The 71,730-nt window shown below is 41.9% G+C and overlaps 1 protein-coding gene across 7 annotated transcripts; it reads left to right on the top strand.

Moving 5' to 3' along the window:
* The first annotated feature begins 16,197 nt into the window (after nt 1-16,197).
* Nucleotides 16,198-58,467, top strand: ZFX (zinc finger protein X-linked). 7 transcript variants are annotated; one of them, XM_058659211.1, is made up of 9 exons: nt 16,198-16,346; nt 16,435-16,533; nt 28,380-28,468; nt 31,603-32,172; nt 49,535-49,684; nt 50,231-50,374; nt 51,055-51,201; nt 51,743-51,883; nt 52,985-58,467. In XM_058659211.1, exons 3-9 carry the CDS (start codon nt 28,408-28,410, stop codon nt 54,166-54,168), a joined length of 2,397 nt encoding a protein of 798 aa, XP_058515194.1. In that variant the 5' UTR covers nt 16,198-16,346; nt 16,435-16,533; nt 28,380-28,407; the 3' UTR covers nt 54,169-58,467. The 7 variants fall into 7 exon arrangements, with proteins under 7 accessions (XP_058515194.1, XP_058515199.1, XP_004587880.1 ...); XM_004587823.3 differs by lacking the exons at nt 16,198-16,346; nt 16,435-16,533 and adding an exon at nt 16,580-17,066; XM_058659215.1 differs by lacking the exons at nt 16,198-16,346; nt 16,435-16,533 and adding an exon at nt 17,377-17,401.
* Nucleotides 58,468-71,730: the final 13,263 nt, after the last annotated feature.

Here is a 71,730-nt window from a genome sequence, read left to right as displayed (position 1 = left end):
ATATACATGGAATTTTCCAGGAATGGAACTACTGTATAAATTGAAAGGAGTGTGTGCTGTTTTGTTTGGAACTTTACCAAGATTGGCTTGATGTTTCAGAAAATCTCACCAATGACATCAATACCATTTATGGGCTGTGCTGCTGTCTTCCATTTGCCCTTGCGACTCCCTCCACCCTTCCCTACCTGCTCAACACCGCAGGCAGGACTCGTGGCAGCTGGGTTTCTAGCTCTCCAGCTTGTAGGTGGGTTAACTTGAAGGGAGGCAAAGGCAGGAGATCTGGAAGGTGGTAGGAGACTGCGATTTGCCACTGGAAATGCCCATCAGGAGCGAGTGTGAATGCATGCAGCACTGCTGCGATAGACACGATATGTTATAGGGAAGGTCAGGTTCAAGCTGTTGGGAAGGTACAAGTAAACTGCGTGAAGAAGTGCTTCCGGTTGGTTTCCACAGAGCACCCTTCTCCTTTAACCCACATTTCTGGCTGCCTGCGGAGTTCCCTATCGCTGCTTAACAGACAAAAGGCACAGACCTGATTTATGCACAGTTTCCTGGCACATTTTACAAGTGGATTCTATCTCCCGAAAGATGGTGCTGAAGGAAAGTGCTCCTAGGGGCAAAGTTTTGGGCAGTGCAGCTTGTCATCCACTTTGCGTGGAAGAGGAAGTGGCCTATTTTCTCTCTGGCAGGAGCCTGAGCATCCTGGCTGCTACTTGTTGGGTATGCCGAGAATGTGCAGCCCTTTGTCTTTGCTCCTGTGCACTTACTCAGGACTCAGTTGCAGGCCACCGCCCTGAGGGATACAGGGCTGTCTCCTTTTGGGACAAAGAGTGAGCTGTCTCTATGAGACATGAGTTGTCCAAGGCCAGCATTGCTTGGCTGTGACACCAACGTACACCAAGTGCATAGCACATACTCGGGGACCCATCTGCATGGCCCTGTGGGACCTGGAGTTGGGGAAGTGATGTAAATTACTGCGTGTTGCGCATGCGTGAAATGGGTATACCAGTCCACAAGAGGCTGGTTTGTAAGTAGGAGGAAATCTCAGACCACAACCAATATTTATGGACTTTGCAGTTAGCTTCAGAAGCTTTTGAACATTATGTGATTTGTGCCTGATTCATATTGAGGAACCCAACACTGAATTATTTTCCCTTAGTGAGAAAAATTGCTGCTTTTGTATTTTTAGACAAAAAAAAAAATAAATCCATCACTGCACATCTATTGAAAACCATTTATGTTTTAATGGCTTTAGGAAAATATTTGATCAGGTTTCATAGCAAACAGTACTAAAGCCTAAGAGTGCTTGGATTGTCAATATAATATACCAAAACCTCAAATATTCATTACCATTTCTATTCAGACTGTAAATTGATATCTTTACATGCCTCATAGTTGTTTATATTACCACTTTGCTCCTTTGCTTTTCATAGTAAGAATTACATTTCTTAAATCTGTCTTTACTTCTCTCCATTCTAAATAATGGAATTCTAGCGCTGGTCTGGAAAACTACAAACCTTCCTGACTGCGGGAATGAGAAACCTTAGCAACAGAACAAAGAAGCGGTGATTTTCTAGTCTCTCAAAATGTCCTTGAAAATGTTATTTCTAGTATCTGAAACCCAGAGCTTGTGGCTTGTTCTGTGAATATAACCTTGGCCTTAAAAAGCCTGTAATTCTTTCTGTTTGTATTACTAAGTAATCTGTTTCCCTGGTAATGGTATTTAAATTGATGTTTCCAAGTCCTAACTGCTATGAATACCTATGAGCTTTCTTTAATAGCCAAAAGAATTGAAAATGTATGCACACAAGAACCTGAGTGCAAATGTTAATAACAGCTTTATTCATCAAAACCTGGGAACAACCAAGATGTCTTGGAACAGGTGGCTGGTTAAGACAACCTACAATGGAATATTAGTCAGCAATAAAAAGAAAAGGTCTGCTAATTCATTCAACAGTGTTGGTGAATTTTTTTTTTCTTAAAGATTTGTTTATTTATTTACCTGACAAGCAGAGTGATAGTTACAAAAGGAGGGCAAGCAGGAGGAAGATGCGGGGGAGGGAAGGAGTGGGAGGGAATCTTCCATGCTGGTTCACTCTCCAAATGACTGGACCGGTGGGAGCTGGTCAAGACCAAAGGCAGTAGACTGGCAATGCATCTGGGTCTCCCACAGGGGTGGCAAGGGCCCCAGGACTTGGGTGATCTGCTGCTTTCCCAGGCACGTTAGTAGGGAGCTGCTTCAGAAGTGGAGCAGTCCAGGCTCAAACAAGCATTCCAGTGGAGGTTGTGAGCCGCTTAATGTGTTGCACCACAGTGCCAACCCAGAATTGTTTTTCTTAGTGACAAATTATACATAACACACAGGTGAATCTTAAATATGTTTTGCCAAGTGATAGAAGCTGTGTCCTGAAGACCCAAAAATGTGCTGTATGATTCCATGTGTACACCATCTTGAAAATAACAAAACTATAGAAAAACATATTAGTTTCCTATCAATGCTGTAACAAATTACTACAAATGTAGTGGCTTACAACACATATTTACTCTCAGTGATCTAGATGCCAAAAGTCCAGAATCTGCTCCATCAAGCCAAAGTCAAGGTACTGGTGGCAGGGCTGGGGGAATTTGTTTTCTTGCCTTATGCAGCTTCCAGAGACTATCTGCATGGCTTATATTGTGGCCACTGCAGCCATTGACCATCATCCTTACACCTACTACCTCTTTGGACTTTCTTGCTACTCCCTTTTAATGACCCTTGTTATTCACTTTAGGTCCCACCAGGAAAACTGAAACAGTAGCTCAAGATCCTTAATATAATCTTATCTGTAAATTCCCTTTGCCATGCTCGTATCAAACAACAGTCACAGGCTTCTGGGATTTGGATGTAGATATCTTTTTGGAGTCATTACTTATTTTTTTAAAAGATTTTCATTTTATTTTGATTGGAAAGTCAGATATACAGAGAGAAGGAGAGACAGACAGGAAGATCTTCCATCTGCTATTTTACTCCTCAAGTGGCCACAACGGCCAAAGCGCTAATCCAGAGCCAGAAGCCAGGAGCTTCTTCCGAGTCTCCCACACGGGTGCAGGCTCCCAAGGCTGTGGGCCGTCCTCGACTGCTTTCCCAGGCCACAAGCAGGGACCTGGATGGGAAGTGGGGCCGCTGGGGTTAGAACCGACACCCATATGGGATCCTGGCACTTGCAAGGTGAGGACTTTAGCTGCTAGGCTACTGTACTGGGTCCGAGTCATTACTTACTTTAGAACAGAACTGAAAACATGTCAGTGGTTTCCAGTGATTAGGGAACATAATGTTAAGTGAAATGAACCAGGCACCAAAAGTTAGATGTTACACTGCTGTGGTTTGTATATGGTTTGTCCCTCCAAAATTCATGTTCAAGTTTAATCTCCAATGTGAGGTAAGAGAAACTTAATCTGACTGTGGAGCTTTCGACAGGTGGTTAGGATTAGTGTGGTGGGCATGGTAGCCCCGTGGGTGAATCCTGGCATCTCAAAAAGAGAGAGCAGAAGAGCTCCATGAGTGTACTGCCTGCCTCTTGCCCTGTGATGCCGCGCATCACTTTGGGACTCCGCCAGTAACAACACCATCACCAGATGCAGCTTCTTATCTTAATACCTCTGGAACCATGAGCCACATAAACATGTTTTTAAAAACTTTACCCAGAGTGATCTTTTTGTTGTTGTCAACAGGAAACAATCTAAGGCATGTGTGATGTCACTTACATGTGGAATGTAAAAAAGTTGAACTCATAGAAGAGTGGTATGGAACTCGGGAGTAGAGTGGTGATGACCAGGGTGAAATATCGGTCAAAGGATACGGAATTTTAATTAGATTGGAGATCTTTTGTATAACATAATGACTGTAGTTAATAACAATCCATTGTATCCTTGAAAGTTCCTAAGTTAGTACATTTTTAGGTGCTTTTCCGACAAAAAAAAAATATGTAAGGTTGTTAAATGTGCTCATTAACATATTTACATGTTAATTTGCTCAATTAGTCATTCTTCAACGTGTACATATTTCCAAGCAACATATTGTGTATTGTAAATACATATGTGATTTTTCTTACCAATTAGAAAACAAAATAATTTAATTGCATTAAAACTGTATGGCTATACTGAATGGGCTGGGCTAGCTGCTGATATGTAGCTTTGGGTAAAGTTGCTTTGACTGGATACTGTAAGGCTGATGACAGAAAGAACTGGGCATAAATGCTGGAGTCAGGAGCCAGATAAAGAACAGATTTATATATGCACATAGGTTAATGCGTGTGGATGTTTTTCCCACCTTGGATTGCTGAGATGGCCGCCAATTAATGACTCTTTGGTAGCAATAAACAGATGTAACACCCAGATCTTTATTTCGGAACAACATTCACCAGTAATTGCAACCAGGACTTGTTGGAAGAAATGGCAGGCTCTAAGAACAGGCCAGGACAAGGAAGATGGTGTGTAGAACTTATTCTTTTAAAAGGTTTATTGGAAAGTCCAATTTACAGAGAGGAGGAGAGACAGAGAGAAAGATCTTCCATCTGCTGATTCACTCTGCAGTGGTAGAGTTGCCAATCGGAAGCCAGGAGCCAGGAGCCAGGAGCAAGGAGCTTTTTCCAGGCCTCCCACGCTGGTGCAGGGTCCCAAGGCTCTGGGCTGTCATCGACAGCTTTCCAATACTACAAGTCGGGAGCTGGATGGGAAGTGGAGCAGCCGGGGTGTAAACCAGCACCCATATGGGATCCCAGCGCGTGCAAGGTGAGGACTTTAGCCACTAGGATTTCGCACTGGGCCCTGTGTGGTACTTCTGATAAACAAGAAAAACTGAGGGAAGGAGAGGTCTGCTACTGGCCTCCACGGGCCACTTGCTGGAGTCTCCGTGCAGGGCAGCCTGCCTTCTCTGCTCTAGTCCTTTCCCTGGAAGAAAGTGGACTTGTCAGCCGGGTCGCTGTGCTACTGGCAGTCCTGCTCCGTGTTAGTGCAGCTACACAGTCAGCGTTTGGAAATGTTGCACGTGCACTAGGGAAAGCCCTGTTGCTGCTCTGCTCCATGAGCTTCTTTCCAGGAAGCTGTTATTTGAGAATTAGTAACTGTATCATTTTTTCTTTCACTTTATAATTCCAATGTCATGAATGTATTTACTGTTTTGTTGTTGTTGTTGTTCTTTATTGTTTAGTTTCATTACATGAAAGGCGTCTAGATAGCAACACTGACCTGGAGACAGACAGCTCTTCTGTCGGCTCACTCTCCTGCTGCCCCCCAGGATGTACCAGAGGGAGTGTTGGAGGCTAAGCAGGGGTGCTGGGACTGGAATAGCATTCCCATGAGGTTTGCTGGTAGGGCACCACAGTGCCAGCCCCTACCTCCAGGGACTCTTCACTCCTCTGCTGTAAACAAAGTCAGAAAAACAGAGCAACAGTTAGACTTTTTTGAGAAAACTGTTCTAACTGAATATTTGTGCACTCTGTCAAAATGCCTCCCACATTTCAAAATAGCTAAAGAGGATTTAATGCACCTTGAATGACAGGCACTGTCCTATGTGGACTATAAAGTTATTCACTCTACCAACAGCCATATAAGACTGATATTCTTCTTCTTATCACATTACAGATGAGAAAACCAGGGCCTTGAGGTGTTAGGAACTTGTCTAAGAGCCAGCAAAGAGCCTAAGCAGTGTGATCTCACTCTGTGCAGTGAACTGCTGTGACCAGAATCTTTGCTCCCTTCGGTCCTCTTTCATTTATTTCAATCATGTTATCTGGTTTTCAATTATTATTGCTTCACATGTTTTATCTTCTCTCTTTCCTGTCCTTGTGTCTCTATTATGTATTATACTGTTGTGTTTTATGGTGTCACACGAAAACAGTAGAGGATGGCCCTAAGCCTTGGAAGCCTGCATCCACATGGGATACCCGGAGGAGGCTCCTGGCTCTGTTCTTGCTGTTGAGGCCATTTGGGAAGTGAACCAGTGGATGGAAGATCTTTCTGGCTTTCATTCTCTCTATAAATCTGTCTTCCCAATAAACATAAATCAATCTCAATGGTGTCACACTTTTTGTGTGAAGGAGCCCGTTTAGGAATGCTAGTTTGAGTCTAAGCTACTCTGTTTCTGATCCATTTTCTCGATTATGTGCCTGGGAATGCAGTGGAGGATGGTTTAAGTACTTGGGTCCCTGCCACTTATCTGAGAGACGAGGATGGAGCTCCTGACTTCAGCCTGGCCCAAACCTGGCAGCTGTGCTTATTTGGGAAGCGAGCCAGTGAATGGAAGATATCTCTGTCTTTTAGAAAAATAAAAAGAACTCTGAATTAGTGGGTTAGGAACATACTTGATATGGGACCTTGGAAATGCTACTTGATCTCTTTAATTCTTAGAGCAGCAGAAAGATTCCAACAAAATCAACGGAGTTCCCAAGTCCAATCACATTCATGGCCAGCACTGTTACTTTATCCGGATGCTGGGAGGTTGGAGGGGGAGAACCCAGGTAAAGAACCAAGCAATATCTTAAACAAAAGGCAAGTACCAGCGAGACAATGTGTTTCCACATGTTTTAATGATTGCAGAATACTTTCTCCTTTTTAAGACTTGTTCCTTTGGGCCCTGTATGATGGCTCGATGGCTAAAACCTCACCTTGCATGCCTCGGCATCCCATGTGCATGCTGGTTCGTGTTACAGCTGATCTTTCCCATCCAGCTCCTTGCTTGTGGCCTTGGAAAGCAGTCAACGATGGCCCAAAGTCCTGGGATCCTGCACCTGTGTGCAGGTGACCTGGAAGAAGCTCCTGGCTCCTTGTAGCTCCTGCTTTTGGATCAGCACATCTCTGGCCCTTGTCGCCATTTGGGGAATGAATCAGTGGATGGAAGATCTTTTTTTCTCTCTTTCCTCTTTCTATAACTCTGCTTTTTAAGTAAAAATGAGTAAATCTTTAAAAACAAAACAACAAAATAAACCTTTTTTAAAGTTACTGCCTTTTAGAAGTATACACAAAAGCCACGCACAGATGAATGAAGAAAGAAAAGGTAGGTTACATACACAATGGAATCCTGTCATTGGCAGCAAGAAAAATGAATCTGGAGGACATTATGTTAAAGGAGAAATGCTTTACACACAGAGAAAATATGTGTCCTCATTCTCATGAGGCAACTAAGGCTGATGCAGAGGCTGGATGTGCAGTGCAGAGAAGATGGTTGGCTGTGCGGCCGTGCAGTGAATGGCAGGAATAGCTTGTTACATTCTCTAGCCCAGAAGCGTGTGATCGACGACACTTAACTGTATATCATGGAATATACAGAAAAGATACAAAGAAAAGATAAATGTATGAGGTGATGGTTATGAGAGTTTCACTAATCTGATCCTTGTAAATTGTACATTCATATTGAAATATCACACTATACCTCATCCATATGTATAATTATTGCATGTCAGCTAAATTTCTGAAACATTTAACAGATAATAAAAAAAAAGTTTAAAGAAACAGTGTTGTCAAATGTGTGTATGCCTGAGTAGTTTATTGTTTTTTAACAGGGTCAGTTGTTGCATTGCACAGACTCAGATCTTTGTCAAGCTGAGAAAAATATTTTTCTAGAATATGTTTCCTTATTGTATCTCTTGGCTAGGACAGCAAGTCCTGCGTATGTAGGTTGCCACATCATGTCCTGTTCTTCTTATCGGGCTCATAGTGTTCTCTCCCCACCAGCCTGTGATGTCCGGGTCTCAGGGCTTGGCCTTGGGTGAAAGCCTTCACGACCACAGCAGGTAACTTCTTGTTCTACCCCCAACCTTCCTGAGGCACAGAGGGACCTCAACACAGTGGGTGTTGGAGAATGGAAGCACAAGCGAGGTTTACTCTGGTGCCAATAGGGTTTGCAACCCCTGCACGCCTTTCCCAGGACCCTCTGGCAGCCCATGGTGCGAGCTGTGGGGAGCAATCCTCAGCCCTGGCCCAGCCCACCTAGCCCCTTTCCCCAGGTCACCTGAGGGCAGGGCTTTCTGCCATTCCCCAGGGCTCCCGCTGTCTCTCCAGCAGTGGTGCCGCAGGTATGCGCAGTATGCATGGGTGACCCAGGGCTCCTGCACAGCCACGTGAGAAGCAAGGCCAGGCTGCCCTTGGAGACCCCACTGCACAGACCGGCAGCCTGCAGGGTCCTGGCCTGGGAGCTGGTCCAAGGCAGAGATGACACTGTCAGGTGCCTCCTGGGCCCACCTGAATCCCAATGAGGCTTTGCCTAGTGCCCCCAGGCCACGTGTGCCCATATCAAAGGGTGCCCCTGCTCCATTCCAGAGCATAGGCTCTGCAAGATCTTTTCCTCTCATCCACGTGTCCTTCTGCCCAGGAGGTCATTCTTTACAGGGAAGCTCTGGACTCCTAACCTGGCCAGGTCAGGGCTGACACCCCCTTTCCACCCTTCATCTCCCCTCCCAGCTTAATTTTCCTGTGCCATTCACCCTCGATGTGAGGGGCATGATTTCCATGAGGTTGGGTTCCAGTGCGAAGGCACCTAGCAGACATGTGCACAAATTAAACTTGGCTGAAACCTTGGTTTTATCCCCCAGGACTCCTGCTGCATCATCTTTGGCATAATTGAATAAGCTGGGCCAACATGATGGCTCAGTAGCTAAATCTTCACCTTGTGGGTCCCAGAATCCCGTATGGGTGCCATTTCCTGTCCTGCCTATCCCACTTCCAATCCAGCTGCTTGCTTTTGACCTGGAAAAGCAGTAGAGAATGGCCCAAAGCCTTGGGACCCTGCACCTGCGTGGGAGACCCAGAAGAAACTCCTGGCCCCTTACTTGGGATCAGCGTAGCTCCTGCTGTTGTACCCGCTTGGGAAGTGAACCAGTGGATGGAAGATCTTTCTTTCTCTCCTTCTCTCTGTAAATCTTTCAATAAAAATACACATTCTTTAAAAAAAGGTCACTGCATTCGGTTTGAGCAGCACTCATATAGAACACATTCTTTGGCTTCAAGAGATTAAATTCTATACAAATAATGTGAAAATCTAATCTTTCCCTACCTCAGCAGGAACATTTAAAAACATTTCTAAATGATTAGATTAAGAGGAAATAAATGAAAATTTCAAAATATTTGGAACTTAACAACAAAGCAGAATTTACCTAAGCTCTTATGAAATAGCTAAAGTGGTATTTAGGAGCAGATTAAAGTTAAATGATGTATCAAACAAGGAAAACACAAATAATGATTTACTTGTTCAGAAAAAAGTAGAAAATGGGTAAGAGCTGGTTCTTTCATCAGTGAAACTCTGAAATACAGACATTTACATAAAACAGAACTGCATTTCTTCCTGACCATGTTATCCATGGTTGTCTATTTGGCAGGCATTCCTGCTAAGTCAAGGTAGCTAAATCTTTCATTTGCATGCCTCAAGTAGCATGACCAAACTATCATCGCTTTGCAGCCATCTGACGAAAGGAATGGGCATAAGATAGTGTAGCTTTTTTGTTGTTGTTTAAGTGCAGGACCCTGAAGAGTCAGATCTTGTAACTTTTCACTGGTGACAACTAATGTTAAAAGAGTACCAAGGGTTTTGAATTTCTGCTGTGAAGCTATGTATCCAATTAAAACTCCATCACACTGGGGCTAAAGTCCTTGCCTTGCAAGCGCCAGGATCCCATATGGATGCCAGTTCTAATCCCGGCAGCCCCGCTCCCCATGCAGCTCCCTGCTTGTGGCCTGGGAAAGCAGTCGAGGACGGCCCAAAGCCTTGGGACCCTGCAGCTGCATGGGAGACCTGGAGGAGGCTCCGGGCCCCTGGCTTCAGATTGGCTCAGCTCTGACCATTGCAGCCGCTTGGGGAGTGGATCAGTGATGGAAGAGCTTCCTCTCTATCTCATCCTCTCTGTGTATGTGACTTTCCAATCACACTGAAGGAAAGGAGGATGTTGATGATCACTGCAAATCTACAAAAAGCACCTTATTATACTCAAAATTCAAAGACCAAAACAGTAAGCCTAAATCCAGAAAGTTACAAAAAATAGATGATTAATAATATTAAAATTCAACTAATTCAAGAAATAAAATATAGGTAATTACTTGAAAGAGTAATGGAGAAAAATAAGAGTCACAAGACAACGAAAGGAATGAAAAAAGGGGGCACTATGGTAGAAACAATGAAGATTTCTTTTTTTTTTTAAAGATTTTTTTTTTTTTTATTACAAAGTCAGATATACACAGAGGAGGAGAGACAGAGAGGAAGATCTTCCGTCCGATGATTCACTCCCTATGTGAGCCGCAACGGGCCGGTGCGCGCCGATCCTGAAGCCAGGAACCTGGAACCTCTTCCAGGTCTCCCACACGGGTGCAGGGTCCCATGCCTTGGGCCGTCCTGGACTGCTTTCCCAGGCCACAAGCAGGGAGCTGGATGGGAAGTGGAGCTGCTGGGATTAGAATTGGTGCCCATATGGGATCCCGGGGCTTTCAAGGCGAGTACTTTTAGCCGCTAGGCCACACCGCCGGGCCCGAAACAATGAAGATTTCAAACTCATGAGAGAATACTATGAACTGCTTCATAGAAATGGTTTTGAAAACTCACAATGAAATAATTTTCTAGAAAAACAAATGAACTAAAAAGGAAAGAAAAGTGAAATACAAATTGTTATGGTTATAATAGATTTGGTTCCATATTTAAAGTCAAATTTAAATTTCAATGTTTTCTTAAACCTAGTGTTTTAATGTTAATTGGTAGTGGATTAAGAATGGAGACCCAGTGAGGTAGCCTAGTGGCGAAAGTCCTCACCTTGTGTACTGCAGAATCTCATATGGGTGTTGGTTTGTGTCCTGGCTGTTCCACTTCCCATCCAGCTCCCTGTTTGTGGCCTAGGAAAGCAGTCGAGGACGGCCCAGAGCCTTGGGATCCTGCACCCATGTGGGAGACCTGGAGGAAGTTCCTGGCTTCGGGTCTGGATTGGCTCAGCTCCTGCCATTGCGGCCGTTGCGCTCACTTGAGGAGTGAATCAGTGGACGGAGGATCTTCCTCTCTGTCTCTCCTCCTCTCTGTAAATCTGTCTTCGTAATAAAAATAAATAAATCTTAAAAAAATAAATCTTTATTAAAAAAAGGAAAGAGGTGTGAGAGAGGGGGAGTGTTCTTAGGAGTGTGTGTACAAATTGTATTGAATCTGTTAAAAACTAATTACAAATTAAAACGCTTACGTAGACATTTCTTTATGATTATTATTATTATATATTTTTTATTTTGAATTTTTGAATTATGTGGTACAATTTGGTATAGGCTGGGATTCCCCCCAAACTCCCACCCCTCGAACAGATTTTCCCCATTTTACTACAATGATGTAGTCCTTCCTATGGAATCATAATTCTATCAGTCTCTTATTTAAGTGTACCCTGACATTGTTGGTACAGACAATGTCAGACAGTCCAGCATCCCTTTGTCTACACATGTCCAACAGCTTCATTGGGAATCCATCTTTCTTTTTTTTTTTAAGGTTTATTTATTTATTATTTTTTTTTTTACAAAGTCAGATATACAAAGAGGAGGAGAGACAGAGAGGAAGATCTCCCGTCCGATGATTCACTCCCCAAGTGACCACAAGGGCTGGTGCTGTGCCCATCCGAAGCTGGGAACCAGGAGCCTCTTCCAAGTCTCCCACGCAGGTGCAGGGTCTCAAAGCCTTGGGCTGTCCTCTACTGCTTTCCCAGGCCACAAGCAGGGAGCTGGATGGGAAGTGGAGCTGCTGGGGTTAGAACTGGAGCCCATATGGGATCCTGGTGCGTTCAAGGCGAGGACTTTAGCTGCTAGGCCACGGCGCCGGGCCCGGAATCCATCTTTCAATGTGGACATTTCTAAGATGATTGAAGACAATTGTGAAAAATGAGAATAAGGGTGAGATGGGAAGGGACCTTAGCTAACAAATAAAGACATGGTAAAGTTGTAGTAGTTAACACAGTGAAGTGCTTCTGTTTTAATGTAAGAGTAGGTTAATATACTAGAAGATAAATCATAGAAACATTATCATGCATATATAAAACGTGACAGAAGTGGCCGGTGCCATGGCTCAAGAGGCTAATCTTCTACCTTTAAATACTGGATCCCCTGTGGGCACCAGTTTGTGTCATGACTGTTCCACTTCTGATCTAGCAATAGAGGATGGCCCAAGTCCTTGGGACCCTGTATCCACGTGAGAGACCTGGAAGAGGCTCCTGGCTCCTGGCTTTGTATCAGCTCAGCTCTAGCTGTTGCAGCCATTTGGGTAGTGAACCAAGGAAGGAAGATGTTTCTGTCTCTGTCTCTCCTTTCTGTAAATCTACTTTTCAAGTAAAAATAAATAAATCTTTAAAAAAAATTAGCATCACAAATCAATTGTGAAAGGACCTACTGTTTAGCAATACTTTTTTTTAAGGGTGGTTTTACATAAAGAAATTAAATGACATCTTTGCCTTACATCATATACAAAAATAGATCCAAGATTGTTCAAATTTCAAAATTAAAATTTACCAAGAGATCCAAAAAGCCAATGTCTTGTGAAAGAAACTCATTTTTTAGACAAGATGCAAAAAACCATGGAGTACAAACGAAAAATGATGCATTTGATCTAAGAAAATCATATGAAAAATAAAGATTGCAGAATTTGCCATTTGTCAGCTTTAGCAAGGTCTAATGGGTAAATTAGATTGTGTACTTTTAAAGGGCACAATGTGATGTTTTGGTATAGGCACATATTTGAAATGATTAACATAATTAAATTAGTTAACACATCCATCATCTGAAGTAGTTAACATTGTATATGTGGTGTGTTTGTGTGTGGTGACAACATTTAAGATGTACTCTGTCAAATATCATCAAAATAACAGAGCTTTGTTAACTCTAGCTGCCAGGCTGCATATGATGTCTTCAGAACTTACCTGTCTTAATAGCTGAAAGTTTGAGCGACATGTCCCTCCTCCCCCAGTCTCAGGCAGTCTTCATTCAACTGTTTCTGTGAATTTGCCTTTTTCAGTTCGCACAGTAAACCAGAACAGACAATATTTGTCTTTCTTTCTGACTCATTTCACCTAACGATGCTCTTCAGGTTTATCCACGGATTATGTGTCATTTCACAAATAGGAAATCCGAGGTTATGATTTCAGGTACAAGAGCACACAACAAAAAATTAGTGCAGTTAATTGTTGAAATGAAGTTCATACTTTTAATTGATTGCTATGTCCTTTAAGTCTTTAAAACAAGATTTATTTACTTGAAAGGCCGAGTTACACAGAGGGGAGAGAGAGTGTGTGTGAGAGAGATCTTCCATTCTCTGGTTCATTCCCCAAATACCTGCGTCAGCCAGGGCAGGAGCAGGCCTAGGCACTGGGAAACTGAAATCCATGTCTCCCACTGGGTGGCAAGGATTCAAGTACCTGAGCCAGCACTTGCTACCTCCCAGGGTGTGCATTAGCAGGAAGCTGCAGTGGAGTGGAGACTCCAGGCATTCAGATATGAGATATGGAACGTAAGCATTCCATGTGGTGTGCCAAATGCTTAGTCCTCTTAGTTTCTGGTCTGAGATGTTCTTGGCTCATTTTGTGCTTTGTTTCTCCAGGCCAGCAACCAGTCCTTTCTCCAAGGAGCCCTGCTTTCTTCAGTGAAAAATTGCAGAGTCTACCGGTCCGGACATTAAGGTTGTGCACTGTTCATTGATTTTATACCTCTCTATTTATTGATTTTTATCCCTTTAGGGACGCTGCTTTGTTTGTCATGTCCTGTGATTTCTAATCTGTGATGTTGAATTTTGCTACTGGTGATTTACAGGAACCAAACACCATCTTACTCAGCTAATGACTCATATGAAAAATGCTGCTTGAAAAATCACCTAATTGTCGATCATTGTTTAGTTTAAAATTATTTTTCTTGGGCTGAGTGTGCAGTTTAAAGACTCAGATTAAAATTTCTTAGTTGGCATTAATTATAGGCAACCAAATTCTGACAGAAGATGTAACCTGTTCATGGTAAGTATAAACCTAAGTATCAGATAAATGGTTAAATTTTATAGGATATGCTTGTTCAGTAAAACTAGCACCTTTCCAGGGAAAGGTCAATATTTAACTTTTGGAGCATAAAGTAATGAGTTACCACAACTTCACTGAAGAAGGTTTATATTTTCTTGTGAGCTAATAATTTATTGTTTCCTACTTGGATTTCTATTGGTTGGTGATGTGCTGTGAAAATAACAGCTTCTTTTCTGGCTTATCTTTCTTGGGAAAGATGATTGAAGGGCCTGTATCATTTTTGGCTCAAGGATCTATAAATATGTCAGAGATTCTGTGTTACTGAAGCACTGTCAAAACCTTGAGTAGATGTCTTTCTGTATCTGATATACAATCACAGCTATAAAGGCGTATAGACATTTGAGCACATAATGAAAATCCCTTTGAATGCTTTGAGAGCTCTTATTTTGTATTCATGGCAGATGTCTCCCTCTCAATCTCCCTAGATAATTTTTCTTTTATTGTGTATTTATTTAAGTGAGAAAGTGAAAGCACTTAAGAATGTTTTTGTTCTGCCATCCACGGCCTATCAATTTTTTGAAATGAAGTTTCACAAGCTGCTTTTTTTTTTTTTAACACACCATTGCTTAGTTTTGAAAGAGTTTTTTAAACTTTGGAGACATGCTGGCATTGTTATTCTTTGACAGGATATTTAATCACTGAAAAAAAATATCCTGAGAGAAAAATCACATTCTCAGATTTCTTCTTCTTGATTCTCTTCTTCTTTTAAAAGATTTATTTTATTCAGTTGAAAAGCAGAGTTACAGAGAGGGAGAGGTGGGGGAGGTGGAGAGTGAGAGAGAGAGAGAGAGACAATAATCTTCCATCTGCTGATTCAATCTCCAAATGGCTGCAATGGCCAGGGTTGGGCCAGGCTGAAGCCGGGAGATTCTTCCAGGTATCTCCTATGTGGATGCAGGGACCCAAGTATTTAGATCATCTTCTGCTGCTTTCCCAGACAGGCAGCTGGATTAGTAGAGCAGCCAGACTCAAACTGACACCCATTGTGATGCCAGCATCACAGCTGAGGCTTTACCTGCCTTTACAAACACAGCTTCCAGATATTCCTACTCTTTGTATCTAATGATTGCGAGATGTCTGAGCGAAGGGACAACTTACATTCTGGTATATATATTTTTAAAGTTACAATTAAAAAAAACACATGACCTCTATTTAAGATTTTACATCAAAATGTTATTTGCTGTGTAATTTTTATGTTCTGTACTGTTCAATGATACCTTTTAACATTCTGAAGAATTGTAGCAAGTCAGATATCTGGATTAAAAATTTATTTGAAAGTAGATGTAGAGAGAGGTAGAGAAACTTCTATTCGCATATGGCCCCAAGAGTTGGGGTTGGGTCAGACAAAGCTCACAGCCCCACATGGGTAGTAGGGGCCCACACATTTGGGCTATCTTCTGTTGCTTTCCTAGGGAGTTGAATCAGAAATGGAACAGCCAGGACTTGAACTGGCTAATGTGGAATGTTGGTATCACAGGCAGCTTAATTCACTGTGCTACAATAACAGCCCTAGCAACTTTTCAACATTGAATTCCAAGTTCAGCATGAAAAGATACTGTAAAAATGTACACTAAGAAAGTGCCAAGTGCAGGCATTTGAAGTTGTTAAGTGCTCTAATCAAATACATTTCCCCCTTTTCTCCCAAGTCTCTATAAACTTTAAAAGGCTTGTTTAGTTAAAAAAAAAAAAAATCTATCTATCCATCCATCCGTACTGGGTCTTGTGGTGTAGCATCTTACGACTCTTCCTGCAATGCCAGAATCCTATATGGGTAGCACTTGTGGCCTGGCTGCTCCACTTCCAATCCAGTTCCCTGTTAATGCTTCTTGGTCAAGCAGAGGAGGATGACCCAAGTGCTTAGGCCCCCTCAATCCATGTGGAGTACCCCAAAGAAGCTCCTGGGTCCTGGTTGGCTCAGCTCTGGATGTTGCAGCCATTTGGGGAGTGAACCAGCGGACAGATCTGTCTCTCCTCCCAACACTTTCAAATAAGCAAAACTTAACTTTTTTTTTTTTTTAAGATAATATATTTGTTAAAGAATGCGGAGTTCATCATGAATGAAATCATTATCCAAGACAAGTATAAACAAGGCATGTGTGGGAGATTCTTGTCCATTGAGATGTACCAAGCCTGTTTCAAAATGTAACTTTTCCCCTCACATCTCCCACCCGTCCCAGCTTAAAAGATCTGTTTGGCTCTCTGACCGAGCATTTGTTTTGTTTGAGAGACTCAACGTCTTGGTAGCTGTGCTAGCACAGCTCTTCTCTCACCCCCCCATCCCGCCTTTGGCCCACACTTCGATTTAGACTGGTAAGCCAATTTTGATTTTATTTCAAAAAAATTTTTTAACGTGAGGGCAGGGAATGGCGGTTGTTGCTAAATTTATCTTCTTCCCCAGCCAGCAGGATGAAGAAAACACATTTACTGCGGGCGGGGGTCTGAGGGCCTGCAAACAACTGAGGGCCAGCGCCTGGGCCAGGACACATACCGAAAGGCGGTAGGTCTCCGGGGAGGCCCCCGGGGGGAGGCCGCGGCCCACGAGCCATGGTGGGGGGCAGCCCGGCCGCCTGCCTCTCGGTAGGGTCGACCGACCGCGGCCCCGCGCGGGCTTTACGGCCGAGGCGGTGGCTGCGGCGCGTGTGGCAGCGGGAGGGAGCGCGGAGGAGGTGGAAAGAAGGGGGGCGCTGTCACGGAGACTCAGGCCGCCCGAGACCCCGCCGCAACGAGGCCAGTGGGCTCCCCGGGAGCCGGGCGTGAGCGCTGCCGACCCGGGGCGCCAGGAGGACCCTCCGGGCGGAGGAGGGGGCCCATCTACCCTTCCGCATTTTCCTGGGTCTCTCTCCCGGGCGGTGACGTGACGTGCTGACGGCGGGCCCGTGCCGGGGAGCTGGGCCGCTTTTTGTCAGCTCCGAGCTCGGCCCCTCCTCCCTCCCTCCGCCCGCCCCACCAGCCGGAGCCCGGCCCAGTGCTCCAGAGAAAGGCCGGCCTGCAGCACCCGCCACCGTCGGCAACCGTCTGCACGCCAGTCCGGTGAGTCCCGGGTGCCGCGGCGGCCGTGGGGCCTAGTGAGCGCGAGGCGGCCTGGTCTTGGCCTGGTCGGCGGCCCGCAAGGCGCCCTCCCGCGCTAGGCCGGGCGGCGTGGCGTGCGGCGCCAAGCAGGCCCCGAGGAGGCCGCAGTTAGGCCCGGGGAGGAGCCCGGCTGCCCCGAGCGGCGGCAGAGGCGCGCTCTGTAAGCGGGCGGGGGTTGGGGGAGGGTCGCCCGGCGGTCCGTGAGGCGACTGAGGGCCGCCGATCGGCGTCGCGGCCGACGCGGGACACTGAGCGGGGGTGAGGCCTGGCGAGGAGGCGAAGGCTGCAGGCGTGAGGTGAAGGCCGCAGGCCGGCCGGGCCGATTTTCGCTATGTAAATATCGGAGGAGGGGGGGAGGGACGGGGGACAAGATGGCGGCGGCTCGGCGCTTGCTGCAGGGGACGACTGACGGGGTTGCCGGGAGGGGGAGCCGCCATCTTGAAGGCGGCGTCTTGAGAAAAAATTCCGCTACAGCCCGTGAGGGGGGGTGGGAGAGCGGGCGGCGGCGGCGCCGGTGACGGGCACCGGAGGCCTTGCGCAGTGGCGTGAGCACGCGGAGGGGCGTGCTCGCTCCCCACGGCGGCCATTGCCCTGGCCGCCATGATGAGTTCTCGGGCTCTAGGCGCTTGGCGGCAGCGCCACCTTCCTGCCCTGCCTCCCGCAGCCCCGTGACTGACTGTTGTTTCCGCTGCGTTTAAGCTGAGCTGAGCTGCCGGCGGCGGGCGCCGGATCTTCTCGCCCCTCAGCACCCCGTGCCCCGCACCTTTTTCCTGAGTTTGCCTCACCGGGAGGGCTGCTGCAGCCGTTGGCAGCCCCAGGCACTCTTAACGTTTCCCCAAGGCAAATGGGACCCCGGGAAATTTATTGTGGTTGGAGTGTGACGTGGCTTTTAGGGTGTTCTCGGTGCGGTTGTTTTCCTCCACTCATTGCCTTCTCGTGTGTCTGAGTAAAAAATAAAAATGGGTGGGAAAGTTCCCACCAGTCTTCTGTCCAATAGGGAGAAAGTATGAGTTGCACAAAACGAAAGCGGAAGGATAAGACTCGCAGGGAGGGAGGCATTTGCTGGCGTTTGTGTGGAAACAACTTTTCTTGAAAAGCTGCGCTTAAGCCGCCAATGATCTGTAGTAATTTTCTGTCTCTGAGGAATAAGAAGAGGACAAAGTGTTATTATTGAGCAAAAAACGTGAGGTATTGGCTCATTTTTCATTATTTCTCACGGCAGTTCGGATTTTTTTTTTTTTTTTTTGATTCGAAGTTTTGTGTGGTGGCGTTGCATCTCCTAAAGTAGGTTTGGTTGCACCGTAGAACTTTCCTGCTCACTCGGAGCCCCGTGTTAGAGAAGCGCTGTGCTGGGTGATGGTCCGAGAGCGCGAGGGCTGTAATGCTGCCGCGGGGCAGCGAGTGGCTCCCTTGTTCAGAGGTAGATGACTCAAGGTGAGAGGCGCGGGAAAGGCGCAAGCGATGACTGGCTTTTGCATTTGGAGTCCTGGGAAAGGGTTCCTGAAGAAAGTGGTGTTTGAAGAAGGTTCCCAAAGTGGATTTAGGTAGTGGCGTAAGGGCGTTTCAAGGGTGAAGCGTCTTCAGAAAACCACAAGCACCCGATTTGACTGGAGAGGGAGGTGGAGGGGAGCGCTAGGAATCCGGGCTAGGAGAGGTAGGTTGGCGAAGCACTGGCTTGCTGAGTGGAAGGCTTTTCCCTCGGGGGACGCGGCAGGGGAACCCTCACTGGCAGAGCCCCCAGCCACATCTGAGCTGTGTTCTATAGCCGCTTGGCACCTCCGCTGCGCTGAGGCAAGTTTCCAGAGTTGAGAAATTGGGAGAGTAGCGCGATCATCAGTTTTCGCCACCAGAGTGATTACGAGAGTGTTGAGAAGTTAAGCAAATCGTACTGTTTTTTTGAGCGATCGGTCTCTGCTGGACAGCTACTTCTTGTTTTCTGACCTATTTTCTCATGCCTAATAACCTTCTGATCGCATGCTATAATTTTTATAGTAAATAAATAAGGAGTGGTTTATAACGTTTCATTTGCTATAGCTGAAAATGACAGGACTAGTGCCGTGGGTTAGTTGATAAAAATGAGAAATAAACTTGTAAAGTATTCCTATCGTAATGTTTTAAGAAGTCGGTTTTGAAAAGTAGGTTGGAAGAGCCGTTGTTTAAAAGGCAGTGCCTTTCAGATGCCCTTTTGCATCCCTGTTCTTCCCCCTGGTGAAAGTAACTCCCGTTTTCTTTGCCAGGGTAACCAAGGCTGTTGGCTAAGCCAAGCCTTCCTTCTTGGGTTTTGATTAATATTTGGCTGCTGTAGCACATGTGGGGTTTGTTTCCTAGGATTTTATGCTATAAGCCTATAGGTAGCATAGGTACTCACTTTCTGCGTTTCCCTTTCCGGATTGCAACAGGTTAGGTCAGCCATGCTTAGTGGGAGGACCAGCATGCCCATGTGACTCCTTATCACAAAGGGCTCTGGTTTAAAACACTGTGTTTTCACAGTGCGGCAGGAGACCGGCTGGAGACAAGTCGCAAGGTAGGCTGTGGTGGTTGAGATGCTTACGGGTACATGGAAACTTGGAAGACACACTTACTTTTATATTTTGACAGCTGGGAAAGACAAAGAAGAGCTGTAAAGAAGCTCTTTTTGAAAGGTTTAAAGAAGAAGTTGTTCTTTTTGACAGTTAACTTGATGGAGAGAGACAAAGAGGTAGGAAGAGAGCTGCATATTGGGGTCACTCTCCAAATGGCCACAATGTCCAGGCTGGGTCAGGAGCCAGAAATTCCATCCTGGTCTCTGACATGCATGGCAGGACCGAGTACTTGGGCCGTACTCTCCTGTCTTACCAGGATTCTTTTTTTTTTTTTTTTTAAAGATTTATTGCAAAGTCAGATATACAGAGAGGAGAGACAGAGATGAAGATCACTCCGCAAGTGGCGCAACGGCCGGAGCTGAGCCAATCCGGAGCCAGGAGCCCCCTCCTGGTCTCCAACGCGGGTGCAGGGTCCCAAGGCTTTGGGCCATCCTGGAGTACTCTCCCAGGCCACAAGCAGGGAGCTGGATGGGAAAATAGGACCGCTGGGATATGAATCGGTGCGCAGGGTGCCTGCAAGGCCGAGGACTTTAGCCGCTAGGTTACTGTGCTGGGCTGGGAAGCAGGCATTCTAAGGGGTGAGCTGACTGCTCTCCCAAAACTTAGCACACCTCCTAAACTAAGAATTTTCAAATGGGGAGATTATCCTAGGTTATGCAAAAGGTTCGATTAATAGAAAGGTGTATCAGAAGCAGAACTAGGGCTTGTGGGCACCCCAGGTGACGGCTTAATGTGCTGTGCCACAATGCCTGCCCCAGAAGCGGTTGTTTGTAAAATACACACCAACAGTGGGTGTTGATGAAGATTAAGTTAGATTCAACTTGTCCAGTTAAGAAAATAGACTCGTTTTCATATATTGAATTCTTTTGCCTAAAAGGGTAGGTTTTGGTAATCTGGAAACCTGATGGAGCACTTTATTACCCAGTTGTCTTGCATGAATGAAGTGTTTGTTAGCTTTTAATTTGTTTCTTTTTTGGATAGATACAAAAAAATATGCCTGGAAATGCTTACGAATTTTTGTTACATATTGCCTTTTGTGATTGCTTACTCAAACTCCATTAAGACTTCTATTGTCCTTGATAATCTTCTTGGATTGTTTGTATACACTGCCACTTCCACACTTTCTTTTGCACTCTTGAACAACCCAACCAGTTCTTGAAATTGCAGCCGATTATGTGATCTAGTTAACTGGGAAGGGTCGGTGACTGCCTGCTGAAGCCCTGCAGCGCTTCCCTGATGTGGGCTTGGCCTCTGCAGCGCTTCCTGGCATTTTCTCCTTTGCCTTGGGCGCTGTGGCCTGCCTCCTTCCGGCCAAGGACTTTAGGTGCTGTGTCTGGTGCCCCACTAGCCACAGCCGCTCGGCTGCCGCCTTTGTCTCTGCTTGCACTTTGCGTATGTTTGCCCATCTTAAGAAAAACCTCACCTGTCTCGCTCACCTCCCACCAGTACTTTTACTTCTTTTCACCTATTACTCTTAAAATTCATTTATTTTTAAAATTGGTTTTAAGGTTTAACATAAAGCTGAGGGGAATAGAGACCCAGGTGGGCCACAAAATGGGTTGGAGTGGATGTGTGGAGGAGGAGAAACCCTCGGGTACACTGGTTCTTGCTGTTGGACTGGACGTGTGTCAGGGAACCATTACCTCCCCTTTGTAAGATTTATTTTACTTGAAAAACAGCTCAGAAGAGAGATCTTCATCTTCTGATTCATTCCCCAAATTGCAGAGCTGGGCTAGTCTAAAGGGAGGAACCAGAAGCCTCCTCAGGGTTTCCTCACATAGATGCGGGCCCCAGCATCTGAACCATCCTGCATGCCATTTGGGAGTGGTAGGGGGTGCATCAGAAGTGGAGCTGTTGGGACTTGAACTGGTATCCATGTGGAATGCTGATGGCGCGGGCGGAGGTTTAGCTTGCTACATCATAGCACCAGCCTTGAAAATCTTTTTTTTTAGAAGATCTTTTTTGTAACTGCCAAACATGAGTGCTATTTTCTGTTAATGACCCCATCATTTCTCCAGGCTATTTCCTACTTCTCCATGTTGTGGAGCAGGGTGGACATCTTTGCTTTAGCATTGGATTTATTATACTTGAATGATGTATTTACATTTTAGTCTTTTTTCTTACACTATGAATATAGAGACAGTTTCTCACTCATCTTGGCCCTTGAGTAGTACTTGGTACATGGTCATTGTCAAATACAATTATTGGGTGCAGAGAATTTCAGGTCGTTGAATAATATCCACATACTCAAAATGAACGTTTGGTCAAGGAACACACAGATTACGTCATTATTAGGGCCCCAGGGGCCGAGTACACAGTCACGGTTTGTCAGATTGGCATATGACCAGGTTGTTCTTATTCTTAGATTATTTTCCCAAACATTTTATAAAACTTAGTTATTATTATTATTATTATTAATTTGCTTAAAGGGAAGTATAGTTAAAGGAAACTCTGAAGCCTTTAAGTATGTACACTTAAGACCTTTAAAAATGTATTCTGTAGTGGCGTAACAAGCTAAGCCTCCACCTGCAGTGCCAGATCCAGTATGGGTGCCCATTTGAATTCCAGCTGCCTCACTTTTTGATCCAACTCTCTGCTTGTGGTCTGGGAAAGCAGCATAGGATGGCCCTAGGCCTTGGGCCCCTGCACCCATGTGGGAGACCAGGAAGAAGCTCCTGGCTCTGGACCAACATACCTCTGGCAGTTGCAGCCATTTGAGGAATGAACCTGCAGCTTGAAGACCTTGTTCTCTTTATGCCTCTCCCCTCCCTCCCTACCTTTCTGTAACTCTGCTTTTCCAATTAAAATAAATAACTTTAAGAAAAAGGTTCTAAGGAAATATTTTAAAATTCTGGAAAAGCAAATATCATACAGATTTAAAGGTCTTAATAATTTAGCTGCCTTTTCTTTTTGGTTTACTTACAAAATCTCACTGATCCAGTGCAGGGGTGGGAAACCTTTTTTCTGTCAAGGGCCACTAAGGTATTTATAACATTTGCAGGCCATACAAAATTACCAGTTGAAAAATTAGCCTGCTATGGATTTATTGAATTTAGAGTTCTCTTGTGGTTGCTTTTGAAGGCCAGACTGAATGATTTTGCTGTACCTTACATGGCTTGTAAGCCAGATGTTGGCCTACTCAGGAGTTAAAGGAGCCCCCACCAGCCTATTCCTTTCTTTTTCAGTGAAAGTAACCATTATCTTAGTATTTCTACCAAACTGAGTCAGGATGAAGCATTGCTTTGTGTGGGTATTATTTTACACCATCTTGAAATGTAATGGTCCTTGATGTGTTTTAAATTTACGTGAGTGATTATCATACTGTGTGTGTAGTTTTAAAATATTGTTTTCATTTAATGTGTTTTGAAGATTGATGCATGTTGTATGGGGAGGTAGTTCTGTGATTGTTGAGTGTACTGTAGGTAATCAGAAGGTTCTTGAGGGTTCATGAGATCAAAACTGTTTTCGTGGGGCTGGCACAGTGGCATAGCATGTTGATTCTCTGCTTGTGGTGCCAGCGTCTTGTATGGCTGCTGGTTTTGGTCCTGTCTATTCCACTTCTTATCCAGCTCCCTGATGATGTACCTGGGAAAGCAACAGAGGATGATGCATGTGCCTGGGTCACCTGCACCTGCATGGGAGACCCAAAAGAAGTTCCAGGCTCCTGGCTTCGGATCAGCTCAGATCCTGCCTTTGTGGCCATTTGGGAAGTGAACCAGTGGATGGGAGATGTTGCTTGCGCTCACTTGTTCTTGCTGCGTCTTCCTGTGTCTCCTTCTCTGCTTCTGTAAATCTGCCTTTCAAATAAACATTGCAAGTCTTTTTTAAAGATACCTGTTTTCATATTACTATTGTTTGCCATTTTTGCCCACATTCTCTTCTATACAGAGGCTGTATCATACATGCTGTCTTAACAGATCAAAAGCAGAAACAGTAGATCTATGTCTGTTCTCCATTAAACCAGAGTGTAAAGTGATTTGCAAAAACGTTAACCAGTGCTGCTCCTTTCACTAATTATTTTTGCTGTGAAAAAAATTTAAAAAGCTTACGTGTCTACACACTGGGCTTATTTTATGGATTAATGCATGTTTTTTGAATGTCACAGTTTCTGGCACAAATAGCTGTGATATAGGAACCACATAACTTATTTTTTTTTAATTAAAAACTTGTGGCACGTTTATTTTAAGAGCTTAAAGTGGTCCTCAGACCAAGAAGTTTGAACATTACTAATCTAGCTGTGTCGTTTCATACTGGGGTTTATTTCTCTGTTCCTTCATGACGGGATCACTAGGCTAGTTGGAGTGTTTAGTAGTTTCAAATAATGCTGCTGGGGAAATTGTTATACAGGGTTCTTTCAGGATTATTTTAGAATCACTACATTGAAGAAGTGTTGTCAATTTTATAGGGGATTGCCAAGTGCCGTATTATGTTTTTTGGGCATGTCTCTCTTTAGATCTCTGCCAAAAGATTAAATTTTGCCATTTTTTTCCAACCTGGTATAAATGATAGCTCATTGTTATTTGCATTTTATGTTTCCTTGTTAAATGTTTTATAAGAATATTTACTTTTATTTGAAAGGTAGAGTTAGAGAAGGAGAAAAAGAGAGCTCTTACTTCCTTTGGTTCACTCCCCAAATGGCCACAATGGCTGGAACTGAGCTGAACAGGAGCCAGGAGCCTCCTCCAGGTTTCCAATGTGGGTGCAGGGTACCAAGGACTAAGTCATCCTTTGGTGCTTTCTCAGGCCATAGCAGGGAGCTGGATTGGAAGTGGAGCAGCTGGGACTCTTTAACAGGTGCCCATATGGGGTGCTGGCATGGAGGGTGGGGGCTTAACCTATTATGTCACATGGCTGGCCCCCGTTGTACGTTTCTTAGATTACTAGTGAGATTGACCTTTTTCCTCCGTGTATTTATTAGCCATTTGTGTTTTATGTGTCTTGCATGTGTGTATCCTTGGTCCTTTTTGCTTAATGGTTTATGAATATTTTCATATTCTGCATACCAGAGATTGGTGATTATATATAATGAAAAGAATTTTCAGATTAATCTGTGGATTAATTTTTTAGCTTATTTTATGGAATTTTTTATATGATTTCTTAGTGTAATCTAAGGAATTTTACTCATTCACTTAGAATGTTTTGTAATAAACAGGATTGATGAATTATTAAGATTAGTGGCAATGCTTTATTAACATGGCTGAGCTGCTTTACATAACTGAAAGCTAGTTTGAAAGGATGTACATTTCCTAAAGACAAGCTGGTCTGGTAATTTGGCACAGTGTGCTGACCATAACTCATTATTACAACTAGATTGAGATTGTATTTTGTTTGACAATTCCTTATTTGAGCAAGAAAAATACGGTCTTAAGGAGTTTTTTGGGCATGTGTTGTGCAGAGGGTTAAAGTTCCCATGTCAGAGTTATAGTCTGAATCCCAGCTACTCTATTCTCGCATCCAAATACTAACCAAGCCTGACCCTACTTAGCTTCCGAGATCAAACGAGATCAGGCATATTCAGGGTGGTATGGCCGTAGACCCAGTTTCCTGCTAATGTGTCTGGGTAGGCAGGAGGTGATGCCCAAGTAGTTTAGTTCCTGCTAACCCATATGGGAAACCCGGATGGAGTCCCTGGCTGGTGGCTTCTGCCTGTTTCAGATCTGTGGTCATTTAGTGAGTGAACCAGCAGGTGGGAGGAAGTCATTTTTTTCTTGATCCACCTTTCAAAAAAAATCAGTAAATCTTTTTTTTAGATTTATTTTTATTGGAAAGTTGGATATACAGAGAGGAGGAGAGACAGAAAGATCTTCTGTCTGATGATTCACTCCCCAAGTGACTGCAACGGCCAGAACTGAGCCAATACAAAGCCAGGAGCCAGGAACTTCCTCCAGGTCTCCCACGTAAGTGCAGGGTTCCAAGGCTTTGGGCCGTCCTCAACTGCTTTCCTAGGCCACAAGCAGGGAGCTGGATAGGAAGCAGGGCTGCCAGGATTAGAACCGGCACCCATATGGGATCCTGGCACTTGCAAGGCTAGAACTTAAGCCTCTAGGCTACTGCGCCAGGCCCCAAAATGTTTTTTACCTTTAAATTTTTCTGATGACAAAACAGAAAGGAAACCAATCAGTGAAAACAGTGATTTGTTGACCAGTTACTGCTCACCCAATCAAGATATAGTGAGTAGGTACCTTTCGTGTAAGTGTAAATATTGGTTAGGAAATGTATAGGTGGTAGAAGATGCTGGACTTTGGTAGCTTTGCTTAATATTGTACAGTCTCCTGAATGTTGGACAACTGCTGAAGTGTTTTGAATAGGATAGTGCCAGGATGAGAGTAGTGCTTTAGTAGGATTAATCTCCAATATTTCAGGAATCCTCAGCACTTGGCACCAGCTCTTATTGGTATAGGGTTCCGAATCATTTGTTGTGGGTGTGGCATAAAGGAGCAAGGCCAGTTAAGAGAGGCTATTTTCATCCCACAGGGACCAAGAAAGCTGAGAGGGAGTGGTGCCTGGGAATAACATGAAAGGGCCAGATTCCTGAGAAGTTACGTGAGAGTGATAAGATCTGGTCACCCGTTTGTATCTAATCAGGGATAAAGAAAAAGACCATAATAGTCAGGTCAGAGAAATCGATGAAAGTGTCAGGTATATGGATAAAGTGTCAGTATATGGATTTGGGAGTCATCTTTCTGTACATAGTAGTTGAAGCCATCATAATAAAAATAAATCAAAACAGGCTAAATATACAACTCCAGGGAAGACTCTAGTAAGGGGGAGAAAATGCAGGGTAGCAAGCAGTTACCAAGGTAGGAAGAGAATTAGAATGTTGCTTCTTTAAACAGAACAAGGAGAAAACTTGACAATTGAGGAAATTGGGGCTGGCACTGTGGCCAGCTAGGTTAGACTACCACATGTGACACGAGCGTCCCATATGGGCACCAGTTTGGGTTTTGGCTGTTCTACTTCTGATCCAGCTCCCTGCTAATGTGCCTGGGAATGCTTTAGAAGATAGATGATTATGTGTTTATTGTTTCAGAGTATCAGAGTTAAGACTGTGATACTGTGCTCAAAGATGAATTAATTTCTACCATTTTGTAGCAAGTACCAGTCAGCAGTGGCCAGGATAGTATAAATAACACTCTGGGATTTTATTTTTCTGAATCAGAGGGTTTAGTTAAGAGAGGTCATTGTTAAGTTAGACAGAAATCCCGAAAAGGGTGTTTACTATAATTATGCACTTTTGACTTTTACCCTTGTTCACTCTACTGGTTGAAAAATAACAGAGTACATTAGTGTGGAGAAGTCATATGAAAATCATGCAGAAATTGCCTCTCCCCCACCCAGTACATTATGTGGTTAAGTTGAACTTCTTTAAAAAATTTATCTATTTTTATTGAAAAGGCAGATTTACAGAGAAAAGGAGAGACAGAGGATGATCTGTCTGCTGGTTCATCCCCCAAATGACCACAGTGGTCGGAGCTTAGTCAATCCAAAGCCAGGAGCCAGGAGCCTCTTCTGGGTCTCCCATGTGGGTGCAGGGTCCCAAGGCTTTGGGTCATCCTCCACTGCTTTCCCAGGCCACAGGCAGGGAGTTGGATGGGAAGTAGAGCAGCTGAGACAGGAACCAGCACCCATATGGAATATTGGTGCTTGGAGATGATTGATTAGCCAGTTGAGCCATTGCACTGGCCCCTGATTTGATCTTTTTTGAAAAAGGATTTTATTTATTTGAAAGAGCGAGAGTGAGAGAGAGATTGATCTTCCATTTTCTAATTAATTACCCAAATAGCCACAATAGTCAGATTTGGGTCAGGCTGAAACCAAGAGCCAAGAACTCTATCTGGGTCTTCTACATGGGAGTGGTAGGGGCCCGTGCATTCTGCATCTTCAGCTACATCTGCAGGGAGTTGCATCTGAAGCTGGGTAGCTGGGACTGGAACCCGTTCTCCCATAGGGCATGTGGGCATGATTGCATCACAATACCAGCCACTTAAGTTGAACTTAAACCATTTTCCCTTTGTGAGAGCATGTAGTGTATGGGCTGAGAAGAAAGAACTCTGGACATGGGATCAGTGTGGATGCAGTTGGTTAAGCTGCTGCTTGTAGTGCCACCATCCCATATGGGAATGGCAGTTCAAGTCCTTGCTGCTCCATTTTGGATCCACCTCCCTGCTTCTGTGCCTGAGAACACAACAGATGGTAGCTCAAATGCTTGGGCCGCTGCCACCCATGTGGGAGATCTGAACGGAGTTCCAGGCTCTTGGCCTAGATCTAGTTATTGCAGCCTTTTGGGGAGTGTATCAGTGGATGGAAGATCTCTTTTTTAGCCCTCTCCTCCACTGCTCCCTTCCACTCCACCATTCTGCCTTTCAGATGAATAAATACATTTTTAAGGGAAAAAATTGCAGATCCTAGAAATATTTTCTGTCTTAATCTGAGTGGTGATTACAAAGGTTTTTGTGTGTGTCAAAATTTGTTAAGATAGGCATGCTTTGAAGTGTGTAAAGGGAAAGTTGACCTGATTAATGTGCCTTGCTTCGTCGTACCTGCCCAGTTACATCAGCCAAGTTCCCTTTTATTTTAGATAGATTGTTTTTTGATAGATGTTTACTGTAACATAATTTGTGTCTCAGAAATGCAACTATGTTTTTGATATATAAATCACTAATATTTTGCTTCCCTTTCATGTCTAATTTAGGATCTGTGACTGATGAGAATTAAAGGCCATGGATGAAGATGGACTTGAATTACAACCACAAGAGCCAAACTCGTTTTTTGATGCGACAGGTATATTACTTGTGCTGTTCTCTTTCCATCTACTGTGATTGGAGTTGGTTATCATGTGGACAGATTACTTGACTCCCAAACTGATAGTCACACTTAGATACCTTGTTCTCTTACCAATTTAGAAAGGTTAAAATGAACTTATTATTTATTATTTCCCACTTTAAAAATTGTCTCCTTCACAACCATCATATATTGATCATCTGTAATATAAAATTTACAATGATTCAAAATCCAGAAGTTTCCAAGTGCTGAAATAACACGTGAAATAGATAATTTCTTATCTTGATCTCACGTGATAGGTGGTAGTCAAAAGATATATACTAAAAGCATTGTGTAATTTTATCTTCAGGCTGTGTACATGAAGTATAAATGAATTTCATGTTTATACTTTGATTCCATTCCCAAGATGGCTCAAGATATCCACTTGCCCAAGGTGTATGTAGATATTCAAACATCTTAGAAAATTAAAAATCTAAAACATTTGTGCTCTCAAGCATTTTGAAAAAGGGATACTCAAACTGTAACAGCAGCAGCATTTGCAAAATTTTTCTTGTTGTTCAGTTTTCATTTCGCCCAGTTATTCCACTAAGTCCTTTTGGCTCTTCCTTTAAAATATTCCTTGTGTATATCTGCTCCTCCTTATTCTGCTTTCACACAGACAGGTTCTGCCATTTTCTCTTAGTCAGCAATAACTTTGTATTATTTTCCTTGGCTTTCGTTCTCTTACGTAGTCCTGTTGCAGTGCTCATAAAGTACCACATGATCATATCGTTTCTCTGTTCTCTGTTACCCAGCAGATAAGTGTAATTCCAACTTCTTCGACATTCTGACCTCATCCTACTTTTATTACCCCCTTTCTCACAAGTTTCTAAAAGGAGCCTTCTGCTTGTGGAAGATGGACTCTTGTTATTCCTGTCAAGTGTTCAAGGAAAATTGTATTCATAACTCCTAAAAACAGAAAAAGATAGTATTCGGGATTTCAGGTTGTTCATGGTCCTAATTACAATAACATTTTAAGCTGATGGCATTTGATTTTGTAATGTAAAATGGCTTTTTACATCATACTAGCATTGTTACACATAAAATGAGTTGTTTTCAGTGGACTTTAAATGATCAGATTGCTTTATTTTAAATAGAAATTTACTAGGAAAGTAAATATTAGTAATTTTTACTTTTCCGATTTTTTTAGTTTCTAGATTCTGTGTGTCAGTGTGCGAATGCAAGTGTGTGTGTATGTTGGGATAATCTCTAAATTCAAGTTTAGTAATTTCAGTTTGATAGTGATAAATGCAAAAGTTAAAATTCTTTTTTCATTGGAACCTGAAATAATACGTGTGCTTAAAAGAGAGAATAAGGTCTTTGAAGAAAAAAATACCATATTTAATGCAACAAGCAAGCTTGAATCATGGGCAAAGTGGTATATAAAAGGGCTTTCACATATTAGTCCTAGTTATTAACACTTATGGTATTTGTTTATCTTGAGCAAGTCACTTAATCTGGCAGGGCCTCTGTTTTCATGTCATAATAATAATGAAACCTCTTATTACAGTTTTTCAGAACACATCTCATACATTCCCATTTGATCATCTCCACAGTCCTGTGAGGTATGCGAGGCAGATAATATTGTCCTCATTTTATTGATGAGGAGACTGAAACTCAGGTTAAATGACTTGCCCAAGGTCACAAAACTTGTAAGTGTACAGCTCTGCTTCTTGATTTAAGATTTTATAACCAGCGCTCTTGAAACTAAATGCTTTAGCTTCCTTTCAGCAAAAAATGAGGATTATAATGATCTATCCCTTGGTGGCATTGAGAATGCTGAAAAGAGATGAGTATAAAGCATTGTAGATGTTGTGTAGAAGCTGAAGTGAACATCTTTTGCATTTATTTCTGGATGGGAATAAAGTGAATATTAACCGGCCTAAGACCATACAGTTGTTACTGTTCTTTGACCGTTGATCATGTTTATTTGTAAACAAAGCCATATTGTTTCTCAAGGCCCTGGCCAGTGACACAGTCATTGCCTTAGGCACTTATTTGGACTTAGCTTGGTCTGAATCACAATAAAAAATGAACCTACTGAACATTTTTTTTTTTTTTGGAAAAATTTATAAAACCTTCTTTGCTTCTCTCTGGACAAGGAGTCAAGATATTTGATTTGTCCTATTTTGTATTTTTGGTAAGGATGTATAATTTTTATTGCAGCTTTTTAGCATTTTAATTCAGAGTAATATTTACTGAGCACCATATGCTATGCAGACTGTGTGATTTTGGATAATTCATTTAATCTCACATGGATTCAGTTGATTTGATTCTCTTACCTTCATGCCTTCACTGCAAGGTGGACTAGAGTAGGATTCCTTACATTCTAAGGAACTACATCACAGTTTGGGGAGGATGGGAGGAAGCTGGATCAAGGTGGAGCACCCCAGTGAAGTTGGGGCAGGCCCCGCTCTGATTCCCTGTGCTTGCCAGTGTGCTGCTGCAGCCGCACTTTCATTCATCTTTTCAGTTTACAGAGCCTCTTTAAAGTCATTTGACTTCATTCCTATGTAGCTTTCTTTTCATATATTCCCTGATCCTTTTATGCCCCAAATTCAATGGATGATTCTGAATTTCTGCAGTAATTCATGGAGGATGTTAGAGGGGAAAAATGTGACAGGAGAAAGACAATGGAAAGGGGTAGTAAAGGAAACAGTAGGGGAAACACGGAAAGAAGAAAAACAAAAAGAAGATGGAACAAGAAGGAACAGAAATTAAAAACACATATAATAAAGGAAAATCACATGTTTGCCTCCTGAAGATGTGTTACTTAATTTTTGTAACGATCCCTAAGTTCCTATGTAAATGGGTTTAATTTTAGTGTGTCTGAAATGTTACTTTCATGGTGCATGTCTTATGTGATTGCCTCAGTTACCTTGTTCTCCTGAGATTTGGGATGAATACAAAAGTTCTGATACTGAAAATGTCTTTCTAATATGTAAAAAAATAGATTTCGTCTTTATTTTTTTTCTAAATCTGTCTTGCTGTTTTAGAAAACTGAAGAACTAGTCTTGTTTTAAATAACATTTACGTTAGTTAAAATGTCATGCATGCCTACCTGAAAGTTGTCATTTTAATTTTTTGTTTTGAAGGAGCTGATGCTGCACACATGGATGGTGATCAAATTGTTGTGGAAGTTCAAGAAACTGTTTTTGTTTCAGATGTTGTGGATTCAGACATAACTGTGCATAACTTTGTCCCTGATGACCCAGACTCAGTTGTTATCCAAGATGTTATCGAGGACGTTGTTATAGAAGATGTCCAATGCCCAGATATCATGGAAGGAGCAGATGTATCTGAAACAGTCATCATTCCTGAGCAAGTGCTGGACTCAGATGTAACTGAAGAAGTTGCTTTAGCACATTGCACAGTCCCAGATGATGTTTTAGCTTCTGACATTACTACAGCCTCAATGTCTATGCCAGAACATGTCTTGACAAGTGAATCTATACATGTGTCCGATGTTGGACATGTTGAGCATGTGGTTCATGATAGTGTAGTAGAAGCAGAAATTGTCACTGATCCTCTGACCACTGATGTAGTTTCAGAAGAAGTTTTGGTAGCTGACTGTGCCTCTGAAGCGGTCATAGATGCCAACGGGATCCCTGTGGACCAACAAGATGATGACAAAAACAACTGTGAGGACTACCTTATGATTTCCTGTAAGTCTGGGGGCACAGTGATTGTTAAAGATGTTTTTGGAGGCTGCTTTTGTAACTTAGAGCAGGAGTGACATTTTCTTGATTTAAAGTTTCTAAGGAATTAACCTAATAGAACCGCCTGCATTGTTGTTTGAGTTAGGAGCTTTAACTTAAAATTAAGCAAAGTGAGATGGTGCAGAGTAAAGAGCTGTTTCTATATCAGAAGACAATGGGAAGATGAGATTTTGTCTTTCTAGAGAGACAAAAGCTGGAATGCAGCTTAACTTTGAAAATCATGAAGAATGAGATGAGGCTTTTACGAGCTTCTGTTACATTAAGTGTTTTCTTGAAATTTAAAAGGAGTTCACCTTGGACAAAAATTCATAACCCAACTACTTATTTTTTATGAATATACAGTACTGCTTAGTTATGCTTCTACATTCACCCTAATTAAATTGAAAATACTCTTTATATAATATAGCATGGACAAGGGATCTGGCATGTTAAAATATGATTTCGAGTATAATGGATTCATATCAGGTTGTTGGAGCATAAGTAAGGTGTATTGGAGTACAACTCGAAACATTTAACTTAGCATCTTGAAGGATAGCTGTGTCTTCTTGTTAATACTATTTCCAGAGACACAATTCTGTGTTACCTAGATTACAGTTCTGGTTCAGTATTGAAATTTTTATATCTTAAAAAACTACAAATAGACTAAATTTATAATAAGCATCATTGAAGAGTATTTGCTTTGATTTAGTACCTGTTTTAATATAATATATTGGAGTCTACCAGGATTTTAGGAAAGACCTTATGAAAGTTTTGGGGAGCTAAAAAAAAAAAACTTTTTTAAGAGGAATAAAACAAGTTTGATTCAACACCTTTTTATGGGACCCCCTTACTCAGGCAGAGTTATAGGTAGTACAGATATGTACTAAGCAAATAAGTACAGAAAACCACTGAGCCTGTAGAATTTCTAGTCTATCATAGGAGAGAATGGTGATAGTGTGGTAAGGAAATTGCCATAGAGACAGGATGGAATAGTTGACCTTTGAATTCAAGAATGAGTTCTAATTTTACAAGATGAAGAAGGGCATGCTGGCAGGAAGAAATTGTGGGCAAATGGAATATTATGTACAAAGAAGAAGAAAAAAGATTGTGAATGATGGGAATTCAAGATGGATTTGTTAATTTTTGTGCCTACTCTGTTCTTTAAAAAACATTTCTAGAAATTGCTTCTTAGCCTTTTGGCTAGGATCAAGTGTAAAATACATTTCTGTAAGAATTGCTGGATCAAAGAATATGTACAAATGTGGTTGTTTTAGCATTTCCCTGCCACCATTTATAAAAATTTCTATTTTCCTGTGCTGTAATAATCATGGGTTCTCGTTACCGGTTTTACCTGTCTGATAGACGAAAATAGGTTATTTTGTTTGACTTTTGAATTTGTTGTAGGAAGGTAATCCCTGCTAACATTGTGGAATAAGAAAAGGTGATAGATTTGTGGCACATTTGTTGAGGTGATTCAAGTATGAGAAAGATCCCGAGCACTTTAATAAAAGGGAAAAAAGGATGTTAGTTGGAATTGAGAGATTAAGAAGTAAAATAGATGAGGTTTGATAACAGGTAAAATGGAGATGGGAATCTGAAGGACAAAGATAATTCAAGGATGACCCTAAGAAGATTAGATGCAGACTCAAGATCAGTTACTTGAGAGGAATCCTCTCAATTTAGTAGAGAAAAATTATTTAGGACCTGTTAGAAAGTTTGAATTATTTGCTGGAAACAATCTGATGCATGTTTTTTTCAAATCAGTTGAAAATGTGATTTTGATGCTTTGAAGAGAGTTTGTCACTAGAGGAAGGTATTTGTGACAGCAGAATATAGAGAGCATCCTATATGGAAGTGTATGATGGTTCTCAAAGAATGCTTATAGAATGAGTATCCATGTAATCCTTTGAGTTTTTTTTTTTTAAATTTGTTGTCCCCTTTGAGTATTTTAAGAAGTAGGTAGAGAAGAGCCTGTGAAAATTAGGAGCTTAGGGAAGAGGAGGAGGAGGAAATTCTTTAGAATGTTGTCAGCACTGTAGAGGGTAAAACAGATTTTGGTGAGAAGATCATTGCATTGGTGTTAAATGAAAATGGTTTAAGTAAAGCAAGAGCGAGTTCATAGGAAATCTAAGAGATGAATTGCAATGGATTGAGAAGATGAAGTGAAATTAGGTGAAATGGTTTGTATGCATTCTCATTCTGACCAGTGAAAAGAAGAATGAAGAGTACATTTTTGGCTGATTGGGTGGTCAGCATACAGGAACATGCTCACAGGTACAGGAAGTAAACCACTGGACCAATGAGAGTCTGAAAATTGCTTCTGAGTTGATTGTATGCATACCATGGACAGTTCCTGTCCTCTGGAATCATGTACTTCTGCCCTTTTACTGAGTTTTCTTGCTATCTTGAGATGGAGTATTTGGATTATCTACTTGGTACTCAGATAGCATCTTTGTTCTTTAATCTGGGGCAGCTGCAAGACTCTCTGGTCACTTTGCAAGTGGTCTGATTCAGGCTCCTGGAGTTTCATTTAGCAGCTAGACAAGATTCCATTTTGTGAGACACCAGTGTGTACAGTAGCGAAAGTTGGAGATGATCTGGTGATATTGAGTCAGGTGCTGCTTTACAACTGCAGGCAACAGAATATACTTTAGGTGCCTCTCATATTAACATGATCAGTGAGATGTCATTACTCTAGTACTTGTTGACATTTCTTGTGTCTTAAATTTGCAGTTAGGTAGAACTAGATAGGTAAGAGGTTTGATAACTAGATTTAATTTAAGTGATGAATTAAGTTTTTATTTTGGTAACAGTTTTAAGACAATTTACATATCATAAAATTGACCCATTTAAAATGTGTAATGTAGGGGCTGGCATGGTGGCATCAGGCTAAAACCGCCAGCTCTGGCACCAGCGTCCTATATGGGCTGTTGGTCCCAGCTGCTTCCCTTACATTCCAGCTTCCTGCTAATGGCCTGGATAAGCAGTAGAGTGTGACCCATGGTCACGGGTCCCTGCAGCCATGTGAGAGACCCAGAAGAAACTCCTGATTTGCAGGTTCAGACCAATCCAGCCCTGGGTGTGGTGGCTATTGGGGAGTGAACCACCAGATGGAAGCTCTCTCTAACTCTATAAAATCAGTCTTTAAGAAAAATGTGTAATTTGGAGGATGTGATTGTCCTAGCTGTTAAAATACTTGTTAGGACGCCCATATCCTGTATCAGTACTTAGGTTAAATGTCTATCTCCTAGCTACAGCTGTGAGAGAGAGAGAACTTCCATCCACTGAATTCACTCCCCAAGTGGCTGTGGTGGTTTAGGCTGAGCTACTTCGAAGTCAGGAACCAGGAACTAGGAACTTCTTCTGGGTCTCCCATGTGTCTACCAAGGGCCCAGGTACTGTGGCCCTCTTCCAATGCTTTGACAGGGGCATTAGCAGGGATATGGAAAGGAAGTGGAGCATCTAGGACCTGATCCTGTGCCTGTATGGGATGCCAGCACTACAGATGTTGGTATTACATGTTACCCCATAGTGCTGGCCTTTAATCCACTTTTTATTTCAATAGGTTTGTTTATTCTGGACATTTCAGGTAGACTAAATCCTGTGATACTTGCATGATGTTTTTAAGTTTCTTTCTTGTAACCTATATGGAGGTATACTTCAGAAAGTTTGTGGAGGGGCAGGAGTTGTGGCACTGCAGGATAAGTCAGCGCTTGGAGCACCTGCAGCCCATATTAGAGTATTAGAGATCATGTTCTGCCTCTACTTCCAATCCAGCATCCTGCTAATGCACCTAGGAGGCAGATGATTGGTCCAAGTACTTGGGTTCCTTCTTCCCTACCCCCCACCTTGGAGACCCGGAGTCTCTGACTTTAGCTTGGCCCAGCCCCAGCTATTTGTGGGCATTTAGGGAGTGAACTAATCAATGGAAGATGTCTGCATGCCTCCCACATCACTGTACCTTTCAAAATAAATAAATAAATAAATATTTTAAAGGGTTTGTATAAAAATGGAAGTAAGTTTATTTTGCTGTAAAATATTTTTGAAATCATGCGTAGGGTTTTTTTTGTAATATGCATTTTCCACTAACTTTTTGAAGAGCCATCATGTTTCATTCTTTTCATTACTATTATTCTGTTGAATGACTATTCACCCCATTTTAGCTCATTCATTGCTTTCGTAGACGTTAGAGTTGTTTCTCCTTTGTGTATTATGTAATGTGAATATTTATGTACAAGTTTTCTTGTGGACATAATTTTCTGTTGAATATTTAAGAGTGGAAGTGGTTTATATATGGGGGTGGAATTACTGGCTCACATGGTAGCTGTTTAACCTGCTTGCGGAACTGCACAGCCAACTCTGCATTCCCCCCAGCAGTGGGTGAGGTTGCCATGATTCTGTATGCCCTGCAACACTTGTTATTGACAGCCACCCTAGTGGCTGTGAAGTTTCATTGTGGTTTTAGTTTGTATTTCCCTTCCTATGCTTATTGACCATTTTATATCTTTGAAGAAAGATATAAATATATGAGTTCCTTTGTCCATTTCTAAACTTACATGTCTTATTGGGTTGAAGGAGTTCTCTCCATGTGAGTCATTTAGAAGATAACATGACGTGGACACATTTTCTTCATTCTAATGACCTTGTGCAAGATACTCAGCTGTCTGTGCTTTACTTGTCTCTCCTGTGGAATGGAAATGACTGTAGTACCTACCTTGTGGGGTTGTTTGGAGGATTAACTAAGTTCAAACGTGCAAAGCTGTTAGTCTGCTATGTTGTAAATGTTTGCTGCTAAATAGTGTTTTCCCTTAAGGCTCAGTTCTTTAGCAGTGAATTTAACTCCTTTCCCCCTGAGCATCACAATTAAAGTGGTGCCTTTTAGGAGGAGGTTCTTGATGGATGAGAAAATATCATAGTTGTCGTGTGTCTTAATTTCTGTTCGCCTTTTTAGTGTCCTATAATCTCAGTTTGCTAGAATTTAAGGCATACTAGCAAGAGTGAATAATGAATTGTAAAATGTATTGCTCTGACTGAAATGCAGAATTGCATTTAAAAGTATGTGTTATTATATGTGTGTATATGAAGTCAGTATCATAGAGCGGTAGAACTTGGAATAAATAGTGCTGCTTGGTATATGGGGGGGGGGCATGTAGGATTTCTGTGATTCCTCAAATTTACAGTGATATTAAATACTGAATTTCAACAGTGTTAGGAAATAATTGAGGTAGCCTCAATAAGTTTTGTAAAAGATATTTATTTGAAGGGTAAAGTTACAGGGAAACAATGAGAAACAGAGGCCTTGTACCTGCAACTTTACTCTGTGAATGGTCACAGTGGTTGGAGTTGGGACAACTGAAGCCAGGAGATTGTTCTGGGTCTCCCAGGTGGATGTGCAGGGTCCCAAGGCTTTGCATCATCCTCTGCTGCTTTCCCAGGCATATTAGCATGCAGCTGAATCAGAAGTAGAGAAGCTAGGTCTCAAACCAGTGCCCACATGGGATGCCAGTGTTGAAAGTGGAGGTTTCCCTCACTATGCCACAACATTGGCCCTGGATTCAACATTTTATGTAACTCATCCTAGCAGAAGCCACCTAGATAGCTCACAAATGTTGTTTATTTTAAAAACTATTGTTTTCAAATTTATGTTTACCTGTGAAAAAGGAATAATGTACAGACTCTTTATTTTTACACTTGTCCATGTTTACTTTTTTTTGGACTATGTTCATTCAGAACCGTTTGACTGGGCAGCCATAATGAGCTGGGAACCTGCTCAGTATTAAGAGATATACAGCGTTGTCTCGTGTTTTTTGAGTTCATGGTAGTAGAGAAAAGAGACAGAAACAGGCAATTACAGTTGAGCATGAAAAGGTATATAAATAGATATGCAAAGTATTTTGGAAGCACTGAAAGAAATGGTGGAAAATTTTTGGTATCCTTGAGTGAGATAAATGCTACTGAAGTGTTATACACAAGCTCAGTGAAAGATGTGACTACATTTAATTCATGTCCTATCTATTTCCCTCCTCCCTGTGTTATTTTGAACCACAATTTGCATATTTCTTTCATAAATATTTAGTATTTCTCAAAGGTAAGGATTTTTAAAGAAAAAAATATTTTTTTAAAAGTTCTAGGTTTTTTTTTTCCCTAGTTTTTTTTTTTATTGGAAAGTCAGACATACAGAGAGGAGGAGAGACAGAGAAGAAGATCTTCCATCTAATGGTTCACTCCCCAAGTGGCTGCAACGGCCAGAGCTGAGCTGTTCTGGAGCCAGGAGCCAGGAGCCTCTGCTGGGTCTCCCATGTGGGTACAGGGTCCCAAGGCCTTGGGCCATCCTCCACTGCTTTCCCAGGCCACAGGCAGGGAGCTGGATGGGAAGCAGGGCTGCCAGGATTAGAACAGGCATCCATATGGGATCCTGGCATGTGGAAGGTGAGGACCTTAACCTTTGGACTACCATGCTGGGCCTGAAAGAAAATATTTTTAAAATATTCAAGGATCAACTCAGTTTGATCAACTCAGTTATTTTACTTAATAAAATATTAAGTAATGTGGCTGAGGAAGGAGATGGGGAAGATCGTTTAGTGTTTAGACTTATTCTTTGGGGTACACATAATATTTTTGGTGCAGAAGGTAGGAGAATTGGGAAATAAGGTTGGCAAAACAGGAAGACCTAAAACAAAGACCCTTGAATACATTAAAAACCATTTAGCTCTTTGATGTGCAAAGCTATTAAAAGGGTTTTAGGCAAATTGATAATAACCTGCTTTAGAGCCATGGTTTAGGAAGATAATGGCAGTGCTGAGGACAGACACAGAGTGAAATCAGAAATATCAAGTGCATTTTGAGAAACATTTTATAGTAATTCAGTAAAAAACCAATGATAACAGTTTAAGATTGTGTTAGTAGAGTGGGCAGAACCTGACTCGTTCTACATTTGGGAAGTAGAGTTTTTCTGAAATTGAGACTGAAAAAGAGGAGTTGATCCTTGGTCTGTGGCTGGGCAGATGGCAAAATCATTTTCAGAGGAGAAGATAATTTGGACATGCTAGCTAAAGATTTTCCCACTGAGTTGTCCATTGAGCTGTTTGCACTGCACAACTACAGTGTAATTAAAATTCAGTGATGGAGAGTATGGTGGCCTGGCTGTTCAGTGTAGATGTTTTTAACAATTGATCTGTTTTTAGTTCTCAACTAAGTGTGATCTTGGTCATGAGAGGTACACAGTAAAAAGCAGTTCAGGGAGCTAATGCAAACGTAAAATTCAAACCACTGTATTTCATGTATAGACTCTGAGGATCAACGCAGTATGAATTGATTCTAAGAGCTGTTGCACAGAAACAATAACTAGCAGTTTTATTAAAAAGCATTTGGTAGTGGGCCCAGCACAATGGCCGAGTGGCTAAAGTCCTCGCCTCAAATGTGCCGGGATACTATGTGAGCTCTGGTTCGTGTCCCAGCTGTTCCACTTCCCATCCAGCTCCCTGCTTGTGGCCTGGGAAGGCAGTGGAGGATGACACAAAGTTTTGGGACCCTGCACCCATGTGTGAGACCTAGAGGAGGTTCCTGACTCCTGGCTTCGGATTGGCTCAGCTCTGGCTGTTGAAGCCACTTGGGGAATGATCCAGTGGATGGAAGATCTTTCTCTATATATGTCTTTCCAATAAAGATAAATAAGTCTAATTGAAGCATTTGATAGAGTAGTAAAATGTAAGAATTAAAATAATACATATTAACGTGAGAATATTTCTGATGCAGGACAACTCTTACCACACTAGGAGTATTCTAGAAATGTGTTTAACACCCATCCACATTTCCATTTATTCATATTTTCTTATTTTAAAAAGTTGTGGTTGACAAAAACTGTTTGTATGTATGGTTATACAACATGTTTTGAAATGTGTACATTGTGGAATGGCCACATCAAGTTGATATATACATTATCATACAGTTTTGTGGTGGCAGCACTTAAAATCTGTCAGTGATTTTCAAGCATGCAGTACGTTATTAACTGCAGTCACCTTGGGCATCTTTAAATAAATTGACAAGAGGTTTGTGTTTATCTAGCATTAGTGTGTGGGCATTCTGGTAACATCAACTGTAAAATTAATGAATTGTTAGTCTAATATTCAGTTTGGTGCAAAAGACCACATATTATATGACTCATTTATATGAAATGTTCTGAATAGGCAAATCCACAAAGACAGGAAGCAGTTAGTGGTTGCCAGGAAATGGGGTAGGGGAAGGAGTACTGGGGAGGAACGGGTTCTGACTACTAATAGGTCTGGTGTTTTTTGGTTAGGGGTTGGGGGGCTAGTTGGGTAGTAGTGGTGGTTGTACAGCAAAGTGAATATACTACAAATTTAAATGGGGACTTTTGTGCTATGTAAATTATACCAATAATGAGCCAAGCAACAATTTACTGGAGACCTCGTTATTAGCTTTTCTATATATAGAAGCCCCCGAAAAATAGAATTTTTTTTTAAAGATTTATTCATTTTATTACAGCCAGATATACACAGAGGAGGAGAGACAGAGAGGAAGATCTTCCGTCCGATGATTCACTCCCCAAGGGAGCCGCAACGGGCCGGTGCGCGCCCATCTTAAGCCGGGAACCTAGAACCTCTTCCAGGTCTCTCACGCGGGTGCAGTGTCCCAATGCCTTGGGCTGTCCTCGACTGCTTTCCCAGGCCACAAGCAGGGAGCTGGCTGGGAAGTGGAGCTGCCGGGATTAGAACTGGTGCCCATATGGGATCCCGGGGCTTTCAAGGTGAGGACTTTAGCTGCTAGGCCACAACGCCGGGCCCCAAAATAGAAAATTTTAATACTTGATTTTCGCCAGAAGTCTGAAAAGCAATTTAAAAAATGTTTCAAGTGCCTAGTTTCTTCTGTTTAAACAGTTACTTATTTTGGGAGTAGACTACCCTTCAGTATCACAGGGGATTTTTTAACAAGGGAGAGTTTTTTTTAACAAGGGTAGACTTATACCCAAAGGTTTTCATTTGGTTTTTGAAATTATTTTTAGATTGTGGGGGAATACATGCAATAGACAACATCTTAATTTCGAAGTCTGTATAAAAGTCACATGTTACACATGCTTGAGTACAAAAAAGAGCACTGTAAGGATTTGGGATTATGAGTGTAGTTAAGATTTGATGAAAATGATATTTGAGCAAAGAATTGATATTTATATGTGTACAGTTTGGATTCAGAAGAATGGTCTAGAGTGGAAATGCAAAGTTGGAGTGCTTGGCTTGTAGATAAAATGTAAGCCACAGACAGAATGAGATTACCAAGGCAGTGATTGTAGGTAAAGCAAGGATCGAGCCTGGCGTTTTCCACATTAAGAATAGCAAGTGGCTCTGGCAAAGGATTAAGAGATGTGAGCAGGACTGATATAAGAGCTTGGATCATGGTAGCTGAATGAGGAAAGTAAATCATAGGAGGAGAGAAGCATGTGTCACATCTGTTGCTAGAACAGGCCACTTGAAAGCTGAGACTCAGTTATGGGTGACTTTAATAAACATTTTGGTGGATTAATAAATGGAAAAAGACTGGACTAGAGTGAGTTTAGAGGATATTGGAAAGATCTGATTTGGGAAAAATAGAGGTGGTGGAACAGTAGAATTGAGTCTTTTTTGTATGTGCTGCTAAGAATGATCCAGCAAAGGGTGTAAGGAGACAGTGGTTGGGGGGTGCTGTATGAAGAGGGTTGGAACTGAGTAGAAATGCAAATGGTTTGTAGTAATGGCCAAAGAAATGGCATTTGTGCATTTAGTTGCTGATATGTTGGTAGATGTGGTAGTCATTGAATGTTCTCTTCTGATTGTTTCATTTGTACTGAGAAATAAGCAGTGAGATCTGCTGGAGAGGATGAGCATATAGTATCAGAAGTTTCAGTAGGATGTAGGAAAGAGAAGATTGGGAAATAGTAGAAAGGTCTACTTCGCCTCAGTTATGACTTTAACGTGAAGTGTGTGTATATAACCAGATTCAGCGATGTAAATGTTAGTATAGAGGCAAATCGCCAAGTCTTGGGGAATGAATGAAATGGCAACAGAATTAAAGTTGTTTTGTGGTTGACTTCAAGTAGATTCTAAAATAGTGGTTTTTTTTAAAATAGCATGTTGTGATTTTTAACTTTAATTAAAAATTTTCTGCTGAGTATTCTGTCCTTTTTTTTTATAAATATGTATAGCAAAATGTTTAATGATAGTTTCTGGCAGTGGGATTTTGAGCACATTTTAATTTCTTTTTATACTTTAAAAATACTTTGAAAAGGTGTTTCTTCAATATTAAACAATATCACTTCCACACCAATGTGTTGTTTAAAATTTGAAGAATCATAAAGGAATGAAAGTTAAAAAAAAAAAAAAAAACAACCATTGCTTCAGTTTGAGTGCCTGGAATACTGTGGGAGCTTCTGGGGCACACAGGACTGAAGGTAGGAAGTGATTTGGCTGGAGGTCATTGCCAGGCTGCTTGCATTTTTACTTAGTAGGAAAAGGAGATTCCTTCCTATAGACAGGAAGGTGACTAGCTTTTTGATTTTTTTGTTTTTTGTTTTTTTTAATAATGTGAATTTGTATTAACTTTTTTTTTTTAAGATTTATTATTATTGGAAAGCCGGATATGCAGAGAGGAGGAGAGACAGAGAGGAAGATCTTCCATCCGATGTTTCACTCCCTAAGCGAGCCACAACGGGCCGGTACGCGCCGATCCGAAGCCGGGAACCAGGAACCTCTTCCAGGTCTCCCACACGGGTGCAGGGTCCCATGCCTTGGGCCGTCCTCGACTGCTTTCCCAGGCCACAAGCAGGGAGCTGGATGGGAAGTGGAGCTGCCGGGATTAGAACCGGCGCCCATATGGGATCCCGGGGCGTTCAAGGCGAGAACTTTAGCCGCTAGTCCACGCCGCCGGGCCCAGCTTTTTGTTTTAATAGGAAGACTGGCTAGGAGTATTTTCTGAGAAAACAGGGGAGAGGTTTTGCTTTTATTAACTTGGGGAAGATAAATGAACTACTGAGTAATCGGAAGAGGGGAACATTTGAGTAAATGGAGAATGGTGAAGTGGTCTTGTTTTCCTTTCTCTCTCTCTCTCTCTCTCTCTCTCTCTCTCTCTCTCTCTCTTTTATAAGATTTATTTATTTGGAAGGCAAAGTTTACCTACCATCTGCTGGTTGACTCTAAGTGACAACATTGGCCGAGGCTGGGTCAGGCTGAAGCCAGGTACTTCAAAGGTGTTTCCCACAGTACTTGGGCCCCATTTTCCACTGCTTTCCCCAGCAAGTTTGCCAGGAAGCTAAATTGGAAGTGAAGCATCTGGGATTTGAATCAGTGCCCATATTGTGTTGCCATTGCAGGCAGAAGCTTAATTCACTGCACCACAATGCCATTTCCAAGATCTCTATTGTTACTTTTTTTTTTTTAAGATTTGTTTATTCCTATTAGAAAGCGGGAACTTACAGAGAATAGACAGAAAGATCTTCCATCTACTGGTTCACTTCTCCAAATGGCCACAATGGCTGGAGCTGAGCTGATCTGCAGCCAGGAGCCAGGAGCTTCTTTTGGATTTCCCATGTGGTGCAGGGTCCCAAGGTTTTGGAGCATCTTCAACTGCTTTCCCAGGCCACAGACATGGAGCTGGATGGGAAGTAGAGCAGCCGGGATATGAACCAGTGCCCATATAGGATCCTGGCGCATTCAAGGCAAGTACTTTAGTCACTCAGCTACTGTGCCGGGCCCTATTTTAAAGATTTTATTAGAGAGACCTTCCATCCTGAAATGACTACAATGACCGACAGTGAGCCAACCTCACAGGGAGTAGCTTAACCTGATGTGTTATGATGCTGGCCCCAAGATGTCTCTTTGTGTTGATTTAGACAAAATGAAATGCTAGTACAGATCCAATAGTAGTATATTTATTTTTACCATTTGTGAAAGTGCTCATCTGCTGATTCCTTCCCAGAATGCCCACACACAACAGCTGTGACTCAGGAAGCGAGAACTGCAACCCAGTCCTCACATGTGGGTGGGAGGAATACAGATACATCTTGGCAAAATTATGGTGAAATGGGTCTAGAAGCTGAGAGAGGTGAGATTAACAAAACACAAGGGTGTTGTGCAAAGTGAAGTATGCTGAAGGACTTGGCATTGTGCTTGAAGATACATGGAATACAATCAGTAAATGTTTATCACTATTCATCGTGGCAGCCATCATTCCTTGTTCTGTATGTGTGCCATGAAAGAACCAGCTCAGTTATGTGAAATTTTGCTATTGAATCAACTTTCCTTTGACAGTTTACTTGAGGTGGAGTGTTCTTCATCTAGCCCCTCCCCATAAGTTTTCTTGAAACTTTTGCATTCTCAGCAATCTTAATGAACTTTATTTTTAGATATTGCAGTGTCTATTCTCATTGCAAATTACTCTCTATTTTCACTCTTAAGGACATTTTACTGAGGCTTTTTTGAAGCAACATAATACGTGTCTATATAAGTATCTTATTGTAGCTTTGCTATTACCAGTGAGATTGTTGATAAGTCATATTTTCATTTTAAGTTTTCAGATTTAAAAGTACTAAATGAAATGCAAAGAGTATTATATAAGCCTGGAAGAAATTGATGATAATTTTACTTTTTAAGAATACAAAAAGATGGGAAAGGAATTTGGAACGGGTATTTAGGCTATAGATGAAGGTGTTCACATGCCACCTGGAAGTGTCTGCATTGAGTTCCTAGCTGTGGCTCCTGACTTCAGCTTCATGCTGCTGTTAAGCCTGGGAGATAGCAGGCGATGGCCCATGTTGAAGACCCAGCCCTGGCTGTTGAAGGCATTTGGAGAGTGAACCAACAGAGGTTTTGTCTTTCAAATTAAAAATAAATGAAGAAAATTTAGAAGATGGAAATAAATGTCTGGGTTCTAAAGACAGGCCCCTCAAATAAGCCAGCCTTGGTAGTGTGCTGACTATGAGCAAATTGTACCTCATTTCAGAGCATTGATTTCTTTATCTAAAAAACATGAGAATCAAGTGAAATAAAAACTGCATTGAAACAGAAAGGAAATGGCAAAATGTCATGCAAATGGTAGTTATCATTGGAAGTAATCTTAATTTCCAGAAATTATACTCTTCTACTTTGGAGAAGCCCTATTCTAAAGTTCTAGTTTTTCATTGCTATTTAGAAGAAGGTATTTAAGCAGAAATCAAATGTACAATGACTCACTTTTATCAAAACCTCCTTTGCTTTTAGAAATTCATTTTTATTAGTAGCTTTAAAAATCAGTGAAATTTTGAGTACTTAACAGGACCATCAAAGTAGTTTTTAAAATAAACTGCTTCTGTGACATTTCATATTATTCTTAGTAATAATTCTGAATTTCATGGGTTGAATTAGCGGAACAAATTTTCAAGGTGGCAATCTGAAGGTGAATTTCACTTTTGTCTAATAATATAATTGTTTTGCTATCAGACAAGCCTGTATATCGTAAATCCGTTTTCCTATACATTTATAAGAACAAACATCTTTTACCTCACATTATAGGAAAGGCATGACATTTGCAAGCTCTGAAATGATCAGGTTTTTCAATCATCAAAGGTTTTCTGAAGGTACTAACAAAATGACATGCAATAACAGCAAGCCTAGCCTAGTTCTTTGTAAACTCAAGGACATTTGATTTTCCAGTACCTGTTAGAATTGGTTTTGACAAACCTTGCTGAAAGAGACCAACGTCCCCAACAGCATCACACTATTCAGAGATGAGTTCTCTAAAGATGTTGCAGATTTTTTCTGAACTGTTCTGCCTTGTGTGGTGATATCTTCATTCTTCTAATTCTACTCCAGTTTGAAATTCCAAATCACCCTTAAGGAAATAATTTAGCTTTTTGTTGTTCTTATTTTTGAAGTATTTATCTGGAAGGCAGAATGAGGGAGGAGAGAGATCCTCCATCCGCTGATTGACACCTCATATGGTGACAGTAGTCTGGATTGGGCTAAAGTGGGTGTAGGAGCACAAGTCCGTGGGCTGTATTCAGCTGCTTGGCCAGGCGTATTAACAGGGAGCAGATCAGAAGTATAGTACCTGGATTTGAACCAGCACCCATATGTGATATTGAGTGTACGTGCGGAGGCTTTTTCCACTATGCCACAGCATTGGCCCCATCAGTGTTTTGTCAATTGAACAGTAAAAGTCCTTCCCCCTGCAACCCATTGTAATTAAGATCTCTTTGTCCTCCTTATTACAACTATATTTGAAGAAATTCACACCTTCTATTGGTCTCTTGGTCAGTATGGACAGCCTTTCCTGACTTGTGTACCTGCTACATTTGTGCCCTGTGCTTTCCTAGAATTGCTAGAATTTCACTCCCTGGCTTCTGTAATGCCCTGCCACGAAATGTTCCAACCTTCTGTTCTCCTGGGCTTGGGGAACTCTGTATATTTTTAAAAGATATATTTATTCTTATTGGAAAGGCAGATTTACAGAGAGAAGGAGATACAGAGAGAAAGATCTTCCATCCACTGGTTCACTCCCCAAGTGGCCACAACAGTTTGAGTTGGGCCAATCCAAAGCCAGGAGCCAGGAGCTTCTTCTGGGTCTCCACACTGATGCAGGGTCCCAAGACTTTGGGTCATCCTGTACGTCTTTCCCAGGACACAGGCAGGGAACTGGATGGGAAATGGAGCAGCTGGGACACAAACTCATGCCCATATGGGATCCTGGAGCATGCAAGGCAATGCCCCTAGGCTACTGTATCAGGCCTGGCTTTCTGAACTCTTACACTGTGGTAGTTCCCAGGACTGTCCTTAGCGCACTCTCTTCATTCACACTCTATGTTCTCACTGTGGTATTAACACAAAGGTGATGGCTTCCAAATCTGTGTGCCCACCCTCAAGTCCTTTCAAACTCAAGTATTTAGCAGTTGGCTGCAAGTCTCAGTCTTTCACTGAATTATTGGTTCAATGTATATTCTGAGTGTCTGTCACCGTAATGCCATGTATCAACCAGCAATGATAGGCGTAAGAACCCAAATGGTGACAGCACAGTAAGTCATGGGGAGAACAGAGGGTTGAGTGCAGTGTGAGCAGCAAGCACTGGCACTGAGCGCTCTTGGAAATGTTGTTCTTGTGAACCTAAGATCCCTTTCCTCAGTACTAGCCCACTCGTTCACCTGAGTCAAATCCCAGGATTATCCTCGACTCCCTGATCACTTTTGGTTTCAGGTGGACCCCAAGTCCTGTCCTCACTAGTTTCAAGATGGGTTGCGAGCTCAAGCTTCGCTTCTGCTTTCTGATTCAAGACTTTGTGCCTGGTTACCTGCATTATTGCAGTAGACTTGACGTGTTCTCCTTGCTTCATGTCTTGCCACCTTTGGATCTAACACCTTGTCCTTGTCTGCTTAAAAGTCTCCCCATCACTGACAGTAGGCATTCTAAAATACCTACTCATCAGAATTCCAGGCGTAGGGACCCTTTGATAATGTCTGTGTGTGTCAGATCTCACCTCTATAGTTTCTGATTCTGTGGAACTGCTGTGCTGCAGCCAGTGTTTCTGAAGTCCTCTAACAGATTTTGACACTTGACCAGATAGAGAAATCTCTGGCCTACCAGGATGAAGTCTGAGCCTTTCTTCCTGATGTATGCATAAGGCCCTGTGTGACCTGACCTCAGCTTAGTGGTGCACCGTATTTCCTGCTATGCCCTCTGCTTTACTTAAATTTGCAGCCCAGCATTATGGAGCATTTCTACCCTTCGTGCATTTCTTGTCTCTACCTTTGTCCTTGCTGAATCCTTCACCTGAAGTAAATGCCCTTCTCATGCTCCCCATGTGAGTATGCTAGCTTCTTTTGTTTCCATGGCAGCTGTCAGAGCACACAGTGCAATATTGGTCCGTTATTTCTGCCTCCGCTTCTCTTCATGTTCCATATACATTTATTATTCAAGATTGTACTATAGAGTTTAACTGTTGTATCATCTTAGTATATACATAAGCTTTTGCTTTTTTCCCCTATAAGTGACCTTTGATTTTAATTCCCCTTAACTTTTACAAGGCAAAAATTTAATTCATCAGCAAACATATTTTTAAGTGGCATGTGTGGTTTTGAAAGTGAATATATGTTGGAATGGATGTCCATTGCAAATGTAATAGGATAGAAGGAAGATTTTTTTTTTGGTTAGGATTTATTTATTTTTATTGGAAAGATAAATATTTACAGAGAGAAGGAGAGACAGAAAGATCTTTAGTCTGCTGGTTCACCCCTCAAATGGTCGCAACGGCGGGAGCTGAGCCAATCCGAAGCCTGGAGCAAGGAGCTTCTTCCTGGTCTCCTACGCGGGTTTAGGGTCCTAAGGCTTTGGGGCATCTTTTACTGCTTTCCCAGGCCACGAACAGGGAGCTGGATGGGAAGTGGAACAGCCAGGACATGAATCCACACCCATATGGGATGCCAGCGTTTGCCAGGGTGACGATTAGCCAATTGATTTATCATGCGTGGCCTCAAAATACTTTATTTTATTTTTTTGTTAATATTTTCATGTGATTTACTTTCTGAGTCTTAATTGCAATAACAGTTTTCCTTGGCTGCTTTTACAAAGCTTTAAAAAATGTGATTTTTTTTTTTGTTGTATAGCCCCGAAGTTACTACTACTGGGAATCATTTAGTCTTTTTTTTTTTTTTTTTTAATAATATAACATAAAGAACCTTCAGTAAGAAAGGTAATAGGTAGATGAGAATATGTTTGAAATCACATATTGCTGCACTTGCCAGTAAGGACTTAGATTCACTGTTGTCATAAACTAATGTTTGTGTGTGTCTGAGGATGCATACATAGGAGTTACATATATATGGGATTATAAATTTCAGCAGAGTGGATTAGAATTGCCTCTGGCTGTCTCATTTCAATCCATACACCTTTCTGATGCTCATATTTTATCTGTAAATGTGTTTTCTAATGAAAATAGATTACATTAAATGATATTCAAGAATTTTAGTGACCATGTAGTAGTACTCCTGCAAAATTTACATGAAGATTTCCTTTAAAGGTCTTTTCAAGTAGTAGAAGAATAGTTTAGGATTGTTTTTACTTCAAGTTTGAGGAAAGACTGTGTTCTTTTGTTACTTAATATTTTTCTGGGCTACCAGAAGTTTCCTCTATTTAGTAATTTTTGCTTTAGTAACATCCCATTTTTAGAAGTCTTTATAAGTGTATTACTTTTCTATGCAAAATTATCCAATTTTACATGAATTGGCTTAGAAATTTTACTTGTAAAGGACTTTTGAAAGGAGTGACATTTTAAGTATCTACTATTATCATTTGTGATATATTTCCTGCCTGTTTAGTGGATGATGCTGGGAAAATAGAACACGATGGTTCCTCTGGAATGCCCATGGACGCAGAGTCGGAAATTGATCCTTGTAAAGTGGACGGCACTTGCCCTGAAGTCATCAAGGTGTACATTTTTAAAGCTGACCCTGGAGAGGATGACTTAGGTAATAGGAAACCTTTAGCACATTATACATCCTGATGCAAATATTTGAACCTGATTACTTTTGGGCTATTTAGATTGAGAATGCTTGAAATATTTTCTGAACATAACTTAAAAAAAAAAGAAAAAAGATGGTATGTTTGAAAGGTAGAGTGACAGAGGAAAGCCACAAAGATCCCTAGCATCCACTGGTTTACTCTCTAAATGCCTGCGACAGCCAGGGCTGGGCCAGGCTGAAGCTTTGGGAGCCCGGAGCTCCATCCAGGTTTCCCTGTGGGTAGCTGGTGCCCACACTCTGAGGACGTCTTCCATTGGTTTCCTAGGTGCATTAGCATAAGAGCTGGATTTAAAGTGGAGCAGCTGGGACTCGAACAGGTGTTCATATGGTATGCCAGCGTTGCAAGCAACTTAACCCACTGCACCACACATTGCCGGCCCTTGAAGATAACTTTAAGAAGAATTCCAATATAGTAATAAAGTATGTAAAAGGAGAAAGTCGAAATGAGGTTTTCAGATAAATTCTTGGAGCTATCTATCTTCTTCCCTATAGGTGGAACTGTAGACATTGTGGAAAGTGAGCCAGAAAATGATCATGGAGTTGAGCTACTTGATCAGAACAACAGTATTCGTGTTCCTAGGGAAAAGATGGTTTATATGACTGTCAACGACTCTCAACAAGAAGATGAAGATTTAAGTAAGTGGGTGGCATTTTTGTAGGGGAAAAAAGATTTTTACAGCTCTTTTAAAAAAAAATCGTCACTGTTTGAAGGAAATAAATAGCATTATTTTAGATATTATCATGCTGCCATGTTCTCAGGGACGTCTCGGTGACTATGTGTTTAGAATATGGCTTTAACAGCAGTTACAGTGAAAGCCAAGAAATAAATGTTCAGTCAACAAATATTTTTATGTAGTTACTACATGAAAGGTGTACTAGGTTTGTAATATTTTTCCTTTTTTTCTATTTAATCTTTTTAAAATATTTATTTTACTTAATTGAAAGGCAGAGTTACTAAGAGAGGGAGAGAGAAGTTTTCCATTTGCTGGTGCACTCCCTAAATGGCTACAATGGCTGAGGCTGGGCCAGGCTGAAGCCAGGAGCCAGCAGCTTCTGGGTCTTCCACGTGGATGCAGGGACCCAAAGACTTGAGCCCTCCTTCACTGTCTTCCCAGGTGCATTAGCAAGGAACTGGATCACAAGTGGAGCAGCCAGGACTGCTGGCGCCCGTATAGGATGCCAGTGCTGTAGACTTTGTTGTAACCCACTGCAACACCAGCCCCTTTTCTTTTTATTTATTAATTTTACATAAAAATATATTTGCTGTGATCTCTGTAAACCTGGTCACAATGATTTTTATGCTCTTCTATTTGTAGATGTTGCTGAAATTGCTGATGAAGTCTATATGGAAGTGATTGTGGGAGAGGAGGATGCTGCAGCTGCCGCTGCAGCCGTACATGAACAGCAAATAGATGACAATGAAATCAAAACCTTTATGCCAATTGCATGGGCAGCGGCTTATGGTAAGTCACAGAGCAGCTTGAAGGATTGATTGAGCTGGTCTTAGAACACTCAGTTCATGATTGGGAAACAGTTTCTGTGGTCTTAGATTTCAGAAATCTCAATACTAGTAACCTGTAAGGATTATTTGATTTGCACAAGAGCAGAAGAAGCCTATAAAAGTCTACTCTATGTCTTTGTTTGTAACAGGAATTTCCTTCATGTGTATATTATATAGAAGGAAGTACTGTGAGAAATACACAGGCTTTCAAGCTCTAAGTTTTCTTGATTATATGTGACCCATGACTTTACAGTTTTGGGAGACAATTGGAAAATCCATGGGGCAAAAATGCAAAATGTTTTTATTAGCTTTGAAAGCTAGGCATTCCCTATGATCTCACTTATATAATAAATGTGCTCATAAAACCCATTACCTAGAGTGAGAACTTTCTGTCATTCATGAGTATCATGGCTTACTTTTCATTGTTGTAATTAAGAAAAGAATTCCTAATTCTTTATAATTTATAATACTGTATAATTTTGTTTTTTAATGCGCATTGTTAGGTAATAATTCTGATGGAATTGAAAACCGGAATGGCACTGCCAGTGCCCTCTTGCACATAGATGAGTCTGCTGGCCTCGGCAGACTGGCTAAACAAAAACCAAAGAAAAGGAGAAGACCTGATTCCAGGCAGTACCAAACAGGTGAGGGCACACATGTTCCAAGGCACAGTGAGTTTTCAGATAAAACCCTAGAATGTATTCACAGGGGTGTAGCAATGGCATTTTAGGTACTAGGCCACTTGTATCTTTTGTGTATTGAATTTGAGAATATAATTTTCAGAATACAGTGATATTCATGAATGATTGCCTTAGAAAACAGAAATAGGAAATAGATCAGCTATGGATGAAGACAATTGAAAACGGGTGATTTTTATGGAAATGAAAAAAATGATATAAGCATTAGCTTATATATTTAACAAATCCAATTATGTCAGTATAAAGCAGACATAATTTACCGAGCAACAGGTTAAGTACTGCATGTAACATAATTCCTTGTCTATTTGTGTTACTGATTCGCATATTAAGAATTCATGGCTGTATTTAGTCTTTACTATAAATTAGCATAAATTGTGGTTTTTGGAATAACCAAATCAGACAGACACTTTGATTGCAGACTTTTTTTTTTCAAGATTTATTTGAAAGGTAAAGTGACTGGCACTTTGAGAGAGAAGTTCTGCCAACTGGTTCCCTGAATAGTCACAGTGGCCAGGGTGGGCTGAGCCATAGCCAGGAGCCAGGAACTCCATCATCCAAGTGTCCTGGGTGGATGGCAGGGGCCCAACCATTTGGACCATCTTCTGCTGCTTTCCCAAGCACTTTAATGGGGAACTGGATCATAAGTGGAGCAGTCATAACCCAAACTGGTGTCCATATGGGATGCTGGTGTCCCAGGTGGCAGCTTAACTTGCACCACAACACCAGCCCCGTGATTACAAATTTTATAAATAGTTGCCCACAGATTGCTAAATTGATGCAGGTTTAAATATTACTTGATAGAAGTTATATATCTACTCATTAATTTTATTAATCTGGAGGGAGCAAGTTGTTACAGTTCTACTGAATGATATTTCCAGACAGATTGCTCTTCCTGTTGGCTGTGTTTCATATGTGGAAAAATGGTAAAAGGAGTGTTAATAACAAATAGCTTAACTTAGGAATCTGGCTAATACTGTTCAGGACACTTGAAGAAATCAAAACAGTGCTTGGTTTGATCATTCATGCACCCTTTTTTTCCTTTCTTAGCAATAATTATTGGCCCTGATGGACATCCCCTGACTGTCTATCCTTGCATGATTTGTGGAAAGAAGTTTAAGTCCAGAGGTTTCTTGAAAAGGCACATGAAAAACCATCCTGAGCACCTTACCAAGAAGAAGTACCGCTGTACTGACTGTGACTACACTACCAACAAGAAGATAAGTTTACACAACCACATGGAAAGCCACAAGCTGACCAGCAAGACGGAGAAAACCATCGAATGTGATGAGTGTGGAAAGCATTTCTCTCATGCTGGGGCTTTGTTTACTCACAAAATGGTGCATAAGGAAAAAGGAGCCAACAAAATGCACAAGTGCAAATTCTGTGAATATGAGACAGCTGAACAAGGGTTATTGAATCGCCACCTTTTGGCAGTCCACAGCAAGAACTTTCCTCACATTTGTGTGGAGTGTGGTAAAGGCTTCCGTCATCCATCAGAGCTCAAAAAGCACATGCGAATCCATACTGGTGAGAAGCCGTACCAATGCCAGTACTGCGAATACAGGTCTGCAGACTCTTCCAACTTGAAAACGCATGTGAAAACTAAACATAGTAAAGAGATGCCATTCAAATGTGACATTTGTCTCCTGACATTTTCGGATACCAAAGAGGTACAGCAACATGCTCTTATCCACCAAGAAAGCAAAACACACCAGTGTTTGCATTGCGACCATAAGAGTTCGAACTCAAGTGACTTGAAACGACACATTATCTCAGTTCACACAAAGGACTACCCCCACAAGTGTGACATGTGTGATAAAGGCTTTCACCGGCCTTCAGAACTCAAGAAACACGTGGCTGCCCACAAGGGTAAAAAAATGCACCAGTGTAGACATTGTGACTTTAAGATTGCAGATCCATTTGTTCTAAGCCGCCATATTCTCTCAGTTCACACAAAGGATCTTCCGTTTAGGTGTAAGAGATGTAGAAAGGGATTTAGACAACAGAATGAGCTTAAAAAGCATATGAAGACACACAGTGGCAGGAAAGTGTATCAGTGTGAGTACTGTGAGTATAGCACTACAGACGCCTCCGGCTTTAAACGGCACGTCATTTCCATTCACACAAAAGACTATCCGCACCGATGTGAGTACTGCAAGAAAGGGTTCCGAAGACCTTCCGAGAAGAACCAGCACATTATGCGACATCATAAAGAAGTTGGCCTGCCCTGATGATACTTCTACAGAGATAATGGCCTTGAAGCTGAAAGTTAATTTTAAAGCCAATTAGTGTCGTTCACATATAATACTGTATATTGATTTACGCTGTGTACAAATAGAGTTATTGCTTCTAGTTGACTTGGTTTTTTACATTTTGTTCAGTAGTGTGTTCTGAATTCTATTCAGTTTGTTTAATAATTGGGGAAAGGCAGCAACGAACCTGTTGCTTTTAATAAAATAATCCCTGATTCTATACTGAATTTTTCTATCTTAGAAGTTTTATATTTATTTAAATATTTACCTTGCTTATCTTGATGGTACTCTTCTAAGACCATTTAATTAACTTGAGGTAACTTTAGATTGGTAATTCTGAAAGTTTTCATGTTGATTCGTTTCCCCCACCCCTTGGATTTCTCACAATGGAATTGTCAGCGGCATCTACTAATATCAATGGGAGATTTTACAGTCAGGTCTAGCTCTCATAACATGGAAATCCTTTACTTGTCTTAATATTTTCAGATCATACAGCAGTGAGGTTTCCATTTGAGCTTTTGTGTCCCTGGCTTCGCTGAGTACAGAACAGTGGCTGGGTTCGTGTTTACTTTTCATTTTGTTTAGCAGACAAAATACACTTTTGCCTTTCTTTGGACTATTTACATCTTTTGTCAGTGTAGTAAGCTTTTAGAAAACCTTTTTGAACAATTTGGCTTGCTCCTGTTGTAATTTGATTCTTCTGTCTGTGCTGCTTTGTCTTGGAATGGTTGTGTGCTATAATGAGACTTACCGAGGATTGCATTTTGGAATCTGCTAGAGGTAATTCCTGGCTCATAGAATCTTTTGCAACTTTATATATGTAAATGTACCCTGATTTATATATATACACGCATATATATATATAACACATGTATCTGTGTGTATCGCTTATTTTACATATTTAAACACACAACCCCAAGTAGTAGTTGTTTAAAATCTATAATGAAAAGTATTAAACTTACAGTAACATGGAAGATCCAGGGATGCATGAGAGAGCATTTTGTAAGTCATGCTCTTCAGAGAGACTACTCAGGTGAAGAATTAGAAGGAAAATAAGGACACTAGTATTTTTAAAGAGTAAAGGTATTTTCTTTTAAATATCTTTGGTAATTGAAAAATAGAAGTTAATACGTTTCTAGATAGAATGTTTTCGTACAATTTCAGCTCCATGCCTTTATATTTTTTTGAAAAGCTAATGAGTATCCAGCTGTAACTCCTTCAGTTCTCTCTGACAAGCTTGAGAGAGAGAATTCTGTCTCACTAAGTGAGGGAGACAGAGAGAGAGAGAGAGAGAGAGAGAGATGGCTCTATGGACCAGAGAACTGGTGCTAATTACAAGTTACACTTGGCAAATGCAGCCTGCTGTGTTTCACAGTTAAGGTTAGCAAACTTTAAACACCTTTAAAACACTCAAGTTGGCTTTGATTAGAAGATGAAGGTGGGTTTCAAGTGTATAAGGAAAGTCTGAGGCCTTATTTGGAACATCACCAAGTCTTTGACAGTTCTGTTTTTCTTTGTGAGTTGGCATCTTTAACAGATAGGCCTGAATCAGTTATAAATTTGTAGAATGATCTGTTGATTAGAATTTGGTTAAGATGAATTGGAGAACAGGATAGTTTTGGGAGGAGTCCCTTAGATTGGCTGTTGGCACACATGTGTCTGGCGCATCATGGGAGATTTAGAAATTTTCTTCCCACTTGATAGCTGCCTTGCCACCACCTCATCATGGTGCTCCATCCATTTGTGCCATTAGGCTCTTACATTACATCTTTGTCTTTGCCATCCATATTTGTATTCAAGAGATGTATTTTTAGTTAGAAATCCAAATATTTGATGTTTGGCAAGCTTCTAAAGTGCTGGATTGATTAAGTATAGTTCTAAGTCAAGTTTTTTTAGGCTGTTTATGAACTCCAGCCTAAGTGCCAGTTAAAGTCAAGGCGTTGGTTTTCCCCAGCCTATCCTATAGGGAATTCCTCTGCCTCGTTGGCCCCTATTCAAGCTTTTTTTTTTTCCTTTGAAGTAGTTAATTTACAGCTATATGAGTCATTGCCCCACATTCTTGAAAGTTCTGTTTTTTTGTGAAAACCTTTAAAATCTCCCTTAATTTTTATTTTCCCCAGAAATGATATAAAAGAAGACACTTGAAGTAGAAATTTATTAATTTTAAACATCTGTACACATTCAGAAAATGTAAATGATTGGGTCGTTTATATATTTTTAAATAAACTGAAAGATAAAGAACATAACACTTTACATACTTTATATTTCTCTTATGTAATCTGGAATCCTACCACAGTTCTTTTCTTTTTAAAGCACAACATTGAAACCTTTAAAAGGTATTTAAGGGTTTGGTCAAGTGAATATGAAATGTATCTGTCTGTATAAAGAGAAAATGAAATTGTAGTCACTGTTATGTACTGACATTAGTTACAACCTAGTTTTAATTCTTAAAACAATTTTGATTAGCAAAGCTAAAAAATGGATGTTTCAGTTAAATGTTTTAAAGAGGTACAGATTTTTACAAGGACATAATATAAGTTATTGTTCTGTAGAAATATTAAATATTGTATGACCCTCCCTCTGTATACTTTGTATAAAAAATACATAAAAAGAAAATCATATAGGGATGTGTGACATTATTGTAATTGTGTACTTGAGAATAACGTGCAAAAATAAAAATCAGATATTTTCCTGTTAATAAATGTTTAGTCTATTTGATACCAATACTAAGTTAATGCTTTTTCTTAAGAAAAAAAAAATGTACAGTTTTTGTAAACCTAATAGGCATCAAAAGCAGTGGATTATTTTCACCCCTTTTCTTAATTCCTTTTATGCAGCAGTGGAATGCAAAATGCTTGATTGCTTTGAATTTTGTGACTTGGATGCAAATACTGATAATATTTCAGTCCTGTGAATTTGCAAGTAATATTGCAGAGAAGTTAAGAGGTGATTGGTGAGTCCTTTGATGAGCATGTCCTTAACTGATTTTTTTTTCTTTTTATAAAGGATTTATTTTATTAGCATCTCCAATCCCCTAGAGATAAAATTACCCATGCATGAAGTGTTTTTGAGAGCACTTAAGAATTCATTTCCAAATCCACAGTGCACTTACTCAGAGGGGGCTGCCTCATTTCCACTGCAAAAGTCTTTCCTTGAGTTACCCCCTTGTGCCCAGTTCAGAAGGCATCAGAGGATGCTAATAGCACTAGATGATGGTGGTTGTCCTAGTAAAAATCCAAAGTTAAGTAGAAGTTATCAGGAGTCCAGATAGGTTTTCACCACTACTGATTTCAAAGATGAGATTATGTGTAGTTCGTCACCTGTAGGAACAAGTGTTTGCCTGGTGGTTGAAACAATAAGTAATCAAAATGTTAGGGAAATGACCAAGAGAATGTGGAATCATTTCATGATTAAAATTTTGGCTGGTAAATAACAGGTAATCCCTGACAGATAACGTGCTACTCTGTTTTGCTGGTAATGTCAATGTTTGTTGCCTACAAGTTTTAGGATTTCGATAAGGAAAAGCGTGACCATTCTGATATTTCAGGGCAGTAATTTTCAGTGTTGCTTGGTAGCATTGGCAGCATTGATTGCCCGGAACTTTGTTAAAGATGCAAATTCTCACCCCTGCCTAGTCTTGCTGTATTGGGAAACAAGGCATGGGGCATTACAAAATACAGGTTTTAACATGTCCTTCAAGTGATTTAATGCATGCTCAAGTTTGGAAAACACTATTTTAGAGCACTTGAGGAGCTTAAAAAGATTACTGCTGCAACATTTTGTGTGATAGACAAGAAAATCACAGAAAGAAGGAACTAGAGCAGTGAAGGTAAATAGGATGCAGACACTTCCTGCCTTGGCTTTATTTACCTTTTTTAATATGTAGCCTACCAGTCAATACGTATATCTGTCAGTGCACATGTAAATAGCCTGTACTTCCTAAAGCTTGTATGGCCTTCCATAGTCACGTTCCTCAAAGGTAAACAGAACTCGGAGAAAGATTTGGCTAGTAAAAGGAGGACTGAAAAAGACTGGTGTATTTGTGTGTGAGTGTGTAACTGGCCCAGGATTAATTCATTTCTAGAAAGCCACTTTGCCACAGTTCTACAGCTTTTTAGATAAGGTCAAAATTAAGTTTGCCCTATGAATTTTGTTTTATCTTGCTTCGTGTATATATTGTTTGGCTTTTTCATAAAAATAATTCTTGGATTTGTTATATATTGTTCCTGTTATTTTTGACATCCTTGCTATTGTAAATAAATTCCTATTTTGTTTTAAGTTACCCTAGTGGAGTGTTGGCTGTAGACAAGGCATACACACAAATGCACGCTTGCACACACAGAAATGAGGACAAATGCACACTTGCACACATAGAAATGAGGAGATTTCAGTCACAATTCCCCAGTTATTACAAGCTGGAAATGATTTACTGTTCAATAGTTCAGCACTTCTAGCAACAAGGAAAGCATCACTTTAGGGCATAGGAATAACATCTACGCTTACTTGGGTTTTAAAATAATTTTTTGATCTTCATGATGTAAAAATTCATCAAATTTGAGGCCAAAATCAAGGATTATTTTCCCCTGGTTTTGCCTATTCTGTTGGTCTGTCATGTTCCTTCTATCGCTGGTGTTGGTGAGTACAAAGGATTTGGAAGGTTAGTAGCCTGCTGATAGTGTAAAGCTACTGGGATACATTGGTATTGGATATCTTAGGAATTCTGGATGGCATTTAGTTATGTGTATTACCCAGAAATACCTGAACACATTGACTACAAAGATAAAAATCTTAAAAGTTATTTTCATTGCACAATTCCCCTCCTGTAATAGTAGTGTTCTCTTCCAATCTTACTTCCTACATGTGTTTTTATCATGTTTTGTGATCATAATATCCATACTATATAATTTTTAAATATCAAGTGTATTTCTGTATTGTTTAGTAGTCTTAGACATTCTTTTCAGTGTGTATTTTTTTTGAAAGAATATGAAAAATTTAGAATCCTACAAAAGAGAGTACCTTCCTGCCCTAACTCATTGTCCTTTTAAGATACTTCTACTTAGTTTTTACTTTTTTTAGATTGTTTTCAGTTGCAAAATACATGTTATTGTAACAAGTGTACCATACAAAGGAAGTACTAGGACAAATTTAATGATCTCACCCTTAAATTTCCTCCACACCAATACTAGTTTTGATCCGCAGTATTGATCTCATGGTTAACAGACTGCACGGCTTCCCTCTGTGCTTGGCAACCCCTGGGAGTGGATCTCACACAGTTTTCAAGCTCCTCAGGTGATGATGATGTACAGCCATGGTTGAGACCCACTCTTCTTTATTTGCATTTTATTATTGAGATAGCTACACACAATATGATCATTTTTAAAAATTTTATTTGCTCTTTTATGTCTCTTGAGTTTCTGGTTATATTCCTGTTCTCATCTTAAATGTATTTTGTTTTTGCTCATACTTTTTTTTTTTTGAAGATTTATTCACCTTTGTTGGAAAGGCAGATAGATCTACAGAGAGGAGAAACAGAAAGATCCTCTCTCCACTGGTTCACTCCCCAAATGGCTGCAATGGCCGGAGCTGAGCCAATCCAGAGCCAGGAGCCAGGAGCTTCTTCCAGGTCTCCCACACGGGTGCAGGGTCCCAAGGCTTTGGGCCGTCCTCGACTGCTTTCCCAGGCCCCAAGCAGGGAGCTGGATGGGAAGTGGAGCTGCCGGGATTAGAACCAGCACCCATATGGGATCTTGGCACGTGCAAGGCCAGCATTTAGCCACTGGGCCATTGTGTCAGGCCCCGCTCATACTTTTTATTTTTAAAAAATATTTATTTTAGTTGGAAAGGCAGAGTATCAAAAAGAGCCAGAAATACCTTCCATCTGCTGGTTCACTCCCTACATGGCTGCAATGACGAGCTGAGCTGGTCTGAAGCCAAGGGCCAGGAGCTTTAAGGTCTCTTTTGCAGGTGCAGGATCCCAAGTCTTTGGAGTGTCCTCTACTGCCTTCCCAGGCCACAAGCAGGCAGCTGGATTGGAAGTGGAGCAGCTGGGATTAGAAACATTGCCCATAAGGGATACTAATACTTGGAGGCCGAGGATTAGTCAATTGAGCCATCATGCTGGTCCCTTTTATTACTATTTCTTTTTTTAAAATTAGTCTCATATTTTTATGATGTATTTTTATTGGAAAGGTGTCCATGTGGCCTCCTCGTGCGTGCAAGGTGAGGACTTTAGCCAATAGGCTACTACACCAGGCCCGGTCTCATGTTTCTCTAAATAGGTTTTTGGAAGTTTAGCTATTTTATAGGCATTATCAAAGAAATTACTCCTAATTTTGTTTGTTGTCATTTTTTATTTCCATTCGAATTTTTTGTTAGTTTTTCTAATCTGGTTTATTAATACTTGGCATATTTTTGTTTCTTTTTAAAGGAAATATTTGAAAGCTGTACATTTTCTCTGGTATGCAACTTTAACTCTGTCCCATTGCTTAATGAATTGTTCTCTTCCGTAACTCTTTAGGTAGTTTTACATTCCAGTTTTAACTTTCTCTTTGCAGTAGTGTTTAACTTCCAAGTATAAGTATTGTTTATTTAGTATTGATTTCTAGTTTCATTAGTTTGGTTTTCAAAGTATTGCCTTGTATAACCTCTAATTTCTTGGATTCTTTAAAGGCTTTCTTTATGAGTGTGAAATGATGAGCTTTCTAAAAATAAAATAGACAAAGTTGATGTTGATAATATCATTCAGATATTTTGTATCATTATTTTTTGGACCACATTAATTTTTTAGACTATCTGAATTTTTGAACTTTGAGAAAAAGTATTAAAGTATCCCACCATAAATTTGTTTCATCCAGTTTACTTATATCTAAAGTTTTTCTTTGTGAATGTTGTTTCTATAGTTTTTGTTACATAGATGTTTGACAAATCTTTATGATTATACCTTATACAAAACATTCATTTTTATCCTCTGTAACGTATTTGATTTTGAATTCTGCGTTGTGTGGTGTGTTTTCTCTATTTCAACAATGCTTTTTTACAAGTTTTCAGTCATGTTTCCATAACTAGACATGAATATACACTGCAGTATTGCTGCTGTTTCTTCCCCATTTCATCACTCCCCATTTGATACCTTTGTGTTGAATAAATTGTCACTCCATTTATACCTCATGTTTGTTGGCTGTATCTGATGTGTGCGTATATATTTTTTCTGAGGCCTCGATTATCCCAAACTTCTGTTACATTTGCCTTGACAATTGAGATCTTCATTGGAAAGTAAGTACTTTTGGGCATAGTCTGTTTTCTTTGACATTTACAGATGCTTTTTGAGAGTTTTTCAGTTTGGGAGTTTCGAGAAGTCTTACACTAGTGTGTTTTAACCCTTTGTGTATGTTGCCTCTACTTTTGTTTCCTGAAGCTGATCATTTTTTTTTTTTTTTTGGTTTTTAAAATTAAGAAAGCTCAGTAGGGTATACCTATGTATCTATGTGTATGTATTATTTTAATCCTTTCTGGAATCTTATTCCTTTTTTTTTTTTCTGATGTCTCCAGCTGAAGGAAATTTTTTGTTAAAAAATGTTAAGAAGGTTTTGTTTATTTATTTGGAAGACAAAGTTACAGAGGAGTAGAGAGAGAGAGAGAGAGACCTTCCATCTGCTAGTTCACTCCCCAAATGATCACAATGGCCAGAGCTGGGTCGTTATGAATCCAAGAGCCGGGAGCTTCATCTGGGTTAGCCACATGGGTGTAGGAATCCAAGGACTTGGGCCATCCTCAGCTGTTTTTCCAGGGAGCTAGATGGGAAGTGGAGTAGCTGGGACACGAACCAGCAGCCACGTGGATGCCAGTGCCACACCTGGCAGCTTAACCTATTACACCACAATGCCGGCCCCAGAAATTTTCTTTCTTCATGTATGTAATTGTTACTTCTCTTACATTATACTTCATTGGACATTGTTACTATACATGTACAGTCCTTGGATTTGTTTTTGTCGCAAAATGGTACCCTAGCTAGCTTGTGATCATTATTATATGGAAAAGTTTACTGTTAAAATCCAATGCTTCTGTATTATTTTTCCCCAGTGGAAGAAACCAGCCAGTTTCATTTCACAGAATAGCAGCATTGAGTATCCCTTTTGCTTCAAATTTAGATACAAGTCAAGGAACATGTGAGAAGTGTTAGTGCTTACAGCTAGTGTTCTTCCTCAGGCATTTTATATATATATATATATATATATATATATATATATATATATATATTTTTTTTTTTCCATTGGAAAGGTGGATGTACAGACAAAACAAGACAAAGATTTTGCATTCGCTGGTTCACTCCCAAAATGGCCACATCGGTAGGAGCTGAGTTGGGAGCTTCTTCCCAGTCTCCCATGTGGGCACAGCAGTCCTAAGGCCTTGGACCGTCCTCCACTGCTTTCCCAGGCCACAAGCAGGGAGCTGGATGGGAAGTAGAACAGATAGCACATGAACTGGCACCCATGTGAGAAGCTGGTGCTTGGAGGTGTAGGATTAGCCAGCTGAGTTATCCCGCCAGCCCTGTATAAATACTGTTAAGCTAATGAAAGTGATAGTGTTGGGCCCAGTGTAGTAGCTTAGTAGTTAAAGTCCTCATCTTGCACGTGCAGGAATCCCATATTGGCACCAATTTGTAACCTGGCAGCCCTGCTTCCCATCCGGCTCCCTGCCTGTGGCCTGGGAAAGCAGTAGAGGATGGCCCAAAGCCTTGGGACTCTGCATCTGTTTGGGAAAATCGGAAGAGGTTCCAGACTCCTGGCCTCAGACTGGCTCAGCTCCAGTCATTGCAGCCACTTGGGGAGTGAATCAGCAGATGGAAGATCTTCCTCTCTGTTTCTCCTCCTCTCTGTTTGACTTTCCAATAAAAATAAGTAAATAGAAAAAAAAAATAAGAAAAGAAAGTGAGAGTGTTGTTATAGCAGACAGGGGTTTTTTGTTGTTGTTGTTATTTTATTTGAAAGTTAGAATTAGAAACAGATTTCTTTCATTTGCTGGTTCTCTCCCTAAATGGCTGTTATTGCCAGAGCTGGGCTGGTCCAAAGCCAGGAGCCAGGAGCTTCTTTTGATCTCCCACATGTGTGAGGTGCCCAAGGTGGTGAGCCTTCCTCCAGTGCTTTCCCAGGTCACAAGCAGGGAGCTGGAAGGGAAGTGGAGCAGCTGGACTTGAATTGGCAACCAAATGGGATGCTGGCGCCACAGGTGAAGGATGAGCCGTTATGCCATTGTGTTCATCCCAAACTTCACCCACATCTCTTTTCTCACCTTTGCTCAGATTCAACATATAATACCAAGCTCTATTACAAAATTTGTATTCTTCATCAGTTAAATTGGGAAACCTTGAGTTTTGGTGAGAATTTATAGCAATGTATGAGAATTCCCATTACTACATGTTCTCACCAAATAATACAAATTTTACCAGTATTGTATTGGTAAAATAGTATTTCATTAGAGCTAAATATTTCAAGATTTTTTTGACAGCTATTGGAAATGGTGTTGTTGTCTTGATATTTTTACACATAATTTGCTATTGGTGTATAACAACACTAATGACTTTTGTATGTTGACTTTGTAGCCTTCAACTTTGCTGAATTTCTTTGTCCTAATAGTTTTTAGATAGAGTATTTGGAATTTTTCCTTTTTAAAAAGATTTATTTATTTGTATTGGAAAGGCAGATTTTACAGAGAAAAGGAAAGAGAGATCTTCCATCTGCTGGTTCACTTCTCAAGTGGTCACAATGACCGGAGGGAGCTGAGCCAATCTGAAGTCAGGAGCCAGGGACCAGGAGGACGTGGGTGCAGGTCCCAAGACTTTCGGCTGTCTTCTACTGCTTTCCCAGGCCACAAGCAGGGAGCTGGAAGGGAAGTGGAGCAGCTGGGACATGAACTGGCACCCATATGAGATGCCTGTGCTTAGAGGTGGAGGATTAGTCAGTTAAGGCAATGTTTCAGCCCCATGGGGATTTTTTTTTTTTAAGATTTATTTTATTTTCATTACAAAGTCAGATATACTGAGAGGAGGAGAGATAGAGAGGAAGTGGAGCTGCCGGGATTAGAACCAGCGGCCATATGGGATCAAGGCGAGGGCCTTAGCCACCAGGCCACGCTGCCGAGCCCCCCATGGGGATTTTATACACACACACACATCATCATCATCATCATCATCATCATCATCATCATCATGTTATTTGCAGTAGTTATTTCCAACTTGGATGCTCTGTTTTTCTATTACTAAATTGCTCTCTCTATAAATTCTAGTACTGTCTTGAATAAAAATACAACTGGGCATCCTTGTCTTGTTCCAGGTCTTGGTGAGAAAGCTTTATCTTTACTCCATTCAATGTGATGTTAGCTTTAATTAATACATCCTTAATTATAAGTAATATCAAGGAGCCTATGTTGTGGCACAGCAGGTGAAGCCATTGCCTATGATGCTAGCATCCCACATGGGCACCAGCTTGTGTCCTGGCTGCTCTACTTCCAATTCAGATCACATAGGAAATCTTGGTTCCTGTCCTAGGCCTATCCAAGCCCCAAACCTAGTGTCCGTTTAGGAAGTGAACTAGAGGATGCAAGTCCTTTTTCTGTGTTTCTCCCTCTCTGTATAACTCTTTCAAGTAAATATATCTTTCTCTTTAAAAAATCATGAAAATATTTTCACATATTTCATGATTATTCATATTTTCTCTTTGGTGACATGATCAAGCAGGATTTTGCCCATTTTTTCCATCTAATTAATTAATTAAAAAGGTTTATTTTTGTTGGAAAATCAGATACACAGAGAGGAGGAGAGACAGAGAGGAAAATCTTCCATCCAATGGTTCACTCCCCAAGTGGCTGCAACAGCCGGAGCTGTGCGTGTCTGAAACCAGGAGCCAGTAGCTCTTCCAATTCTCCCATGTGGGTGCAGGGTCCCAAGGCCGTGAACCATGCTTGAATGCTTTCCCAGGCCACAAGCAGGGAGCTGGATGGGAAACAGGGTGACTGGGATTAGAACTGGTGCCAGTATGGGATCTGAGGGAGTACAAAGTGAGGACTTCAGCCACTAGACTACCCTGCAGGGCCTCATTTAATTTTATTTTTGGTGTTGTTTCATAGTTGGCAAGAATGCAGGCCCATGAGGACCACTGAATAGGGTGGGGAGGGTCAAGATAGGGGCGAGGGTAGATGGGACAAATGCTTCCAATTTTCCCTTTTTTCTTTCCTTTTATCCTTTATTGGGGAGAAAGGAGGGAGGGAGAGTAGGCTGCTCCCAGCTGCCTAGGGATGGGAATGTCCACTTAATATCATCTTAGAAACCCTAGCATGGAGAAGAATGTTCTGAGGGTATTGCTTGAGTGGTCCCAATAGTTCCGAGACACTGTTGGTTTTGTTGCTCCAAGGTTGAGAAAATCCTTTCAAGGTCCACAGGCTGACAGAGTTCACCCCAGTACATCCACTCACCCAGACACTTGCTGCCAAAGCTCAACCAGGAGAGTTGTCCAACCCATTCTGTGCTCCATCTTCTGACATGGCACTCACCATCCTCCGCAGGCCCAAATGAGCTGGCCATCATGTCCCCCATATGCACCTGGGCATGCTGCCCACTGCACAGGCATCAGGTGTCAAGGAGGCCCAGTCCCAGCACATGCATTCGAACTCCAGCGGTTCAGTTGGGGAGTCGCCCAAGACACCTCATCTAGGGTGACCCCTGACCTGATTCTTGCCTGTGCCAGCCAGTACAGGGTCTGGTTCAGTCTGCCATCCATATCAACCTATGCACATCCTGGTGATTATAGTTGCCTGATCAGTTCTGTATCCAGCTCCACATCCCATGTAGACAGATACTGTGACCCAGCCCGACCCAGCCTGCCACAGACCTGATCTTTACACACACCAGTGGGACCTGTAGCCTAGATGGGGTGACCTCCAGTAACCCCCACCAGGCCCACCTCCAGCCCCAGTTCCTGTGCATGCTGGTATATACACCAGACTAGTCATGTCCGTGCTGTGTCCCAATCAAGCTCTTGTGTATACCTATGGGTATTGCAGCTTAGCTCATCCCGCCATACCACACACCAGTCCATACGTATGCTGATAGATACTGTCACCTTGTCCTCCCCCAACCCTGGCTCTCATGTACACCAGCAGGAGCTACAACCCAGCAGAGGACTGCCCACAGTTTCCCTGCTAGGCCCACTCTCAGTCCCAACTTTCACTGGTGGGTGCTGCCTAGGCCTGCCAAGCCTGCCCCCATCCCCAGTTCTCATTCAAACTGGTGGATGTGATAGCATATTCTGGCATGGCCCATACCCTGCCTTGGCTCCTGTGATGCTAGTGTGCTACAGTCTGGCCCAACCTTGCCTAATCCACCCCCCAAGCCAGCTCATACACCTGCTGACAAGTGAAGCAGTCTTGCCTAGTTTGGCCCATACCCAGCCCTGACTCATGTGCTCACCAGCAAGAGTGATGGCCCACCAGGGGAGTTCCCCAAGTTCGCCCACCAGGTCCACTCCCAGATCTGGGTTTCATGAGTGCCAGTGGTTGCTAAACCCCCTACCCAGTACATTTTGCCTCCCGCCCCCCTCCCTAGTCTCAGCCTTTGTATGCTGGTGTATATTGTGGCCTGGCCCTCCCCACATCCTATTCTTGGGTGTGCCTTTGGGTGCTGCAGCCTGAACCAGCCTGGCCCGTTTCCAACCCCAGTACCCATGAATGTCAGTAATTTCCATGGTTATACCTTGCCCATCATCACCCCCAGCCCTTGGGCAAACAAGCAGGTAATGCAATTTTACAGGGGTGAGCCCACAAATCCACCAGACCTGCCCCCAGACCATTTTCTCTTGTATGCCAGTTAATGTCTTGGCCCAGCCTGACGTGGCCCACCACCTGCCCTGACACTGACTGGCAGGCCCTCCAAGGTGTGGATTTTTTTTTATTAATTATTATGCATTATGTGACAGTTTCATAGGCTCTGGGAATCCCCCCACCCCTCCCCACGCCCCTCCCCCCTGGTGGATTCCTCCACCTTGATGCAGTATTACAGTTCAAATTCCATCAAGATTCTTTCCTTGCAAACATATACCAAGCATAGAGTCCAGCAACTTATTGTCCAGATGGGTTGAACAGTTTCTTGGGGAGACCATTTCTGGTCCAAAGTTAGAGCTGGTAGAATATCATCCCAGTCAATTAAGAGTCCCAATATAACATCAACAGCAATTTGTAACATTATGGAATTGACATGGTTTTGCGTAACCAGTATGTTAAAAAAGAAAAAAAAAAAAAAGAAGCATGTTCTTAACCACAACCTATGATTTGCTCATTGACATTTCAATTTTAGTTTGTACACAGGACCAGCTGCTATATACCTTAAAATGGCTATAAGGTACCATTCAGCTGTCTCGTGTCTATTTCATTTTAGTATTTAGCCATTTGTTGTGTTGAAGTATAATTTTGCTGATCTTGGCAGATTTTTGGATAATCTAGACTGGCTTGTAACTCTAACTAGACATTTGTCGACAATTAAGGTGCAGAACATTTTTTTGGGGGGGGGATGTGCAGGAAAGTCCCCAACACCATGGTGAAGAGTGACTAATCTTCGTGTCCTACCCAGCGAGGCATTAGCCAATCCATGCCAGCTCTTTCCTGTCAGATTCCAAGCTCTACTTTTTGTTGTTTGTCTATTTATTTTAGGTTTTTTTTTTAGTTTGTATGATTGTTTGTTTGCTATGAGGGGTTTTCGGAGCGATCCTGATGGTCATTGCAAGGGAGGGTGGGGGTCCAGAGGTGGAGCCAGGCTCGGACCAGAGATAGCTCTCCTCCCTGGTCCCGAAGGACGTTTATTGTTCTTCTGTGTCTGCTGACCGCTCAGGGTTTCTGGCTATCTTTCCGATGACGTTGGTTTCTGCACGGTAGTGTTTGGACTTCTTCCATCCCTAGCGGGAGCTCCGGTTGCGGGTGGGTGACCTCAGAGTACTCGGCCTCCGAGGGCATCCATTTCCCCGTGGTCTCCTTGGCAGTTGGGATATAGTCCTTGTTGCTCGTATTAATAGTTTGTGGTGAAGGTCTGGGAATCTTCATGGTTGGGATCCAAGATTCCTCCTTACCACCTGCTCCACTCTGGAGTGCCCCCCTGCTCCACGCACATGACCTCCTGTTAAGAGGTTGTCAGGATCACACCCGATTCCCCCCTCATGCATTGGTATAGTAGTTTTACTATTGTTTAGTGCCGCTTTGAGTCTTTTGTGTGCATCAGTAGGTAGTGGTTGATACCAACAATCCCATCTCAAATATCCCACATGAGTGGATGTATTGCTTTGGCCCCCAAAGGTCCTCCAGTTTCCCTCCTTTAAACCCCAGTCTCAGTTCCCTTGCTAACCTGCAAGTGCGGTAGCCTGGTTGGTGGAAGTCTCCCAGAAGTCACTGCTCACCTTTCATGTACTCCTTTAGTGATCCTCCCATGTGTCATCATACCCGCTTCCCAAAGGAATCTACAGCCACCATGCCTGTGAGCATGCAGTCCCTGAATCCCGTATTCCAGCAGTGTGTTGTGTCAGCCTTGGGTCCTGATTTTGCTCTTTTTTTTTGTAAGATTTATTTATTTTTATTAGAAAGGCAGATTTGCAAAGAGAAGGAGAGACAGGGAAAAAGATCTTCCATCCACTAGCTCACCCCTCAAGTGGCTACAATGCCCAGAGCTGAACTGATCTGAAGCCAGGAGCCAGGAGCTTCCTCTGGGTCTTCCTTGCAGGTGCAGGGTCCCAAGGCCTGCGTGGAATTGGAAGGGAAGTGGAGCAGACAGGACATGAAACAGTGCCCATACGGGGTCCTGGAGCATGCAAAATGAGGATTTAGCCGCTGTGCTGGGCTCCTGATTATGCCTTTTTAAAGCTCTGTAAATTGACTTCACAATTAAGTCTTCAATTAACACAATAGATTTGAAGATATTGTGTCTTAGGCATCCAGGTTGCTTTTTCAATTAAAACTTGATACAATTCAACTCTTTCTTAAAAATCAGTATTTCCCCCACTGATCTGCTCAGACAATTCTGTGATATAGAAAAGATTCCTATGTATGTGGGTCTGTATCCATGATCTCTGTTTTGTTTAACTGGTCATTTGTCTCTCTGAAATTGTAGAACATTGTTTGAATTACTTTAGTTTTAAGTAACATCTCTATTGAGATACAACTCATGGACCATAAAATCTACCCACTTAACATATAATTCAGGGCCTGACAAAATGTCTCAGTGGGCTAATCCTCCGCCTTCAAGCACTGGCTTCCCATATGGGCGTTAGCCAGTTCATATCCCAGCTGCTCCACTTCCCATCCAGCTCCCTGCTTGTGGCCTAGGAAAGCAGTTGAGGACGGCCCAGAGTCTTGGGACCCTGCACCTGTGTGGGAGACCCAGAAGAAGCTCCTGGCTCCTGGCTTCAGATTGACTCAGCTCCAGCCATTGTGGCCATTTGGAGAGTGAACCAGAGGATGGAAGATCTTCCTCTCTGTCTCTCCTTCTCTCTGTAACTCTGCCTTTTCAAGCAGGGGGCTGGATGGGAAGTGAAGCAGCCGGGACACAAACTGGCAACCATATTGGATGCCAATTCCAGGGGTAGAGGATTAACATACCATACAACCATGCTAGCCCCTTGATTTAATTTTTTTTTCATTTTATTATTTTATTATTTTTTAGTTTTTATTTTTGATGATTCTTACATAGTTGATTAGGGTGATTAGGGTCAAGGGCTACAGAAGAGTTCTCTTTCACCTGTATCTGGGGGAAGGGGAGAGACAAGGAGAGAAGCCACACCAAGCCTCCCAAATGCCTCTGCACCCTGGGATGGAGCCACCCAACACCACCCCAGGATCCCTGATGTGGGACATACTCTGAGGGTCCTGCTCATGAGGTTTTGATAGTTCAACAGTTCTGAATTACTGCCAATATCACCACTCCAAGCATGAAGAAATCACTCCAGAACCCACTGATTGACATAGTCCACCTTAGAGTCTCTGCCTAGGAGACTCACTATCAGCACTTGGCTGGGGTAGTTGATCAATTTGTTCTGTCCTCCATCCTGTTATGGTACAAGGTGTCTTCTACAGACTCTAATGTCCTGCCATAACCTCCATGTGTACCTGGATATGCTGTCCACTGCTCCATGTAAGCCATTGAGGAGGCCCAGCTCTGACACATGCACTCCATGGTCAGACCATGGAACCTCCCATTCTCTCCATGGTTGGGGTTCTGAGTCCAGCAATTCAGTTGAGGGGGATTCCCATCGAAACTTCATCTGAGGTGATCCCAGACCAAATTCTTGTGTGTGTTTGCCAGTATAGAGTCCAGCACAGTCCACTGCCCCAATCAGCTTATGCACATGCTGGTGGTTGCAATTGCTGGGTCAGTTCTATCTCCAGCCCTGTCTTTTACATGAACCAATCAATGGGTGCTGCCCACCACACACTTGGCCTTCATGGGCACTAATGGGAGCTGCAGACTAGTCGCTGTGACCCACAATAACATCCCCAGGGCCGCTCCCTACCCTGGTTCCCATGCTTACCAGTATGTACAGCAGACTGGTCCAGTCTGTCCCATATCCCATTCAGCTCACACACATGTCAATGGGCATTGGAACCTAGTTCAGCCCAACCAGCTCTACTATCCAGCCTACTCTCTTGTCTAGCTATGCCTGCCTCAGTCCTGGTTCTTATGCTCACCAGTCAGAGTGGCACCCCAAGAGGGAGATGCCCACTCACACTCCTGGATCATGTACTCTCCAGGTGGTTCTGCAGTTTGACTTGACAGAATTAGCCCCCCATGGTAGTATCTGCCAGCTGATGCTCCAGTAAAGCCCAACCAACCCTCACTCACTCTGGCTTATGCATGCACCAGTAAGAACAGTCAACCCAGTCTGACTTTCCCCTGATCCAGCCCACATGAGGCCCACAGGTGTTGTAGCCCTGCCCAGCCTTGTCTGTCCCCATCCCAACTCCTGCTCTCCAGTGGGAGTGGTGGTCCAGCAGGGGAGCCCTCCATATTTCCCTACTGGCTTTGTCCCCTCCCTCCCCCAGGTCTCACATGTGCTTGTTGGGTGCTGTGGCCCAGTCTGGCATGGCCCACTTCTCCTTGACAATTATCAGTGGATGCTGTAGCCTGGCTGGGTCTGGCGCACCCCCCAATTTCAGCTCAGGTTGGTAGGGGCTACAGCCTAGCCCAGCCGTCCCCAGTCCTAATGTGAACTGGATTGTGATGTGACCCAACCTGGAGTGACCCACACTCCAGTCTGGCGCTTGGATTCATCAGCTGGTGATATGAACTGGCCCAGCTTGGTTTGCCCCCAGCCTGTGTCAAATGTATGCCACTGGGTACAGTTCCCTGGCCTGGTCTGGGCTGCTCCCTATTGTGATTCTTGGACTCACCTGCAGGGACTGTGTCCTTATAGAGGAGTTGCCCAAGCTTCTCCATCAGAACCTCTCCCAATGCCAGATCTCTCGCACACTGGTGCATCCATGGGCCAGCCCTACTCAGTCCACCTCCTATTTTAG

The sequence above is a fragment of the Ochotona princeps genome, chromosome X (assembly GCF_030435755.1).
Source record: "Ochotona princeps isolate mOchPri1 chromosome X, mOchPri1.hap1, whole genome shotgun sequence".
Lineage (NCBI taxonomy): Eukaryota > Metazoa > Chordata > Mammalia > Lagomorpha > Ochotonidae > Ochotona > Ochotona princeps.
Note: the sequence above shows the minus strand (reverse complement) of the source record. Positions and strands in the feature narration are given on the sequence as shown.

What these genes read in the sequence shown, in the direction of transcription:
- ZFX (XM_058659211.1), top strand. Translation starts at nt 28,408, where the DNA reads ATGGATGAAGATGGACTTGAATTACAACCACAAGAGCCAAACTCGTTT. An exon ending in CTCGTTTTTTGATGCGACAG is followed by an intron (nt 28,469 to 31,602) that starts GTATATTACTTG and finishes TTTGTTTTGAAG; the next exon opens with GAGCTGATGCTGCACACATG. An exon ending in TGCATGGGCAGCGGCTTATG is followed by an intron (nt 51,202 to 51,742) that starts GTAAGTCACAGA and finishes GCGCATTGTTAG; the next exon opens with GTAATAATTCTGATGGAATT.